The 61,577-nt window shown below is 35.2% G+C and overlaps 2 protein-coding genes across 2 annotated transcripts; one reads left to right on the forward strand and one right to left on the reverse strand.

Annotated features, from left to right (window-relative positions):
- Positions 1-9,134: 9,134 nt before the first annotated feature.
- Positions 9,135-14,600, forward strand: LOC138308477 (PDF receptor-like). Its single transcript, XM_069249461.1, has one exon. It carries the CDS (start codon positions 10,410-10,412, stop codon positions 11,688-11,690), a length of 1,281 nt encoding a protein of 426 aa, XP_069105562.1. The 5' UTR covers positions 9,135-10,409; the 3' UTR covers positions 11,691-14,600.
- Positions 14,601-43,026: 28,426 nt separating this feature from the next.
- On the reverse strand, positions 43,027-44,262 carry LOC138308686 (neuronal acetylcholine receptor subunit alpha-7-like). Its single transcript, XM_069249719.1, has one exon. The coding sequence runs from the start codon at positions 44,260-44,262 to the stop codon at positions 43,027-43,029; it is 1,236 nt and encodes a 411-aa protein (XP_069105820.1).
- Between the last annotated feature and the right edge of the window lie 17,315 nt (positions 44,263-61,577).

Here is a 61,577-nt window from a genome sequence, read left to right on the forward strand (position 1 = left end):
GTTATCACTAAACCTCGTGTACACATGTTTACTGGTGAAAGCTGGAATGCTTTAATGACTCGGCTCAATCAGCAGGGAAGAGTTTTCTTGTATTTGATCGAAAAGCAAAAATACATGTTGCCATTTTTTTTATTGTCACTTCAAAAAACTATAGAAGTCTTTGGAAAATGTAGTCCAAGTTATCTCAACTCTTAGAACCAAGAACAGACAATTGGATATGGCCATGAACTGACAGTTTTAAGTGATTAAGTGGAATGGTTCTGGTCGCAAAATGATTTATTTCGTGCATCACTTGCGTTTTACCTCAGCGTTGCCAGTTAGAAACTTATTTGGGGTAGTTGCGTGGGACTCCGTATGTCGATGGTTTTTCTCCAGGTAGTACGTCTGTCTGAAACGTAATAGTCCATACGTTACCCTAATTAAGTGCTCAATATTGTCCAGATTGGAGTTAAATTGCTATTTGTCAAGGGGTCCTTTATGTTTTAAGTCCATTTCTGCGACAATATAGCATCGCAATGTCCGAAAATCTGTCTTTGATTCTAGTATCTAGAAACATAGTGAAATACTGAAAATTAGATCAAAAAAAATATTAACTATGCATTTCGTGGACTGAGACGATAGTTAAGTTCGTGAACTTTCATAATTAAGTGGTCACGTGGCGAATTGGTATACAGGTACATGCATATCACAAGTCCACCTTTATGTCTAAATCAATTCGAAAACCTTGAAGTATTGCTTTTCATAAAATGTTGAAAATTTGATCCAAGATGGTTTTTTTTTATCATTTTATTACGTATTTTTGGACGCTATGTGGATAGTGGAGATGGCGAACTTTGATATTGTCTGGTTTTAATATGCATGACGCATATAGAGCGTGAGCCATGATCCGGGGTAACTTCAGGTTAATATCAAACTTTGTTTACACATAAAATCCCAATGATGTAGTGTCATATGTTTTGCATTGAAGCAATAAGTCAAGTCAAATACACGTTTCACGAGCTTAATGATATGCACGTGGCTCCATAACAACGATTGTTTACATAGCGACCACCCATATATATCTTTGGAAGCGCGCACGTGGTCGAAATCAAAATTGGGAATTCTATAAACATACGGAACGTCATAGTGTTGGTACCGGAAGTAGCACACATAAAGATACAAAGGAAGGTGTGCCGAATGAATGGTAGTGAGGATTATAATTGGAATAGATAAAACGTATTAAGATCATTTCCAATTAGAATATTGTAGTGAAACCACTTCTATCTCAATTACGTTTTGCTTCAGGTACATCGAGGATTCTGGATACTCAGATTTTGAAATAACGAGATTCTGCTTAACTTTATTTGAAATAAGGTTTACTGATAATGTGCGCGATTAACGACAGTTGCGGGCTTTCAATGTTTATAGAGCTACAGGTGAATTATGAAAGATACCGGCCGCAAGTCGATGGGTGGCTTCGGGGACTAAGACTTAAATGACCATGGCTGAAATGAACGAAACCAAAGTACAAGTTTATTACACATATCTTCAAAGCATAACAAAGTTCGACTGTATCAGAAGACTTTGTTTCACAAACACGAAGACATAGAATATCTAAGGAGTGCATTTCTTTAGCTGATTTCGGCAATCTTGCAAAGACCGACATTGCGTTATATTCGAAGAGCAACGATGCGCAATACGAACAGCGATAGCTTGTTTGTCGCCTGACCTTCGATTGGCGCACTGTCGCATACAGCGCATTGTCAGACTCTAACTCTTCGCATGACACATTTTCGCTCTTCGCATGGCACATTGTCGCTCTTCGCATGGCACATTGTCGCTCTTCGCATGACACATTGTCGCTCTTCGCATGGCACATTGTCGCTCTTCGCATGGCACATTGTTGCTCTTCGCATGACACATTGTCGCTCTTCGCATGACACATTGTCGCTCTTCGCATGGCACATTGTCGCTCTTCGCATGACACATTGTCGCTCTTCGCATGGCACATATCATACTGTCATATGGCGTAATATCACATTGTCGCACTTCGCATAACTCATTGTCGCTCATCGGATGTCAGGGTCGCAAATGCGCCAATATCATTAAAATCAAACTTGTAACCTCACGCCACTGCGATGCTTTACGATAATCGTCAAAACAAGATTTAACAACTCCTCGTTAGGGGTCAAATAGCATGACCCCTGTGGATGGTCTCGTGTTAAAACTAAGATTCATTACATGTACCTAATTTCAAGTAGATTGATAAAAAGTTACAATCCATACCCTAGCTGCATATAGGGTACTATATATACCCCAATCAGATTGCTAATGGGTCGGTATGACATTACCGGAGTCAGTAACCACACACTCGGCCACCGCGAACCCCCACACCAATGGTGCGAAGTTACAAAAAAAAGTTCTGCATTACCTAATTTACCTTTAATTAAAATAATTTTAGATATAATAGCCGTACTTCAAGTTCATTGAACATTGATGTAAGCTTCGAGAAAATGAGGTTTTAAGAATTGAGATATATCTTTCAAATGAACCTTTCATGATAATTACACCATATCAACATTTATCAAACTAAAACAATAATACCGCATTGTTACGTAACACTGTGTACATAGAGATAAAACTTTATAGCAAGTCTGAATCACGTACAATCTGCCATGGGTCTTTTGTGAAAGAATATTAAAAGAAAAATAAAGTATTAAAAAGAAGCAAAAACACAAATCCGACGGATGCAGGCGAACAAGATTAGAGAAAGTGCGCCAAACTTTGACGATGATTTCTGATCAAACACTCCGATAACATGCATGTGGTATATTAATCTTACTTGGAATCGTCTGTAAGTTTATGTGACGTGGCGTAATATATAGCAATATTGTCTTGTTCAGTTTAAGATAAATTGTGATCTAATAAAGCAGGTTAAAAACATGAAACAGGCTAGTTTACTATCGATCTTATCAGTGAAATGGCGTTTCGGTGTGTCAGAGATTTTTCTTGTACATCATTCACTCGTAGCCTCGCTCTGACATAACAGGTTTTAGTAAAGAGTGAGTCGGAGACGGAGAGAATGGTACGGATATATTTAGTCTGTTAAGACTGTAAACAATAAAAAAAACATTGATACGTCGTGTCAACTGACAAACATGTAACATGTTGATGTGATATATAATTATTCTATTGCTATTCATTTTCTCCCTTTTATTGCTTTCCATTTCCGTGAGAAACGTAATCAGGGCGTGTCTATTTCAAACCAGTAATAAAACGTATACGCATGTTCGGAATGGTGTAGGTGTTATTTCGGAAATAGGACAAATTGGTTTTACATGCCAAACTTACTGGGAAAAGACATACTTTTTAAGGTTCTTAATTTCGATGAAATTAATACAATCTTGTTTGGAACAAGTGTTTTCATTGGCTTAAAATGTGATCATCTCAAAGTAATATCAACGAAGCCGTTTATAACGTCTCTTTCGATTGGTGGAAACAACGACGAAACCGTCAGGAAAGGAGTGATGATTCAAATGAGAAATGAATTAAATAGGCTATACATTTTCTCTCGGCGACAGTCATGCAATTAGTGTTTGCAAAGGTTTCAAATATCATCGTCATCATCCTCATCATCATCATCATCGTCATCATCGTCATCATCATCATCATCATCGTCATCATCATCATCATCATCATCATCATCATCATCATCATCATCATTATCATCATCGTCGTCGTCGTCGTCGCCGTCTTCATCATCATCATGATCTATTTAACTTTTATGTATGGAATCAGCGCAAAAATCTCCACCTGACCCATCACCATCCATTATAATTAAGATTTTTTTTCTTGGAATTTTTAACACTAATGCCTTAACGGCAAAACGATGTTGACAATGTCTTCCATATTCAGACTTAAAAACAGAACATTAAAAATAGAACAGACCAGTGAGTTTCTTAAGTATTCAACAGTGAGACAGCGAACTTTTATATATAGACACTCGCGTTCTATCACAGTAATTTTGATGATTGTACGATAATTTACCAAATCTCGTTCAGTGTAAATATCAAAACTAATTCCGTGATGAGATTTCTTTAACCCCATTCCAAACACTTCGCAACTCTTAGAGACCCCCCGCCGAGACTGATATCTTATGATTGCTCTGTAGTATTATCGAGAGGAGAAATTAATTGAATACTTGTGAGCGTCAATATTTCATTCAAAAAACCTGTATGAGATATTCCAATAAAGTGCACAGAAGAGCTTAGTTTCTTTGATATCACACATCTGAATGGGTTAGCCGAAATATCCAATCAAGATTATGAAAATTAAAAATTAATATCTGAATAGCACAAATACGTTCTATCCTAAAATCAAGGCAGTCGGTATTCCCATTATACGGTATTTCGAAAATACATTGTAAAGATGTTGTTTTGTCTAATAAAACCCGTACGATTGCGATAGATAAACATTTCAATCTCACTTGCATTTTTCGCTGTGATAAATCTTCCCGAATCTATTGTGTTCGCGAAAGTAAATCGCACGCGAAAGAGAGTTGATTTACAGTAATTTATAGAAAGTGACAATGTTGCTTGCCATGAAAAGTGACCTTTAACGTTTGATGTTCAATAGAAAGCAAATTACTTAAAAAAGGAGGTGCATAGGGAGCGTTGGGATCTCAACTCGCTAAGAAATTAGTATATCTTTTAACCAAAGTTACATTAACATTTGTCCTTAGGATCCGATGTGCAATTCCTAGCTATCACGTTTTGTAAAGACATCAAGTTTGAGTTTGCTCAGAGAAAGGGCAATTGTGCGAGCACAAAGCCCCGAAAGCAACGAAAATAAAGGCAAACACTTGAAACATGTTTTAAATCATGCGCGAATTTCTTCAATACATACAGGAATATGCATCTGTCTTAACGCCTAACTACGTGGAATTTATTTTATGATTAAGCTCTTTTCATTGTTACAAGCACATTCTGCAGATAGGTTAGCGATTGTTACCCGAAGCGCATTAAAATAGCTAAATCCGGTGTAACGGGAGTGGCGATGACAAAATTTCAGAACATTTTTTAAAGATCCTACATGCAGTATACGTTGAACATTTTTAAGTATATCATGTATATTTTTATATTACTTATATTTGTGATTATCAAAAGATAACGTGTTTATATATTTATGTGAACAGGGCGATATTCACGCTGTCAATACATAAATATGTAAATGACCGTAAATAATTCCATCCGACGTCTAGCTAATTATCTAATTACTCTAATGTCTCTTCTCCGATTTCATCTCTCGTCAGCCCCAGAAACAAAACAGACATACGAGTATTATCTACTAAGATCTATAACAGTATATACCGTTATTACTCTCATCAGATGTACGTCGTAGCATTCCTGATAAAACTCGCCATATTTCCCTCGTAAATCACATCCTACCCGGCCATAACAGCGCCCTCTGGATTCTGATGGGGCGTTAACGACGGGAGGTAATCAGAATTCCTTAATGATCCTCATCTGTCAAATCCATCAATCAGCTAGCACCCCCAATCGATTACGTTCGTCAGCTATTTGATGGTTTGGGTGTATTTTTATACGTCTGTAGTGTTAAGGCGAGGAATAACATGATGATCTACGTAGCAGATGGAAGCCCCAGCTAGATAAGCTAAAAACGAAAGTAGAAAAAATAACAGACATGCAACGGAAATAGGTAGACATGGCCATGAAATTTACATTGTTTACTCACGGTGAGACCGAAATCTTTGATTGGCAGTTTGAAAGGCGTTAGATACGCCACGAGACTAGTTAGTAGTAAGAAGGGTGAGGGGTGGTATGAACATCTGGACTAGACCAACAGGCTCCTCGATATCCAGGAGTGAGGCCAGGGTTCGAACCCGGGGTCTACGACCACTGTCGGCATTCATTTCCGATTAAACAAAATTATATTCCTGAATAAGTAATAATACTTTTTGTGAAATTGCACATATTTTGTAGCATATTGTGGAAAGTGAGATAATACAAGTTGAAATAACTCGTGCCCAACCATTTGTGAGTTATTTACAATAAAATAACATGATTAATAACTCGTGTACGATACCTTCGCTTGCCCTTATAATCTTCGTCACGACCTCGAACTTATAACCAAGCGAATACTGGCAAAAGACAGATCATGTGATTGATCATGTGATTGAGCGTCAATGTATCATGAAAAACGTAACACAACAACAAATTAGAATGCATGTCTGAAAATTTGCATAAAAGAACGGTCAACGATCGAAATGATTGGATCCGATGTTTGACGTAGAACAATGCTTATAACAGTTGACAATGGTCAGAGACCTTTTTTCAAAATATGAAACATGTAATATGTTCCTGCTTGCATAACGATGTAGCCAACTTATAAATATTGATGAAGATATAAAAACTTATGATCATTTAGTGTGTGACTGTGAGTCAGCGTCATCCGCACGTATACATACATTCATTTATAATGTGCATCCTATTGTTATCGAACGTGATAGTGAACCAGCGTAGTCCCCACGTATACATACATTCATTTATAATGTGCATCCTATTGTTATCGAACATGATAGTGAACCAGCGTAGTCCCCACGTTTACATACATTCATTTATAATGTGCATCCTAATTGTTATCGAACATAATAGTTAACCAGCGTAGTCCGCACGTATAGATACATTCATTTATAATGTGTATCCTATTGCTATCGAACGTGATAGTGAACCAGCGTAGTCCCCACGTTTACATACATTCATTTATAATGTGCATCCTATTGTTATCGAGCATAAAAGTTAACCAGCGTAGTCCGCACGTATACACACATTCATTTATAATGTGCATCCTATTGTTACCGAACGTGATAGTGAACCAGCGTAGTCCGCACGTATACATACATTCATGTATAATGTGCATCCTATTGTTACCGAACGTGATAGTGAACCAGCGTAGTCCGCACGTATACATACATTCATTTATAATGTGCATCCAATTGTTACCGAACGTGATAGTGAACCAGCGTAGTCCCCACGTATACATACATTCATTGATATTGTGCCTTCTATTGTTACCGAACGTGATAGTGAACCAGCGTAGTCCGCACGTATACATACATTCATTGATATTGTGCCTTCTATTGTTACCGAACGTGATAGTGAACCAGCGTAGTCCGCACGTATACATACATTCATTGATATTGTGCCTTCTATTGTTACCGAACGTGATAGTGAACCAGCGTAGTCCGCACGTATACATACATTCATTTATAATGTGCATCCTATTGTTACCGAACGTGATAGTGAACCAGCGTAGTCCGCACGTATACATACATTCATTTATAATGTGCATCCTATTGTTACCAAACGTGATAGTGAACCAGCGTAGTCCGCACGTATACATACATTCATTTATAATGTGCATCCAATTGTTACCGAACGTGATAGTGAACCAGCGTAGTCCCCACGTATACATACATTCATTGATATTGTGCCTTCTATTGTTACCGAACGTGATAGTGAACCAGCGTAGTCCGCACGTATACATACATTCATTGATATTGTGCCTTCTATTGTTACCGAACGTGATAGTGAACCAGCGTAGTCCGCACGTATACATACATTCATTGATATTGTGCCTTCTATTGTTACCGAACGTGATAGTGAACCAGCGTAGTCCGCACGTATACATACATTCATTGATATTGTGCCTTCTATTGTTACCGAACGTAAGCATGTCGTAGTTCTGTGGTCTTTACATGGAGGTGTAACCGATAACGTGGCAATATGTTTGAATTCAGTAATCAAAATATGCAGTTCTTATTTTCATTTTGTCAATTAATTCACACATTTAATCTGGACATGAATAAATGCATAATGAAATTAGATTATATTGGGGAACAGATGAAGTTTCAAAGCTGTTTTAAGAACAAAATGAACTAAAACAACAAGAACAACAACAACAACAACAAACAAACAAACAAAAAAAAAAAAAACAAAAAAAAAGAATAAAGAAAAAACAAATTAAAAACAAAAACAATCTCTGCCCCGTCCACAGTTAGACTATTATTATATAACGGAAAGAAACAGAAGGGACACATCACGTGAAATGATCATTGAAAATGAAGCAAGGTAAAATTTTTAAAAAAAATTGGAAAACCTGCCATAACTTGCATATTTCAGCATTATTGTTTTGCGATCGTAGGAAAAAAATAATTAGCTTACCACGTAGGAAAAAATAATTAGCTTACCACTAGATATAATATTGTTTGGCAGAAGAACAAGGACAATAATTGGCACATGTACTTCATGTGTCATTAACTTATCAAAACAGTCTAGTTGTGTATAGACATGGCTCATTTCTCTCCAGAACCCTCCAGAATTTATCTTTATAATACAGGGATTTAAGAAAATAAAATGAACATTGCTTAAATCTGTAAATATAATTGTAAAAATATCCATTTTGTTTGTGTTTGTTATCTCATAAAATGATTGATATAGTCTATACATGATTATTTATCTATTCTGGTCTATCTCATTTCAAGGGCGTAGAAAAATAAACGGTAACAAATCGTCTATCTGAAATTATTTTGTTAATTGTTACTTAAGCGGGACAGTTGTTAATTGTTACTTAAGTGGGACAGTATCTATTGGCTATCAACTGATCGATAATGGTTATTAGCGTATTGTTAGTAACATGTATTCACCGAGATCAAAATCTCAACAGCATATACCAGTTCGTTTCTCAGAACCGAGAGAAAAATAGAGATAGAATCCGAAGACCAATTGTCGGTTAAATCTGTGATAGCCCCTATCCCACTGAAAAAAATGAGACCAAAGAAATGTTTAACGATTTAAAGAGGTGGATATTTATTAAAGTTATAGGATAACTTCATCATTATATAAACAATGGAATTGTAGAATGAATACTGGATTACACTACTACTGGCCATGTTTGCCTATCTGCCCGGCTTGGTCACGCTGTGTCTATATGACGGGAGGCAGAAATTTCAATGAGCGATGCGGCGCGGGGGAGGGGGTAACCCTGGGGAGGTACATCTTAGTAATTGGATAGTTTCTGAACTGAATAGACGCAAGGACACGCCCCCTCGTAATATATAATCAAAAAGTTGTACATAAAACTACACACCCCAGATAGACCTACAATATGCAGCGACCACCGGGGATACTTTCTCCTTTTTAATTATTCATAAATAACGTGAAAATTGGTCCAGCTAAAGAAAAATGTTCGCTCGCTATCTGGGTAATAGCACCGGTGACTGATATGTATATCATTAATAAGGAAGATCGAGTCACGTGATTACTAACACACGTCACTCATTAGTTGATGGTCGATTCTAATTTATTTATTTGGGGAGCATACCATAAGTTCCGGAACAGGTATCCGTGGTTTTATTTGCTTGTTTGAGCCCTGAGAAGGACAGATCATGAGAATATTACTTGAAGGATCTTCATAAACACAGGAAGTGATTACAACAAACTGTGAGAGAAGGACTCAATTTTCATTCATAAAAACAATTTTGGGATATCTTGGATTAGTACAAAGTTCTCGTATAATTTATTTCTTCCAGAAGAAGGAACAGTATATTTCGCATATTCTCTTATTCCTGCGTATGTTTATATACCCCACTGTGTGAGAAAGTCTCGGTTTTCATTCATAAAAATAATTGCGGAATACAGTGGATTAAATTCAGGAGGCCTGTATGATACATTAATATAACGAGAACAAACTGCCTTGGGAAATATCACTTCTCCGGGTTGATACATCACCGTACCCACCTGAAAACAGGTCAGTAATTGTATATTACTATAACCAGAACAGACTATGTTTCACATGTATCTGAAATCCTCTCGATGTTAATGGATTAATCAGCCGATGCGGACATACCGTATTGAAGACTCTGATAAATAAATGGATTTGAAGTCCTAAGGGCTTAAGTAACAGCATCTGAAGATATTAAACCAAGTCCTGGTACATCTAATTCACGGTTAGATGTACTTACACCGGTCCCTTATCTCAAGAATTGAGCGGAAAAAACAGGAGTGTTGAAAGACAAGTCTCATTATTACCGAACATTTCTGAACATATCGTGAACCATATTTCAGTGATTTGGAACTGAGATGACAGCGTATGCAGACTAGAAGATAAAATTGTCTACGGTATAATTCAAACTTCCGTTATAGTACCATATCATTGTGGATATTATTTTTGACAAATACCTTCTGTTGGATATAGAAAACATTCTCAAACTTGTCAAAGGTTCGTGCCGTTTGATAAAAGCATACAAGTTTGGGATTAACAATGTGAAATAGATTGAAACAATTTGTGTTTAAATTAAATTTGACGCCAAGTTTAAGAGAAAAAGCATTACCAATTCAAAAACTTCCAAAATGGACACGTCAGAAGGAATTCCATACCCAACGAATTTGAAGGAATGTCTTGAGAGCCAGGGCGAGAAAATCCATAAATTTCCAAAACCTTTTTTCTGTAATGCCACATGGGATACGGTTCTGTGTTGGCCACCAACGCTCAAAGGGGTCACCTTCAAAATCGCCTGTCCGGAATACCTCGGAGTTGGACCGGACAAGTTTGCCTACAAAACTTGCGGTAGTAATGGGAAATGGGAAGGCGTACATCCGGGTTACAAGGAATATCCAGATTGGGAGCCTGGATGGACAAACTACAGTGAGTGCGCCGGTGTTATTTACGAAACTATCACTGAAAATAATGACACTTCCGATGTAAATGTTTCCGAAGCGGCACCTATAAGTTTTGGAACGCTCCCCTTGGACTACGATGGAGCCGATATTCTCGCTTGTGTCCTTTTGTCAATGTCCATTATATTCACAATGGCGGCTATTGGAATCTCATGCTTTTCAAAGGGAATACAAGCAACTCGAGTTCGACTTTATCGGAATTTATTTGCCGCATTTCTTTTTCACGACATTCTCGATCTCGTCATGAATATCGGACGCATTTTACAGAGCAGTGACGTCATAAATGACGTAAAGCCGTGTGTGGCGATGGGAGTACTCGTTACACTGACGTCATCGGCCATTTTTGTTTGGTTGTTCATCCTCGGAGTATATTATCTCCTGACCATGCAGAGTTTTGTGATCGAGAGAAGAATGTATTTTGTGCTCTGCCTTCTAGGTTGGTTCGTCCCAACAGTAATTACGATCACCTGGCTAAGTATTACTGTAATTTACGGAAAGACCTACTGCTGGTTTGGGGAACTCTTCATCGCCACGCTACAGTCAAGCTTCTGGATAATTGAAGCAAATAACATGTTATTCCTGGCACTGACGTGGTTTTTCATCCTTTACTTTTTGTGTAAATACGATGACCAGGAAACACAGAGGCGACACAACGAAAACAAAGAACTCGCCGTCGAACTTGGAAGCATCCGATCAAGTGCCATTAAAATCGTGATCATTCTTGCGTTTGTAACTGTCGCGTATATCGTTTACATGGCGTTTGCGCATAACACTGGATCAGAAGTTCTGGCGTACCTGTTTGTTTTGACTGTGTATTCTCGCGGAGTACTGACTCCGATCTTCTTGTGTTATTTTGACGAGAATAGTCACTGTTGGGATGGCTTTTATAATGTCATTACTACAGATAATGTGGAGGACAGCGACGGGGCTTCCACCTCATCAATGAGTATATAAATGGATATATAAATAACTGCTGTTTTTAAAATAAAAATAAAAATCTTCCAAAATCAAAGTCAAAATTGAAGACAACATACAGGTAAGGTTTTATTAAATATAATCCAATGTATGTTTGAATAATCAGATGTAATGTCATTTTGCTTTTATTTCTTTCTGTGATCGGGGTTTTGAGAAATTGGATACACACATAAAAAGGTCACCGATCTTGAAATATATTTCGATTTATTATTCAGCTGTGATGTGCTAAACATTTAAAACAGCAGTTATTGTACTTTTATACCGTATGTAAAGAATATATCCATGGTATATCCCGAGTTTTCTCTAAACCATACACCAGCCTTCGACATTCTGACAAATAGTTGAATATAACATTCAAAATTCTACTGGTTATAGAGGCTAAGACGAAACTCGTGCATCTAATATTGATGTTCATTTTACACAAAATATCTGTGATAACATGAGAAATGTAGAATTATTACAAAAATACAAAATGTACTAGAAATATTTTTATTTACATCTTTGTTGTAAGCGGTGTACGTTGTTCTTTGTTGAGTAAAATATGTTGTCTCGATTTATTTCATTAGATATCCGCCATTGCCAAACAAGTCATTGTAGCGATAATCCTTAGTTTCGTATTCCTGGAAATTTGTGACCGAAAAAAAATCATTGTACATGTAGCAATAATCATTAGTTTCGTATTCCAGAAAATTTGCAACTAAAAAAATCATTGTAGCGATAATCAGTAGTTTCGTATTCCGTGAAATTTGTGATCAAGCAGTTAAGATTTGATTTTGTGGAATTCTCCGATATGTAATTAATTGCTCAGAAAAGAATGACCGATTAAATTATGGATCGATGCTTGTTGTCTGAACAAGTTAACCTGAATAGTTTGTGTTGTAGATGTATACATAACTTATCATATTTATAGCTGTGTTTCGCCGTGTTATTTAACCCAAAAAATTGCCAAGCGGCTATAAAGCATCCTTGCGAATGCCAAAAACTCCATCGATGGAATGTTCGAGCGCTATGATTAGGACCACTGCAATTTAGGTACATGTATATCATATCGGGATATTGGCCAAATCTCAAGATTGGAGAAATTATAGTGATGTACTTAATGACAGGGAAAGTTTGATTTGTTAGATATGTCGGATTTTAAAGTTTCAAACTTCAAAAATTGGAGGATATAACGTTTAGGACCAGTGTAGCTTAAACACCAGTATATTTTTTATTAATAACGTGCGAATGTTAGCGGTCTACTGGAGCAGACAAATCTTTTAATTCAACATGGATATTTGAGAAGCTCTATCAAAGTTGGGCACATGTGTGGGATTCTCAAAAGCATCCCACCTCCCCCCTCACCCAGCCTGCAGATCTTTACTCATTGCAGTCGCTCACATTGACTTGTGTTAAATGTCAAATGTAAAGTTAAACTGTTAAAACAAATTGTACCATCTGCAGTAAAATGGGTCGTTAAACGCCAAAGGCTTGCTTTCCTGTCGCACACAGTGACTTGGTGTGGATGTCTAAATTAAATAAATGTCCTACCGACAGTAAAATATTACCGTGGTGTATTATTATGCACGTGAAACACATTTTTAAAGACATTCGATGATACTAAGTGTAAAATATTACAGCCTATACCCAATACAGCATGGCTTGTCAAACAAATACATATGTATATTAAATTTAATCCCAGATACCAGATTGAGTTTCCATGTAATCTATTATCTAAAATCCTTATAATAAAGCAGAGGAGTTTGACGTTCTGTCAATAGTATATAGTATAAATATATATAAAAATATCCCTATTTACTATATAAAAACTTATATAGTATATAGGGGTTTTATTTTTATATATTTATACTATATATTATTGATAGAACGTCAAACTCCTGTGAATAAAGCAACACTTTTATAATTTATTGTTTTCCTTCTTCGAATTTTAATTTGTTTTTTATCCTCATCGCATTGTCTGTAAGTATTGGTATGGTGTTATTTTATGGAGTGGTTCGTTCAAATTAGTTCGAAGAAAAAATCGTATAAATTCAATTGATAAAACACAAATTTTATTTGCAATGTTATTTTTATTTAGTCATCACTGTTACGATTATTTTTCTTTTTCAACTCAATCTGTACCGATACCATAGACTGCCCACCAGTTTGAAAATCAGACATCTTATTTCTCTGTCGGAAATTACCAGGTCTGTATTTCATATAGAGATGTTTACACAGGCAAAATTACTCAACCTGAAATTAACCTAAAATTGACCAGAATTTCTGGTCAATATCCGGTGAATTTCAGGTCAAGATTTCTTGACCTGAAATTCAGGTTAGGAAATATTATCTGTGTATACCATGTGATCTACGTAAATCACTTCAGATTTATTCCGTCTTTGCATATTACAGAGTTAGCTCCCTTGCGGGTAGGTATAGATGGTTACGTCATCATTTTGATAGCGCAATTCATGTCGTTTTCTGCGAAAAGTATGACGTTACATTCGCAAACACATGACGTCACAATCAATACATACCCACAAGGGCAGATAACTCTGTAATACGCAAATACGGAATACGTGAATCTCGTGATTATGTATTTTACAATCTAATTAATTTAAATAATGATTCTTGGTTCACAATGTACAAGAACCAATCAACTTTTCACTTCATTGGCAGTCACATGACCAAATTTATCACATTGGCTTGGCTGTATTTAGTATATCACATGACCTTTGTAATGATACTGCCTGTATACTGTCACGTTGTATGTTAGATGTCACCATGATTGTATTTTATGTTGTATAGTAATGACAACAACTCTATATGTTGACGAATTGCTTTATTTTACATTATTTTCTGTTTCATTTGCATATTGTCACAATGTCTATTAAATTGTTAACACTTTAATTGTTTTATACTTTTGCTTTATTTCACCGATAGATAATTTCAAAAGGTGATACGCCAATTTTACTCGGACTTTCAATACATTTTGATAAAATCTCGGGAAACACTGCTTATTTTCTTCTGAATCATCTTACTCTTTTGAAGAAAGTAAATTCCATCGATGAAGCGATCACCTTTTGAAACAAAGTCTGTCCCTGGTATTACAGCATCCTCGATACTCCAGGGGTTCCGATCACTTTCGATCTCTACACCCCTGGATATCTCATAGTGAAATTGAAGGCAGCTCAGCGGAAAACATTTGACCAATCACAGGCTAGCAATGATTTCCTTTGAAGACTACACACAGAGAGAGAGAGAGACGCCTAACATCAAAGCCACACAGCCAACCACAGTGTACCGTTATACGTCTCTTTTGATGTACATCAAATGACTAAATTACCTGTTCTATTCTGTTGCCTCCAATTTTACTATGAGATAGTCCAGGGGTGAAGAGATCGTAAGTGAACGGAACCCCTGGAATATCAAGGATGGTATTAAACTATGCATATGACGAAATGTCTTTTGTCGTCCGTCTGTCTGTATTATGGTTTTTCTTCTTTAATCAACAAAATTATACATTTTTAAATGATTATAATTTTAAAGCTAATATTTAGTAAAATACAAAGATAAACGTTCACCCTCCTCGGAAGATATAGAGAATACCCATTGTTTCTTGATAAATACCAGTTATATTTCATTGAATAAGATGGAAACTTAGATATTGTAAAACATCTGAGTTTCTTCCGCACGAGATGGAGTATTAAGGGTATTCATCAAGAAACAAGGAATATGCTATTTATTACACACACAAAAACCTATCAAAAGATACCTTATCCGTTAAGATGTCTGAAAATTATGCTTCATTCCCGAGGTAAAAAAGACGAGACGGATGTCGATATAGATATTATTACATCTATCAAAGTTTACCCAGATAAGTAACGTTTGAATTCTGTGTAAAGTGCATCCAGTTAAGTAACGTTTGAGTTCTAACTGTGTAAAGTTTATCCAGATAAGTAACGTTTGAGTTCTAACTGTGAAAAGTTTATCCAGGTAAGCATCGTTTGAGTTTTGACTTTGTAAAGTTTATCCAGATAAGCATCGTTTGAGTTTTGACCGTGTAAAGTTTATCCAGATAAGTAAAGTTTGAGTTTTGAATGTGTAAAGTTTATCCAGATAAATAACGTTTGAGTTTTGACTATGTAAAGTTTATCCAGATAAGTAACGTTTGAGTTTTGACTGTGTAAAGTTTATCCAGATAAGTAAAGTTTGAGTTTTGACTGTGTAAAGTTTATCCAGATAAGTAACGTTTGAGTTTTGACTGTGTAAAGTTTATCCAGATAAGTAAAGTTTGAGTTTTGACTGTGTAAAGTTTATCCAGATAAGTAACGTTTGAGTTTTAACTGTGTAAAATTTATCCAGATAAGTAACGTTTGAGTTTTGACTGTGTAAAGTTTATCCAGATAAGTAATGTTTGAGGTTTGACTGTGTAAAGTTTATCCAGATAAGAAAAGGTTGAGTTTTAACTGTGTAAAGTTTATCCAGATAAGTAGCGTTTGAGTTTTGACTATCCAGATAAGTAAAGTTTGAGTTTTGACTGTATAAAGTTTATCCAGATAAGAAAAGTTTGAGTTTTGAGTGTGGTATTATTTTTAGAAGCTGTTTACACACTTAATGGCCTATGATGATGGATGATAACATGAAGTGAAAAGTCTGATTATTCCACAAGGGCCACTTATGATAAAGTCGGATACAGAGGCTGATACGAGTCACTTTGTACCATATTAACAGTATTGGTCTAAAGTGATGCTACACATGAACTTCACATCCATTTACATGCAGTAGTAATTCATTCTTACTTATAAAACGAGCATTTCCATTGGATAAAAAAAAAATTATCCTGCGTTTGCATATTACAACGATGTGAATATTGTGCTCACAAAATAATCAAGGAGAAATCTATGAAATAAGAAATTACCCAGCTAGTTTTCTATTTAGTGCTATATTATACAAATATTTCAAGGGTTACTATGCTCTTTTTCATATTATTACACAATTTGTTTACACCAATCTACGCGCGATTCCTCGGAAGTTTTCTACAAAACAAGACAATAACGACGAGGTGTTCCTAAAGTCGTGCAATATAAGATCTCGAACCGTGCAATATAACGTTTCCATGGAAGCTTGCAATATAACTTCGAACAGCGCAATATAAGAAGGTTTTATTGAACGCCGTGATAATAGTTGAAAATATCATATTTTCTCATATATAGATATATGAAAACAAAATATGATTTAAACTAAATCAGAAATTAGAAAAATGACCTGGATATCAAAAGAACAACAATTACCTCAACAAAAGCAATGATAGAACCACCGATTCAACGGAATCATGGCTCACACATTACACGAATTCGTAATCGATTCTGCTTTCTAGGCTAAAATAATGCATATAAATAGTATCGAATCAAAATGTGCCATTGTTTTTATACGCTAAAGCTTTGTTTCATAAAGGTTGTCCTTGTGTATACTTTTTATTCAACTAGGTTAGTACACCACCATATCAACCTCAATAAAGGTATATAACTGCATACATATTCATTTAGACAAAATGTCCAAATATTATCTATTTTTGTATAACAACATGAGCAAAACAATTTTTGTATTCTGATTTACTCTGAAAACTCCTGAAACCTGAAACCGAAAGTGAAAGGTGACATAGACATAGCCAATTAATACTGTTCAAAATCAGAAATAATCTCTCCAAAATTCTTCAAAAGCACAAACACTTGTAATTTCAGACAAAGATTTACTCACATGAATAAAACAAAGTCAACGTGAACGGTATCTTGTTGCAGTAGGCAGGCAAGCCAATCATAATGGCCCCCATTTTGTTCAGTCAAAGATAAAAATGAAACCGGACACGAAGAAAAAAATCCGGATTTTATCAAATATTATTTTAAAGTTTTTTTAATACAATATTTTTATTTATTATTAGATATTAATTATATCGTTACAAAAAAACCATCATATTTATTATTAAATAATAATATGAAAATAACAAATATGCATATTTAAGGCTTTTAAAAAGTGTTAAAAATTACACTAAAATGTTGTTTCGCATATGACCCTTGTTTTGACCCTTTCACCCGTTTTTTCAAGGGTGATCACCCGAGTTGACCTCATCAGAGGTTGGCAATACTGCATGGACACCGAAAGCTTCATGGACAAAAATAGAAATTTTAGAGCATCTCAAGCAAATGGATTTAATATTAATTTGTTAAAAATAGTTTTATTCTTTCATGTTATCGGGGTAAACATAAGCATGTCTTATCAATCAGCGGATGTTTGTTATATACATGTACTCAGGTTATGCAATAGAAGCTGCTACAAGGACGCATCGTTTGTGGAAAAGTGCTTGCTGAAATACCAAAGACTACCCTAAAGTTCTGCCCGCCTGGCAAATGAAAGGCAATGGGTATCATCATAGACGCGATGTCGATCCATCAATCGCCGAGATATTTCTTTATCAGGCTAATGTACTTAAAATTGTTTATATTGACTTTAATATATTGGTCTCGCCATGTCTGCTATCTTTCGCGGTATTCTCGCGGGAGACGGGATTACGCATTGTTTACTTTCTACATACATGCAAGGGTCAAAGTTCACGGTCGGAGGTCATGTGCAATTCGAGGATCCCTGGTTCAACGGGTGGTCTCACAAACTACAGAGTTTATGTCAAGACGGGAATTCTTCTGATGCTTGTAAATAAATCAACTGATTTATATCAAAGACAAGATAGTTCAAGGATACTTTACATTTCTAACTTTCTTAAGAAGCAGAATTTAGCGTAAGACAAAGCGAGGGGCCACCTGTTTCTCAAATGTCGGTAAAACTTGAAATATAAATAACACGATAACAATGGGAATTGTTTATCTAATATATCTTATTTCAAGTCTTCCGGTCTGATAGAATGAAGGAGAAAATTACATAGACGGGGTAAAGAGACAAAAGAGAAGGAACTGTGTGGGTGATTTTGATATTTTGGATCTCGTCCAAGAATAAACAAAAATTATCGAATCCTGACGGTTATATCTGATACATTAAATATCTGTGACATTGACAGGCAAACATTTATTTTTTCTGACTTATGACCGATTAAAATCCGCAAAAATATTCGTGTTGTTTAACCGACTTTAAGCTTAGTTGTCCAGTCTAGTTCTTGTAAAGTCTTCTTCATTCGTCCGTCCGTCCGTCCGTCCGTCCGTGAGCCTTCTCTTCCTTACTTGGATTAACATTTATCATTTAGGTCTGACTAATTGAGAAAAATGTTGATTAATTGAAAACGAGTGATAAAAATCCACAGTAATGAAAACTTTGTTATCCCGAAGCCGATGTGTCATTGGGGAAATTTCTAGTTATTGCATAACTCGAGATAGGCGAGACAGAATATTTTTTGTAAAGTATACGAATATTCAACTGTACTGCTTAACATTATAGCAAGGTATTTTATCTATCGACTTTAAATTTTGCAGTAGAATTCAAAACTAGTTTACCCCCTTGTAGTTTGAAACTTGGACCTAGACAAGTCGAGATAAAAAAGATATCAAGACAAAATCCTTTAGCTATGAGTTTGATATTCAAGAGAATATTTACGACTATCTACGATACATACACAATATACTTTTCTTTTTCAATAATTTCTTGCGCTCACCTTATCATCTTGAACATCTGGAGCGTTCAACATACAATGTAGCATCGAGATAATAAGATGAGGTTTATAACATCTCGAGCGCTTAACATACACTGTAACATTGAGATAATAAGTAAGTATTCTAACATCTCGAGCGCTCAACATACAGTGTAACTTCGAGATAATAAGTTGAGCGTTTTAACATCTCGATCACTCAACATACAGTGTAACATCGAGATAAAAAGTTGAGCGTTTTAACATCTCGATCACTCAACAGTCAACATACAGTGTAACTTCGAGATAAAAAGTTGAGCGTTGTAACATCTCGATCGCTCAACTTACATTGTAACATCGAGATAATAAGTTGAGTGTTATAATATCTCGAGCGCTCAACATACAGTGTAACATCGAGATAATAACTAAGCATTCTAACATCTCGAGCGCTCAACATATAGTGTAACATCGAGATAATAAGTTGAGCATTATAATATCTCGAGCGCTCAACATACAGTGTAACATCGAGATAATAAGTTGAGCGTTATAACATCTCGATCACTCAATATACAGTGTAACATCGAGATAATAAGTTGAGTGTTTTTACATTTCGATCGCTCAACTTACAGTGTAACATAGAGATAATAAGTTGGTCGTTATAATATCTCGAGCGCTCAAAATACGATGTAACATCGTGATAATTATAAAAAGAGCGCTTGAAATGTAAGGACGAGTGCTCGAGACAATTGAAATAGTTTTATTTTTTGTAAATAATATTATACATGTCATCACTGTATTTTGATTTAAACATATTTTATTGCCAAATGTGCAATGGGATTGGTCACAAGTTGTAAAACTTATATAAAACCCGTTCCCAAAAATAAAACTTTCAAATTACATAGACAAGATGGCATTTACAATATAAAAAATGCATTACAGTGTATATATAAAGTTGTATTTGAGACTCAGAGAGAGAGAGAGAGAGAGTGAGGAAAGAGAGAGAAAGAGAGAGACGGGGGAGGGAGAGGGAGAGAGCTATTTTATAACCATTATGCTCCTTAAGGTGATAATTTCACCTCTTAATATACTTTTATTTTAAAAGCTATCCCTCCGATAAAGACGACAGAAGTTATAAACCACTTTTCATAACTTTCAACTTATCAATGTTCATGTCATCCTTTCCTTCGTTAGACTTTCTCCTAGTGACTCTAGGCTTCCTTTGAATTGTCGTCAGGATCGGAGGGTTATACAAATATAATTTGCGTGTAAATACAAAACCAGTTAGATGTTTGGAGTAAAACATATATGGAAATATTTGATAATAATAGAACGGGACGAAGTTAAACTTTATGAGTATCTATGATATATTGATACTCATAGATTTTAACTTCGTCCTTCTATTATTATCAACTATTTCCCTATCTGTTGTATTAATGTATATCGCCGTTATAGTCTAACAGAAGTGGTAACCTTCAATAAGACGACAAGTAGAGCTTTCTCAAGGGAAAGTGTCTCTCGGATGATAAACCATAGCCCAGTATCTCGGGCACTGTTTTCGATATGGAAATTGTGATGATTTTATTAATTCATAACAGGGCATACCCGTGGACGTCTACTGATGGTTCCCCGGGACCAAACCACGTCAGTTTGGGGCTCACTTTGGGCCCAAGGGAGGGTTAGATTGAAATGAATTGGCTATGATCTGATTATATATGTGACGATACCAGTCATCTCCACAGCGTCTGTAGCCAAACACTGTACACAAGGGGTTTAATATCTTAAACTATATAGAAAGTGGAACATTCTTAAAAGCGATAAGTTGATTTCTAAAAAAAAATATAACAAAGAATTCTTTTCATTTTTCAAAATAATTATTTTCAGCATGTTGATGAAAAACGTTGAATTTGTCAAGCTAACTAGTCTATAAGTATTTAGGATAGATATCTGGTCACTCGATATGACCAGCTGACCAACTGACCACCAGTGGCCGAAATATGAGATCGTAATCTAATGCATGTGTTGATATGACAGTATGACATCGCTCTGTATGTACCGCGATAAACTAAAATGTTATTTTAATCCTATCGCATCAACTGGACAACATAGTTAAACAGAATGAAAACAAACGCTTGTGATAAGGGATAGGGTTTCGCTGCGGTGGGTACACTGTAGGACAACTAAATTATAAGTTCCACGTACGATTCTCGAATTCTGCGGGTGATTAGAATTTTATTAGTGTTGAATTCCTTCCTTTTTTTCGTCCTTCAGACAAAATAAAAAATATAACTCAGGAAAGTTTATAACTCTGATAGACTAACGATGAGGAATCAAGGGAAGTAACTCTGACAGATTATGATGAAATCGATGCAAATCAGTATCACTCACATGGAGCTCTATGTCACCGTGACATTATTTTTGGTCTTCAGTTCAAATAAAAGGCCATGCAAAACTTCGCAAATGATGGTCGACTGTCCTTATTTTCAAACTCGTTATTCGGATCCATCGGGGTTCGATTCCCCAACCGAACGAAGGCTGTTTGAGTTCACTGGAACGGTACATTCCCGTTAGTAGGGACATTTAGATGAAATAGTCCGCCCATCATCCAGAGATACATAATCATAGCATATAAAGTAGTTGAAGTCCTCATCTTCGATGCTCCAGGGGTTACTATCACTGACGTTATATCCACCCCTGCACTTTGTCATAGTAAAATTGAAGGCAACATATATAAGACACAGGTAATTCCAGCTGAATTTTTGGTCCTGTCATGAACATCAAAAGAATCGAACAAAGGTACAGTTATTGACTGTGTGACTTTGACGTCGGGTGTCGCTCTCTCTGTAATCTTCAAAGGAAGTCTCTGTGAAGGCCTGTAATTGGTCAGTTTTCTCTTGAGCTGCCTCCAGTTTTACTATGAGATAGTCCAAGGGTTGACATTACGGCAGTGATAGTAACCCCTCGAGTGTTGAGGGTGTGAAGTCTTACGAAGTCACAATCACGGCCAACCGAACTGATTATTCAAGGGACATTCCCAAATATTTCCATGTTAAAAATTCATAACGCGCTCAGTCATGTGATTCAAATATACAGTGTTCTTAGCTAGATGCTCTCTCTCTCTCTCTCAAAAAAAAAAAAAAAAAAAAATCACGGAAAATCAGAAGATTTTAACTACAATTATATAGAGTTCTCGAACTTGTGTTATGTACAGGAACCGGATGTTTAGCAGATCGACTACGGACGGTGTCACTAAATCTGTTATTACTGTTATTTATTCATTATCAATTAGTTGTCACTCAAAAACATGTTAGGATGTTGCCAAGGAGATATAAATGCCATGTTGGACACGACTCATCGAATTAAAAGTGGGCGAAGTTATCACTGAATACATATATGTACGTCAAACAAGGGTGGGCTGTGTGTAGGAAGTGTTTGTATACCGACACACGAACAGTAAAAGGTCTGTATCTTAGAGTTCACGGAGTTTGATTAAATCACAAACACTTGCAGATAAAATTAGAGAAACAAGAAACAGGCCTTTCAGATGTCCAAAAATACCACATGCCGACATTGATGCGCACTTTACAAACGTAAAAGTGATTCGAAATTGGAACACAACATCTCGTGTGCGTTTGAACACCAGGCTTCTGTCTTGGTTAAAAATTGAAATTTATTTATATTTTCTGAACATCAAAACTGGAGTTGGCAGCTAAACAAACGACTTATAAATCTACAAGGGTTTAATAGGATATCAGATTGCTGGTCTGTTTCGTAATATCAGTGTAGTACTGATGAGCTGTGTCTTAAAGACCCATTCCCTTTCCGGAGCAAAATATAAAGGTTTCTTAAAAAACATTAATAACATCAGAAAATACATACCGATGACCTAAAATAAGGTTACGACACCAAACATATGCAAGATTTTATGTTATATATGAAAACAGTGGAGAGTCAATTCGCTGTTTTGCCGTCTGGCGCACTAAGAGTCAACTACCGCGCGGTATTTAGGACGACGGCGGGAAACATAATACGACCCGCGTTATGAAAATAAACATTTTATTAATTTTAATCAAGTCGTTCAGAAGGTGATGATAAATGTAGTATTAACGGTAAGTTAATAAGACTTTACAAAACTATCGATCTTGTTTTATATTCCCATTTCGGAAAGGTAGTGGGCCTTTAATAAACTTATATTCTATTAAGTTTTTGCGTGGATGTTTTGATTTCGAAGGTCAAGGTAAAGGTAAAGCAATAGCACCAAACATACCGTTTTTGTTCTATTCATTTCAATCCAGGATTCATAAGGACATCAAATGAACAAGACATTCTTTTTAACTGGACAATGAGTTGAGTGACACCAAAGATTGTTTCATCCTTGATTGACTTGTCAGTGATGTAAGGGACACCATAAAACTGTTTCGTCCTTGTTTGACTTGTCAGTGATGTAAGGGACACCATAAAACTGTTTCATCCTTGTTTGATTTGTCAGTGATGTAAGGGACACCATAAAACTGTTTCGTCCTTGTTTGACTTGTCAGTGATGTAAGGGACACCATAAAACTGTTTCATCCTTGTTTGATTTGTCAGTGATGTAAGGGACACCATAAAACTGTTTCGTCCTTGTTTGACTTGTCAGTGATGTAAGGGACACCGTATATTGTTTCGTCCTTGTGTGATTTGTCAGTGATGTTAGGGACACCATACAGCTATTTCGTCCTTGTGTGACTTGTCATTGATGTAAGGGACACCATACAGCTATTTCGTCCTTGTGTGACTTGTCGGTGATGTAAGGGACACCATACAGCTGTTTCATCCTTGTGTGACTTGTCAGTGATGTAAGGGACACCGTACATTTGTTTCGTCCTTGTTTGACTTGACAGTGATGTAAGGGCACCATACCGCTGTTTCGTCCTTATGAGACTTGTCAGTGATGTAAGGGACACCATACAGCTGTTTCGTCCTTGCGTGACTTGTCAGTGATGTAAGGGACACCATACATTTGTTTCGTCCTTGTTTGACTTGTCAGTGGTGTAAGGGACACCATACAGCTGTTTCGTCCTTGTTTGATTTGTCAGTGATGTTAGGGACACCATTCATTGTTTCGTCCTTGCGTGACTTGTCAGTGATGTAAGGGACACCATACAACTGTTTCGGGTGGTGTAGTGGTTAAGCCTCCCGCCTTTCACCTAGCCGGCCGGGGTTCGTTCCCCGGCACGGAAGTGAAAAGGCTAGGGGTCACCTGCCCGATCACGTTGGTTTTCTCCGGGCACTCCGGTTTCCTCCCACATGAAGACCCTTCGCGCGCTTACATCCGGGCCATCGAGAGTGATTTACTAAAAATGTATAACTTATTTCTCACTCGATGTAAAATAAATAAATTTTACATTTACATACAACTGTTTCGTTCGTCCTTGTGTGACTTATCAGTGATGTAAGGGACACCATACAACTGTTTTGTTTTTGTTTGCCTTGTCAGTGGTATAAGGGACACCATACAACTGTTTCGTCCTTGTTTGACTTGTAAGTGATGTTAGGGACACCATATATTGTTTCATCTTTATTTGACTTGTCAGTGATGTAAGGGACACCATACATTGTATTATCTTTTTTGACTTGTCAGTGATGTTAGGGACACCATACATTGTTTCATCTTTATTTGACGTGACATTTATGTTAGGGACATCATACATTGTATTATCTTTATTTGACTTGTCAGTGATGTTAGGGACACCATACATTGTTTCATATCTATTTGACTTATCAGTGATGTTAGGGACACCATACATTGTTTCATATCTATTTGACTTGTCAGTGATGTTAGGGACACCATACATTGTTTCGTCCTTGTGTGACTTGTCAGTGATGTTAGGGACACCATACATTGTTTCACATCTATTTGACTTGTCAGTGATGTTAGGGACACCATACATTTGTTTCATATTCATTTGACTTGTCAGTGATGTTAGGGACACCATACATTGTTTCGTCCTTGTGTGACTTGTCAGTGATGTTAGGGACACCATACCTTGTTTCATCTTTATTTGACTTGTCAGTGATGTAAGGGACACCGTGCATTGTTTCATCTTTATTTGACTTGTCAGTGATGCTAGGGAAACCATACACTGTTTCATCTTTATTTGACTTGTCAGTGATGTTAGGGACACCATACATTGTTTCATCATTATTCGACTTGACAGTGATGTTAGGGACACCATACATTGTTTAATTTTTTGTGACTTGTCAGTGATGTTAGGGACACCATACATTGTTTCATCTTTATTTGACTTGTCAGTGATGATAGGGACACCATACATTGTTTCATCTTTATTTGACTTGTCAGTGATATAACTGACACCATACATTGTTTCGTCCTTGTGTGACTTGTCAGTGATGTTAGGGACACCATACATTGTTTCATCTTTATTTGACTTGTCAGTGATGATAGGGACACCATACATTGTTTCATCTTTATTTGACTTGTCAGTGATGTAACTGACACCATACATTGTTTCATCTTTATTTGACTTGTCAGTGATGATAGGGACACCATACATTGTATTATCTTTTTTGACTTGTCAGTGATGTAAGGGACACCATACACTGTTTCATCTTTATTTGACGTGACATTTATGTTAGGGACATCATACATTGTATTATCTTTATTTGACTTGTCAGTGATGTTAGGGACACCATACATTGTTTCATCTTTATTTGACTTGTCAGTGATGTTAGGGACACCATGCAACTTTTCATCCTTGTTTGACTCGTCAGTGATGCTAGGGATATCGTACATTGTTTCGTGCTTGTGTGAGTTGTCAGTGATGTCAGGGACACCATACAACTGTTTCATCTCTTTTTGACTTATCAGTGATGATAAGCACACCATACAACTGTTTTGTTTTTGTTTGACTTGTCAGTAATGTTACGGACACAATAAAACGTGTTGGTCCTTCTATGACTCCTAAGTGATGTTAGGGATACTATACAGCTGTTTCGTCCTTCAATGAATTGTCAGTGATACAGAAGAAGTCTTCTAGCTAGCTTATTGTCAGTGAGGTTGTGGTCAACATTCAGCTTTTGCCTATGGATTGGCAATGCTTCCCATTAGATTTTCCTTTTGTAACGCAAAAAAAAATTCAAAAACTGAACTTCAAGTTTAGAATTGCCGGCAATGACAGAGATCTTACATGTGTATTGTATGTTCTTTAACCTTTATTCGATATATCATTGAAATAAAATGTTGTTGAAATTGAAATTTTATAATCTAACTTTTTATAGGAATACACTAAGGCATATTAAAAGGAAATCGTATCTGTAGGTAATAAATAACAAATTATCACATAAAATGCTAAACTAATCACATCATTTGGATATAACGTTACACGCATTTCAGCGTCAAACATATCCATCAAAACTAACAGTTTTATGTTTAAGTCGGACACATTTGAATTAGCTTTAAGAATGTTGGGTATATCTATATTATATAAATACTTCGACTGGAGCTAATTTGTAGTTGTAAATATCGGCTGTTTATTGTGGAATAAAAGTGTCAAGATCAACGACCTAGGCGTGTTGCTATGGGCGAAAACGGAATCGTAACTGGCATACGATATTCTAAAGAACAATATTTCATACATGTTTTGACATTTATTCATAAAATGATATCAAATAAACTACTGATACATAAAAACGGTTACCAAACGTACTTAGCTAATAAAAATCTCACATTTTTTAATCTCTTACTTGATAAAACTCGGATGAAATTGACATCGGATATTCTACATCCGGTGATTATTTTTTACCCATAATGCAGTTGTTTACGAGGTTCCCGCAGTTTCGTAAGTATCCTCGAGGTCGCCCCGTGAAACAAAGGAAGCCATGAGATATAACGAAAAACGTGATAAAATGTGAAAGTCCTCAAAGACAACGGAACACATGTTGGAGAGGAGGTGAGGGGGGTGGGTGAAGGGGAGGGGGACTCTGTAATGGAAGCTGACGTTCTGTCTATCGTATATATAACCTAGTGATAAGGCATGATGAAAAGAAGATGATCGTAACAAATAAGTCGGTGGTGGGAATATATACAAGGGGATAAGGGGGCATGGATAAGGGGGAGGGAATCTCGGTTAGGGAGGGGGAGAATGGGTTGGGGGATTAAGCGTTATGTCGGACTGAATAGAAATACTAAAGTTTATGTAAGTGGTATCTTCGTGGTGGGGGGGGGAAGGGGGGGGGGCGTTGGCAACATATTTAGTGAAGTTGATAATCATTAATTGTTAGTATAATTATGAGCATTCAGGGATTGGGAAGTAGTGAGGGTTAGGTTAGAGGTGATTATACTGAGTGGAATATGTAGGTTTATGTATAAGCATTATCCGGGGGAGGGGGTAGTATGTACAATAACATAATTGCCAGGTGGGCTGGTGCAGAGCTTTGTGTGTGTTTGAAGAGCGTGATACTAATTGAGGAAAAATGACACTGATCTATCATAAAGCCCTCGTCTGGTACCTTGATGGAGGGTGAACCACCGATGTGTCGTTGATTTACAACAATGGTAGAATGGCTATCATTAGGATCTAGGGGGGATAGGCAATGTAAAATAAAACGGATGGCATCATAAAATACATATTACACATGTTTTGAACCATTAGCAAAATAATTAAAATCAATTTATAATCAATATCTTAGCACCAAAATAAGCGTCTGAGCTCGGAGGTCATACAGTTGAAGAAACTCCGAGTAAAAGGCCAGGACAGATACATGGTTATGTTTCAACATAGTCGACAAATTTTTTGTTTTTTTTTGTTTTTTTTTGTTTTTGTCTTTGATTCAAACAAATAATCTTTGGGATCAGGGTAATGTTTTTTTGTCATGCTTGAAACCATTTTGCAATTATCATTTGTCGTTGGGGCATATATAATTACCGTTAAACCTTGTTAACTCGAAGTCGGCCGCCCAGACCATGGTAATTCTTCAAAGATTAAAATAATTCGAGTTAAACGTTCTTTGTAGACAAACCCCATATCCCAAGATTTTCTTAACAGAATCATAATACTAGCTTATCTCCCCTAATGATTAAGAATTAGACATGTCACAGAGAGAAAATATCAAGGCACACTTAAAAGTTGACCGGTTTACTTCGATAAAATAAAAACAAGATGGTACCAATACATAGGTTCGAATCTTAAGAATAGGGTCTTTGGAGTTGATGAGGTTCGACTTATAGGGTGTTCGGTATTTTCATCGATGTCATGTATAAATGAACTCACATAATAATTTTTGTTGTAATCTTGTTTGTAATAATTTCCATTTTAAGCCTTAAAATTCCGTATGTCACCTTCTTGCAAGTATTAAATAGAGTTATTTCCCTTCGTTTGAAAGAAGGGGAGTAACTCTACTACATATATGTAGATCAAAATCAATCGGAGAAACAGGCAATCTTCTGAAATATATATATAATACATATATTTCCGATGAATGCCGGAAATTACTCAAAGATATTGTTACTGGATCAGAATGCCTCTTTGTTCATCTATTCTAGAACCTCCTATTGCCTTACTCGCCTGTAAATGATAATATTAAATTGGTACGTTAGATATCGTCTATTCCGATTAGTTTGAGACATTTCGTTCCGTTAGTTTTATAAGCGGAAACGTTTAAATTATCTGTAGTAGAAGCCGGAGTCTGTCTCGTCTCGTGTGAACCAATCTTAATGGAGAGAGTAAAGATAAGCCACGGGTGCAGTTTATGATGTTTAAATAGCCTATAATGTATATTGATTCACTATCTTAACGGCTTCGTGCCGATAAGCTACAGTTTTAAATAGCTTCAGACGAGATAGTTCTACCAGAAAATTTGAATAATTCCAATTACAAGTCAATGAATGTCAGGTATCGGCCGATTGTTCAAAGAGTTGTAAGATTTCAGTTTGTACACAGCACCCAAGAAACATGAATGTTTAGTCTGTTTACACCATGTTAACGCGTAAGGCCGATTACGAATGTGTCAGTTATAGGAAGAAACCACAGTATCCAGAGAAAAACACGCCGACTTACAAAATGTATGACCAGTACCAAGTGTCCCACGTGTGCTTCGGACTGGCTGCGGTGGCCGAGGGGTTAAGATGTCCTTATATATTACCACAAGCCCTCCAACTGTGGGTCGAATCTCGTGTGGGGCAGTTGCCAGTTACTGACCGAAGGTCGATGGTTTTCTCCGGTTACACCGGTTTTTCCCCGCCATCAAACCTGGCACATCCGTCCTTATATGACACTGGCTGTTAATAGGGCACAAACTAAACAAACAGAAGATTCGGACTCGCAACCCAAAGGTGGACATCACCATGAGCTAGAAGTGAACGGAAAGTGGTCGAGTATCAGACACATTGACCACTTTGTGACAACGATCCTTGGGTTAGTGGTAAACTGTCGGAAACCTTAGCCGCTCGGTCACCATAGACCAGAGTTGAGAGACTATTGGTAGGATATCAGACACCTTCACCAGGTAGCCACTGTTACTCAAATGTGACGAATGTATTGTTAAAATGTCAGACACCTTAACTAGTCGACCACCTTTCAAAAAATTGAATCGAGATATACAAGAAAAAATATATTTATATAGATAAGTGAAATTGAGGAAGACTTACCGAGATCTGTGTAATGCACAATAAAAATAGCTTCACATAGATATTGCAAATAGAAAAGTAAATCTACAACATTCCTGATCTAAAAATGATCTCACAATATCATAATTGTAGCGGTAAACACCTGATGGTGATCAGACATACAGCCTAATGGCGGCATCGCTATCTTTATGTGTACCATTATCACTTCGTTTTTTTCCGATGTGAAATTTTGACTTGTACGGAACTAGTACCAGACCACCTTAGGAAACATTCAACCCAGGTTTAGTGTCCTGTAAACACCTAAGACTATCCGGACTGAAGCCGGAGTACCCGTAGAAAAAACTATTGACCTATGGTACATAATTGGCATCTGTCCGTCTTGGAAATCGAAATCAAAACCAAGAGATGATGAGTCAAAGGTGATGGGTCAGGTGGTATATCGGGAAACTTTAACCGCAACCTAGAGGTGAAGGGTCAGAGTTGATGGGTCACAGCTGATGGGTCAGAGGTGATGGGTCAGGTGGTATATCGGGACACATTAACCGAAACCTAGAGGTGAGTGGTGAGAGGTGATGGGTCAGAGGTGATGGGTGAGATGATATATCGGGACACCTTAACCGAAACCTAGAGGTGAAGGGTCAGAGGTGATGGGTCAAAGGTGGTGTGTGAGGTGATATATTGGGACACCTTATCCAAAACCTAGAGGTGAAGGGTCAGAGGTGATGGGTCAGAGGTGATGGGTGAGATGATATATCGGGACACCTTAACCGAAACCTAGAGGTGAAGGGTCAGAGGTGATGGGTCAAAGGTGGTGTGTGAGGTGATATATCGGAATACCTTGATTAAAACCTGGAGGTGAAGGGTCAGAAGTAATGAGTCAGAGGTGATAGGTAAGAGGTGATAAGTCAGAGGTGGTGGGTCGATGGTAATTTATCGGAACACCTTGAACAAAAGTAATAAAAGCAGTGACCTTTTCACTCTAGAAAATTACGTTATGTCCAAAGAGAGTCCATCAAAAGCTGGAGAGAGAACGTGTATAGGCTTAGCCTGTTGTTTGATCCCTTCTCATATATTTTTATGAAATAAAGTTTGTTGAAATTGAGTCAATCAAAACTAAACAGATTTCAGATTTGATTTTACTCTCAGACATACAAGTATGTAACAGGAGGTCACTATACATAATATAAACATGCAAGTATATTGGGCCCATAGCGCAACAGTACATTACAATATGTATTAGCGATGTACATGCTCAATCAATAGTTTTTTTTTTTCAAAAACTTACATATATTTGTCAGAACAGTTATGTTACATATAGTAAACAGGCCTCGGTGAAAACGTTTCGCCATTTCATTACTGATATTGAAACAAGTAATGATATTCGTTTCCAATATCAGTAAAACATAGATTACAAGTTCTATTTACTTCAGGGGTCCCAGTCCATCTTCCAGTTTCTATAGGTAAGTGCATTTTCGAGCTTCTGAATTTTATGATGATTTGTCTATATATTGGCTTTAGTTTCACAAGATACTTTTCAAATTCAAAGTTACTTCTAAAAATAGAATAAGAAATACCTCTTGATGAATTCTCTATATCATTATACCATTTTTGTACAAATTGATCGTGTTATCTTTGTTTTACGATAGATTTAAAATATTCTCTATTATATGTACATACATTTAAGTCCCATATATAATTCAAACCAGTTTCTTCAAAAATAGTTTTAACATTATGCATCCATTTGAATTCCGTAATATTATTTGTTTGCAAGTTTAACATCAACTTATATATATTACTTGAAAGATTATCTGTAGTAATCAATTTGTGCCAGAACATGATAATTCTGTTTTTAGCCTATACATAGTGAGGGAATCTCTTTAATTCAATATCGTATCATATAATGGTGAATTCGTATCAATATCGTATCATATAATGACAGTATCCTATCATATAATGTCAATATCCCATCATATGATTATAACGTGTACCATATAATGCCAATATCGCATCGTATAATGATGGACTCGTATCATATAATGATAAATTCGTATCATATAATGATAAGTCATATCATATAATGACAATATTGTAACATATAATGATGATATCGTATCATATAATGACAATGTCGTATCATATAATTCCGATATCGTATCATATAATGATAAAATCGTATCATATAATAAGTCATATCTTATAATGCCGATATCGTATCATATAATGATGATATCGTATCATATAATGACAATGTCGTATCATATAATGCCGATATCGTATCATATAATGATGAAATCGTATCATATAATGATAAGTCATATCATATAATGACAATATTGTAACATATAATGATGATATCGTATCATATATTGACAATGTCATATCATATAATTCCGATATCGTATCATATAATGATGAAATCGTATCATATAATGATAAGTCATATCTTATAATGACAATATCGTAACATATAATGCCAATATCGCATCATATAATGATAAATTCGTATCATATAATGCCAATATCGCATCATATAATGATAAATTCGTATCATATAATGATAAGTCATACCATACAATGCCGATATCGTATCATATAATGAAATCGTATCATATAATGATAAGTCATATCATATAATGCCGATATCGTATCATATAATGATGAAATCGTATCATATAATGATAAGTCGTATCATATAATGATAAGTCACGTCATATAATGACAATATCGTATCATATAATGATGAAAACGTATCATATAATGGACATTTATAAAATAAGGCAGCTATGGCTTTCCATATACTTTTCCTAACACCGAGTATACGTTTACAAAACTGTAAATGAAGCTTTTCTATAGCTGTAATGTTTTCGTGACCCCATACTTCTACTTAGTACATCAATATTGGTAAAACAAGGGAATCACGGAGTGTCCGCAGTATTAACTTGGTTAGAAGAACTCGGAGTTCTCCTCACAAAGAAAGCGCTCACCTCAAGGAGAAAGGTGAGGCTGTTTACCTGGACCACTTACAGACATCTCGGGTAAAACAGGCGGAGAAAAAAAAGAGTACACAGAAGTAAAACGTCGACCTATTAAGTGATAGTTCGAGAATTGCTTTATGTTCATATGTATGCCATGTAAAACAATGTCAGGCTTCCGTAGATGTTTCAAAATATTTCAGTGATGACTGTAAAATGTTGGTGTTGGTGTTCTCGGTACGTAATAACTTCAAAAGTGTTTTTTTTTTTTTTTTTTTTTTTAAATTCGAAAACATCATCTTCTAGGCCCTATCCTCGACTATGGCGATCGCTCCTCGCCAAATCTCGCGGTCCTTGGACAAACTAGCGAGAGATAGTGCTAATGGTATAATACCCTATTTACGGTGGGCACGTGCGAAACTCGTCAAGATACGTGTAGATGTTACTTCAGTATGTAAGATAAGGGACGATTTCAATAAACCGTGCTATCTGAGGTGTTATCAGCTTCCAGTACGATACGTGGGTTTGTTTTCACTTGAGGCGGAAAGGAATATCTTCAAAGTTAATTATTTTACTGTCTTTTTTATCTTAGGTTTTTGCAATTATTACAAATTTTGTGTTTTAACGGTACTTTATTTAAAATTAAAAAACGATATTATTTCATAACTTCGTTAAAAATATAGTGAACATTACATAACTTTTTTCAACAAATAAGCGTTTAGAAAGGCAAAATTTAAAAAATTCACATTTAAAAGCATTCTCAGATAGTACAGCTAAATTGATAACATTTCGGATAATGTTTTCATAAGGTTAATTTTTAGATTCTTGGAGCAAACCCAATATCTTGACACGACCAAGGTAAATTAGACTGGATTTCTCTGAAGACAATTTTATTTATTTATAATTGAATTATTTCAACTCCCTTTTGATCAATAACATTTAATTTTGAATTCCTTAGAACCTCCCAAGCTAATGACGTATACATGGCCCCTTTGGGAGTTTGGGTCATTGAAAAGGGTCTCGTATGTAGCCTTAGGGATTCCCAACATATCTCAGAACAAACATCCAGCTTAATTGGTGTAGTCAACATTTAAAATTCGATCTCAATCTTTTGTATGTAGTCGTAACAAAATAAAACGGTAGTAACAAAATAAAACGATCGTAATAAAATAAAACGTATGTGGTCGTAACAAACTAAAAGATATTTGGTCGTAACAAGTTAAAACGGTCGTAACAAAATATAATAAATCGTTTGTGGTCCGTAACAAAATAAAACGGTCGTAACAAAATATAATAAATCGTTTGTGGTCCGTAACAAAATAAAACGGTCGTAACAAAATATAATAAATCGTTTGTGGTCCGTAACAAAATAAAATGTATGTTCGTAATAAAATAAAACGTATGTGTTCGTAACAAAATAAAGCATAATTATGTGTTCGTAACAAAATAAAAAGTATGTGGACGTATCAAAATAGAACGTTTTTGGACGTAACAGAATTAAAATAAAACGCATTTGATAGTACAGGTGAAGTCACCGTGGTTGATATTAATCTGCGAGATTTCGAGGCTAATTTATTTTCATCATGGTTTATGAGTGGTTCTGTGGCACAATGATGTGATGATATTTGTGTTTTTGAGACATGTATAACTTGTGCCTAATTCCTTTTGACTTTATTCAAATAAAATATGTTTAAACTAAACTAGACATATAAATCGTTAGATAGTATCATATCATAACTGTCTGGAAAAAACTGTCAACCAGAAAATTGAGTTATGGTGATTTTATTAACAACACACGAGGTAGCCCTGTATAGCTAAAGACGTACCGTTCCACAAAGGTTACATGTAAAGGTCGCAGCGATAACATGTCTGCCCTGAACAGCGGTATGTATTTAGTATGATTGATGTTCTTAATTTCTATAATACGTGATTATCTCCCCTAAGCGTCGTACCATCATAATCAGAGCCCTGTGTTAAACATACATGTGGGTGACTCTGCTTATCTCTGTCCCGAACTACGGGAACACTATCGAGCCATTCACAGCCTCAAAATCTGTCAAGTTACACTCTCGATATCTGACAACAAATGGGGACAACTGTAACATATCACTAGTTCAAAACTTTGACAACAAGAATTCAAGGAAATCATCACGTCGTCTGACAACCAAAAAAGTAAGGGATTATTACCACCACCTGACGCCAAAGGAAAAATCTATGCAATCGTAAAAGTCTTTCTATGACAACAAAGAGAGGTAACTCTGTCCCATACAATGTAACAACAAACTTATATTTCGGCTATGTCGCACTGCCACCACAGTGCGCCACAGTGCGCCATGCGGAGAACAGCGTGGAGCGACAGTGTGTCTGTCGCATGGCGCAGTATCAATCTTCACTAGGTGCATTGAATTGCCGTTTGGTGGTTTGTTGCACTGTCGCTCTTCACGTTGCGGGATCGCCAATGCGACAGTGCGACATGGGCGAAATCAGCCACCACGAATATCACCCGATAATAAATAGAGAACTTACTTTAAACCATCGTTACACCATCTAACAACAAAGGAATTTGATCTACAATAAACCAGCACTCTGTCCTTAAATCTGATAACTTCAAACCAAGGGAAGTAACTCTGATGTATTTGATAGTTATGTCCTCAGACAACAGAGGAAAGTAACTCGACGCTTTCGCAACGACCTCAGACAAGCAAGAGAAAACCCAGGCTTCCATATATTTATCTCGACTGTGAAATTGGATTAAAATCGAGAGTAACTTTCAGTTAGATTGCAGAAATTTGATCTGGGTTGTTTATGAATACACGGCGGCAAATTACTGATAAGTCCTGTTTTGGAGTTCGGCGGATAGAGATGATACCAGACATGCTGTGTTTATATGTAAAGTTCGGTTCAAGTCGTTATTAGCAGGGATCGCTAAGGGTATGTGGTGCTTCCTACCACTTACGAATGGAGAGGTAGGGAGAGGTGTACATTGTAGGTGGTGGGAAGGGGGTGCCACTAAAATCGATAAACATCACACGCTCTTCTCGTCAATTTTGAATTGATCAATATGTATTCGAAAGTTTCTCTAAATAAATCCGAATGAAATTGTATCTTCAGAGGGAAGTGAAATATAGAACGCCAAGAGAAATATTTTCTTCGTGAAAACTAAGATGCAGTGTATGAACGAAGGGGCACAACTCCGCCTCATAATACGAATATAACATGCTAGAGTTATCTCCCATATGTCGTTATAAATTATAAAGTTTGTTTCCTCTTCCTTTTCCTCTCTCTTTCTATCATCCACCTCTCTTTCTTAAGAAATATTGCATTACTCTTTTTATTTCTTGTGGTGTTTTTGTCATTACTTGATGTTTGTATACCGTATCATTTTGCATAATTAATGAAAGAACTGAGTTGATATAAACTCCATCGTCGGAGACCCACGGGTGATCGCACTACACTACGCTACACTTATCACCCGTGGGCAAACTCCAGGTAAAATCGTCGTAGGTAATTTATATGCATGAAGAATTTGATTGGTTCCAGTACACTTTTGCGATGGGATTTCATCCAATCAGAGTAAGGGTTATGCACAGTATACGGCAGCACAACAAAGTTGGCCAATGCACCTGGCGAATGTTTGGGTACACGATACTGTGAGCGTACGAGCGGTGTATACACGTGTGTGTGTGTGGGCCAGGTATACTATGACCAAAAGCGTTGTAAGCTTCGTTCATAGCAGTATAGGACTTTATTAGGTATTTCTGTAATAATATTATGCTTTATTAGGGCAGAAATAGCTATTTTCATGTGAGTGTTTTACACTAAGTTTTGATGTTATTAGGTACACTTGTATATGGTAATAATTAGGGCATACGTACTGAATGTTGTAGCTCAACGTCATGGAGCCAACACCGTCTTAACCTACATATTGTAACCAAACAGCTGGTTTCTATCCTTGGTGTCATACCTCCACACCATACTGCCATGACCTATATGGTCATAGGAGATAGTTTTCGAAGATAGAGATCTGTATGATTTGTCCTTGACCGTTTTTATACAAAACTCACATGTTTTTATGGGCGCTGCCAGTTTTTGTTTATCTTTAAGCTAATAAACCAGTCTTCATTCTGAAGAGTTCCGAACTATATATCGAGTATTCTAACTGGTCAATTCTAGTGTGTGAATTAGCATATTTTACGAGGATTTTACGAGGAGTTTGCCCACGGGTAATATTTGGCATGTAGCATGCTTGTATTAAGGGCTACCAAGTTTGTTCAAATGAATGACCTTGACCTTCATTCAAGGTCACATGGGTCAAAAAGGCTAAAATCTTTCACCATCTTCTTGTGAATAACTAAGAGGCCTAGAGATCTGATATTGGGCCCTTGATATGCTTGGATGAAGGGCTATCAAGTTTGTTCAAATGAATGACCTTGATCTTCATTCAAGGTCACAGGGTTCAAATAGGCTTAAGATTTTTAAACAACTTCTTCTAAAGAACCAGAAGGCCCAGGGTACAATGTTCGGTCACTTTTATGTAACGTTATTTAATGTAAAAGACGTCATTATCTTATATAACATGACGAGCGCAATTGACGTCATTTCCGACATTCGGCAAACCTGCAAGAAAAGAAAAAACGCAATTTTTCGAATACTTTTTTGAATTTTCAGTAGAGATTTCGCACATGTATATTTGAGCAAAAACGTATTTTTTTTATTATGAATAGAAAATATACTTCCTAATATAAAGTCATTTTTCAACGTCGTGAACTTGCGTGACAGAACAGTCAATTTAAAAATTTCATTTTGTGTCATTTCTGCAAGACAAAGGTTTTGTTCGATAAAAAAGTAGAACGACGTCGCAGTCTATATTTTCTGACATGTTATTAAAATAGAGAAAAAACGTATTTTTATATTAACAATTCATGTCTCTATCTCATGTATTAGTACCGTTTTGTACTGTGTGTATTTGTGTTTTTTTCACTTTTTTATCTTTTCTCTTCGGATACGATATTGGGCAAGTAGCATGCTGGGATGAAGGGCTACAAAGTTTGTTCAAATGAAGGACCTTAAATTTTATTCAAGGTCACAGGGGTCAAAAAGGCTAAAATCTTTAAACGAGTATTGCGTCACGGATTGATGAAATAAACTGATTTCGAATGGTTCTAAATTTGTTTTATGAGGCAGGAGTGTTATATAATTTGGCTTTCGAATGACGATTTCTTTTACGTACAATGTATTATTATTCGTATAACGTTTATATAATATTTTCATCCATTATTAACATATACCATTAAAATGTTATTGTCACATTATGTATCTATGACATACAGCACGTTTTAACACTCTTATATTACATATATACGTTACTTGCAGCAAAACTTGATTTTTCATTATTGTTACTCGATTTATATCCAATAATATTCTTACATTACATCTACACGTTACTCATGTTACATTCATTAACCAGCGCACATTACATTGATACGTTAGATTATATTAACTATATATTATAATACATAAACGTTACTAGCACATTACATTAATATTATTTCATGTTATCTCATTCTTACGTTACATTAGATATCATACAATTTGCTGTATCTTCTTAGCTCTTAATAATCGTTTGCAAAAACTCAAGTGCAATAGCATGGAAATGTAACTTGATTATTTAGCTCCCCAAAAGCATATGTCGATCTACAAGATGTTTCCTGGTTTTGAATCAAAGCTTACAATGCAAGTTAAAAAGTTTACATTTAAGATTAAAATTTTTGTTCAATATATTTTTTTGCAAAATTCGTTTCTTAGACAATCTCTTGCGTTTTTTAGGACGGTCAGTCGCCATTTTGTTTTAACTCTGCTTGGATACAACACCGGGTACCCACCCCTATATAAAGCGCGCAGGGGCGTAGGAAGCGCCCCCCCCCCCCCCCCCGTGTTCCCTAGGACGGGGGGGGGGGGCAAACATGTCTTTTTGCCCCCCCCCCCCATTTTCGCTGAGTGAATTGTTTAACAATGCACACTTGAAAGAAAAAAGGGTCCTTCTGCAAATTTTTGTACTTCATTTTAGAAAATTTTCCGCTGCGCGGCGCGTTTCCTAATAATGAAAATTCGATACACACGAACTAGACTAAAAATGTCCATAAAGGAATTATACTATTTCAAACAAAATGCTTCTTAAAATATTAATTTGTTTATATGTCTAAGCAAGACAATCAATTCATTATTATTTTGAGTTACACAACAATGTGCCGATGGTGTGAATCCGGTATGTTCAGATCGAGCTGGATTGCATGGTATGACGACACTCTCAATTATCGTTTCTTAATGCAGGTAACTTTAAATCGAAAAATTACCGTGTTAAGATCGCTTTAAATTCATCAAAAGACATTGTAAAACTCATCTCGGCCATTCCAAATCGTAATATTTTTTCTCGGGGGAGACCCCGACCCCCCCAAACAACAACGCCTCCAGCGCTCGCAAATTCAACAAAATGCATCGTGAAACTCATCTCAGCCATTCTAAATCGTAAAACTTTTCCCGGGGGATACACCCGGACCCCCAAACACCAAAATTCCACGCCTTCGGCGCTCGCCAATTTAACAAAATTCATCGTAAAACTCATCCCTGCCATTCTAAATGGTACATTTTTTACCTGGGGAGACCCGGACACCCCCAGACACAAAATATCACGCCTTCGGCACTCGCAAAATCATCAAAATACATCGTAAATCTCATCTCAGCCATTCTAAATCGTAAAATTTTCTCTGGGGAGACCCCCGGACCCCCAAACACCAAAATTTCGCGCCTTCGGCGCTCGCACATTCAAAAAAATGCATCGTAAAACTCATTTCTGCCATTCTAAATCGTATATTTTTTCTCGGGGAGACACCGAACCCCTCAACCACCAAAATATCACGCCTTCGGCGCTCGCAAAATCATCAAAATACATCGTATAACTTATCTCAGTCATTCTTAATCGTAATATTTTTCCAGGGACCCCGAACCCCCAACTTCGCACGCTAATTTGCGTATTCATTAATTTCCTGTTAGTGACGACACTGTCTATAGATGTGTACAAGGATTTTATGTGATAACACATGAAAAAAGTATATCAATTATCTCCAGTGGGTGCCGCGAAGGGGGGAGGTGTTTCGAAATATTGTGGACCTTTGCCCCCCCCCCCCCCATTACGTTTCATCTTCCTACTCCACTGGCGCGTATACCACAAACACGTGCAAACATTCGAACACTCGCTGTTCAAAGTGTAACAACTAACACCTGTCCGACTCTAGATATTTACGTGTAACATGAGTCCGTGCTATTAGACAAAATTGTTAGTACGTTCAATGTTTTCTTAAATAAAGATTTTAAGAACCATATATAGATCTATACAGTTGAATAAAAAGTAATGAATTAATTCGAATTCATACATGTACCTTCTTTCCACGTGCGAGATAACATAAACAAACTCGGAAATTCTTATGCTAGGTTGACACTATGTTTCCGGCGACCACGGTAGCCCCGTTTGCTCGAAACGTGGTGCGCCGTGGAATTTTGGCTATTTTTGTCTCTATATTCAAGATGAGCAAGGTCTTATGAAGTTTTGCCACGGTCTTTTACGGATTACGTGGTGGACCGTGGATATAGGAGAAAGTACTGTTCAAGGAGGTTAAAGGTACACTACGGTTTTAGTACGGTCTATCAAGGATACCACTACGTTTTTTCTAGGTCGGTTACGATCTGATGAGGTCTGCTACGTTTTACACGTTTTGATCAAGCTCCGATACGTTTTTCACGGTCCGCCAAGGCTTACTAGGGATGAAAGTCTGATGCCGGGCTTTTTGGAGCAAATGAAACAATATTCATTGCCGAAAATGTCATTTTAAACATGTTTTAATTACGAAATGTGTTAAAAGACAAGAAAATCTTAATGATATTTGGTATAAATATATAATTATTATTGCCAAGTGTGTCTTCGCAAATTTTTTTTTTCTGTAATGGTTCTCACTTTATCTGCCTTTTGCAATAATATTTATTAATACAAGTAATTCCATGAAGTAGCAAATATGTACCAGGCCAGGCAACGATACTCTATCACTTACTGCTTGCAACGTAAGACCGTAATAAGACGTTACACGCCGCATCACGTCGGGCTTTTAATCGCTACAGGCCGTGATGTGCCCTGACAGAACGAATCAAAACGGTATCATCCACCTTTGCCTACCGTGAAAACCTTGATAAACCTGGGAAAACGGCACAAAACGTGCAGCCAATCTGCATCAACCGTGATAAAACGTGAAAAAAACGTAACAGAACGTCACAAAACTTGAAACCACCGTGAGATTCCGGGGAACGTGCCTGCTGCCCGTTCCACCACGGACCGTCTGGAAGTTTTGTTACGGCCTCGCACGCACTGTTACGTTTTGTGAGGTAAATCCCGTTCCATTACGTCCTGTGGCGTTTACCATCTGCGCCGTGACTGCCGTGGCAAATTTTTTGACAGTTTAAATCTGGCACGGCATCCACGGTAATCACGACCGCTCATGTTTGTCTATCACGTCCTTCTGCGTTGCCTCACGTTGTCTCGCGGTCACCACGTTTTGTCCACGGAGGCCTGAAACGGGGCTGCCGTGGCCGCCGGGAACATAGTGTAAATCTAGCATTATAGCTGATAAAATAGTCAAACTAAAAATAAATACTGCAATTTCCTGACAAGGTTACATGGAAGTAATATTATCAGCTAGATCCAAAAATATGTGAAATGCGAGCTAATAAAAGATTTCCATATACATTAGATATTACACGCACATGTACACGTGTGAGTCTTCGGTAGTTTACGTATGGAAGCGTCAATTGTTCGGGACAGGTGGTCACGTACACGTGGTCAGTCGAGTACATCGGGTACGATAGTATACGTGAAGATATGAGGACGGATTGTTATTAGGATTTCTATTCATTTGTGTGGAAAGTTCAATTTGTGAAACATCTAAATAACAGCTTAGAGGAGTTGACATGTTTGCTTGCTAAAACCAGCCCTACACACATTTACAGGTAAGGGGTTTTGTTTATGTATTAGTAGGTGATACACAGTGGACAACTGCTAGGATGACTTAGCGCTCGTGTGTCGATTCACGCGCTTTATATAGGGGTGGGTAGGCGTATTGTATCCAAGCAGAGTTCAAACAAAATGGCGACTGTCCGTTCTGAGAAACACAAGGGGCTGTCTCGGAAACTAGTTTTGAAAAAAGAAACTTTATTATTTTTTTTTTAATCTCAAATGTATTATTTTTTTAACTTGCATTTCCAGCTTTAGGTACCTTCGGGTTTTGTCAGAATTCCGAATCGTATCACGTAATTGGCGTCCACAAGACTTGCACGTGGTGATCCAGGTTATTAACCTAAGCGCACATCCGTTTTCCTTCTGGCTATTATGAGCAAATCGTGCTGGTATATGTCCACAGAGCCAGTATTTAAAACATCTAATTCACACATTGCCGTAAGTTAATATTGCGTGTATCAAATATTGCAATGTGCGAGAATGAGTTTCTTTGTAGATCCAATCTGCTGGGGTCGACTACATGTTTTGTATACGAAAAATGACATTTTTTCTTGGTTTCACAACTCTCGTGCGTCTTCGAAATTGTCGCGACGATGTTCAGATAAGTTCGGAATGATTTGGCATCTTTTGAGCCTATTTTTCACGTGTACACGTTAAACAGATTTTTTTTTTACTTTTATAATTAAAATTACTTACAGTGCTGCAACTTCATAAAAAGTGGTAAAATAAGGAAGTTCAAACCTCGGTCAGTCGGAGCAAAAATGTGTATAACACTTAAATAGTTTCCACAATGACTAAAAGGGCGGAAATGATAGACCAAACAACTTTAATTATGTGAAAATCTGTGACTTATAAAAATAAAAATGAAATTACAGTTAGCAAAAGAAATACAAAGCGTCCTAATATAAAAATTGGAAATGAGAAATTCCTGTTCTACCATGCTGGAACCATTTTCCGTGTACATCACTACTGTATAACTCACCTAGAGTGATAAACCTGGACTTTGTAGTTGTTTTGTTTCCAACCAGCCAGTACCTTATCAGGACGAATTCAGTCTAATTCGTCCTCACGTATAGAAGTACAAATATCAACACATCTACAAAAACGAAAAGTTCGGTCAGCCAGAAAAAGGTTTTATCTATGAATTTGGTGACGTCACTTTTCTCTATCCTATCTTTGCCGACATTTGAAACTTGATCATCGTCATTGGCATCATGGTCTTTGCCAACAACGTTTAATTCCAGGGGATTGTTGCGTTTTCTTATGCTGATATGACACGTTGCAATAGCTACCAGGCACCCTGGGTAATAATTGACGTCACTGACGGCATGTAAACACAGCGATGCTATAGTCAGTATTATGAGCAGGCAGCTGAAGCACATCGCCCCCAGGAGGAAGTAGGACGCACCAGCAATGGGGTCGGACACCTTAGGCATTACCTCGCCTATACTGGACATGTAAACAGTCATCGACAGGAACATGGTGACTGCAAACGAGATTCTCTCACCTGACGCGGCCGGGAGAAGAAACACGAACGGGTTGAGAAAACACAACAGAAGGATCGGAACACCTAAAGACAGATAAAAATACTGCGGTTTTCTTCTTAAATACAGCGTGAATTCTATGATCGACACCTCTTGGGAAAATTGGACATTCCTACTGATAGACGTATTGTAGACTTCCCAAGCACCGTGGGGCGTAAAGAAATCCATTCTAAATTTGGTCTCATTGGACTGTAACCTGACTTCCTGAATATAATCCATCCACGGGACCACTAAGATGCTACAGACGTGGGAGTCTGTTGGAAAGTAGGTCATGTCGACATTACAGCTGGATTTGATCAGCTTCCCCGGGGAGAACATGGTCGAACCATCATTCATTAGCCTGACATCAAAATGGTTGCCATTATACTCCACTAAATCATCAGCTGATGATATCATAAAAACACGTGGTTTCCAAATACGGGAAGAGTTGACAAGGATATTGGTTATGCCGCCATATTCACTGACGTTCCATGCTAGTCTGTAATCTGTCCAAGCTAACACAAGTACTGTGCTCAAATGGATTGTTCCGGAAACTTCATTAAAATCCAACAGGGCCAGTAAAAGGAAAGATGTGACAACATCAACAGTGTCACTAAGGTTATAGACTGGGCGGAAGTCTTGACTGTAGTTCCTGAACAAGTCCACGTTCAAACGTGTCTGGTCATCCAAGGTACCGGCGGCCGTGACTGGCGGGATTATCACGTGCAATGCCAGGAAATATTGAGATATGGCACGTGCAATTTTCATTTCATTAATATGATCTGAAATGAAAGTGTTCGATAATATGAGTATGGATGTTTCCAGATACCAAAATAAACTAAACGTGTGTTAATTATGATAAGTCCTACAACAAATCGTATTGAAATACGACATCAATCACCAAAACGAAATGAATTAGTCAACAATATTTCACTAGATAAGATTAGCGACATCGGGCTATGTAAATTAAATGCAGGCCCATTACAATGCTATATTGTACATTCAGCAGTGTCGAAATCGACATCGAGCATTGCTCTTCGATTTTCATTTCGAAGACAACCCCTACCCTGTTTACATATTTGCCTGATGATGTCGACAGTGTGCACATGGTATTAGTCACAGAACCGTCACACATAAACATTCACTGGTTCTGTAACAATATTATTGTATAACACATCATGTCGGTATAAAAACGGCAGTATTGGATTATTTCAGGTCATAACTATTTTCAAAAATATAATATGGTTTTTGTGAATACCAACGAGAATGGCTTTGTCCGTTTTGTGACCGCTTGGAATGTCGAATTGAGAATAGGAAGAGATAGAAATCAATGCATTGAGTATCGTTTATTACAACTCATTTAATGAAACACCATATTTTATTCGAAATAATTTCAATTAACTTGGAAAAAGCATTTCAAGAATCGTTTATGAGACATTCCCCTGTCGTAGACCGCCGTTTTCTTTCTCTATCTATCGGTATTCTTATGTGGTATGGTGGCTGATTACGGCCATCTCGTGTTGTTGTGTTGTCGCCTTGTCGTGTTGTCGAGTTGTCGCGGTCTCAAACTGCGACAACCCGAGATTTAACAGTTAAAATGTCGACTAGTCGCGTTTTCGAACCGCGACAAGTCGACAACACGACAAGACGACAAGTCGACAACACGACAAATCGACATTTCAAACACGCTAATTAGCGCGTACAGAATCTCGTGTTGTCGCGGTGAAATGTCGACTTGTCGTGTTGTCGAGTTGTCGACTTGTCGTGTTGTCGCCTTGTCGTGTTGTCGAGTCGCCTTGTCGTGTTGTCGACTTGTCGAGTTGTCGACTTGTCGCCTTCCTGTTACACATGCGCAAACAATGGATAACACTCGCCATATTGGATTGCTAATGAAAATAATTGTGTGCATGTGTTTGTACCTAGATGAAGAAATTTGATACCAATTTCTTTACCGAGAGTTGTCAAAGTATTTTTCTCTGAACTATGAATTTCAATAATTTGTTTATTATATGATAATCGTGTAATAATGGTCTGGTCGTGCCGTCTGATTATTACGCAGTAATCGTCATCTGTTAATTTTAAGGTCACTTGAACCGCTAAGGCCTAATAGTTCGAAGGCCCGTTAATCCGAAAATTAGAAAATATTGCAATTTTATGGTGGCATATTTCTGCCATCGATTTCCCGACTTACGACTTAATAATGTCGACATCTTGTTAAGGCATTAAGTCGACATCATATCGGAATATGTCGACATAAACAGAAGAATATGTCGACTTACCACATGTACATGCCCACATAATGAATCCAAGATATTTATGTAGACAGTCGGTAACTCGGCGATTAATGTGTTTATGCTCGGGTGTGACACCGACTTGTCAGTTATTGATGTCGACATCTAAACTAAAAGATGTCGACATCTGGTCTTGAAAGTGGAAATCAAAGGCCACCCTTTCATAGAGCACTGTGTATATGCAGCAAAAGCCATACAGCAGAGATCGACGTTGATTTTGTTAATTCAAGTTTTTATTCATTTGATTTCAAAAAAAAAAAAAAAAAAAAAATGTGATCTTGCAGATCCCGGCCATGAAACTGTAGCCTGCGTGTACGTAGCTGTTAGCCCGAGCCAAGGAAGTGTACAACGAATTATTAATATATATAACCGTGGGTTGAAAATTCGTTTCAAAGCTGTGTGTGTGTTTTGTTGATTGGCATTCGTACCAAGTCCATGTAGTACATACCGTACTATACTATATTAAAAGAATGAATGAAAATAAAAATAAAAAAATAAAATGAAAAAAGATTTTTTTATGTTGTATTTTCTTGTGAATCCCGAAAAAAACCATAAAGGTCACAGTACAGGTACACAATACACATTGGGAAACCAGGTTTACTTGTTAGCTTGGCCTACAATATTCACTTATATAAAGGCACAACGAATTTTTGTTACGGTATTAATGGTCAGATTCAAACTTTGGGCTAAAAATCCTCCTGGGACGCGGTTTTAGACTCCCAACTCGCGATACATCTGCATCTATTTTTCGTAGTAAAAACATGCGTTCTTTGTAGTCAAACGTAGTAAAAAAAGTCACGTGCTTATACCTCATTCATGCCATTGGCCGGAATATACAATTGTATTATGGGTAACTAGTGATCACGTGATTTTGTGTTTACTTCCAAATATGGTGATAGTTTGCTTGCCATTTCTTCGGAGAAATTGATTTATTTGAAAATATTTAGACTCCAAAATATCATTAATATTGCATGCTTATCATTTGACTTGCACATATGCACTGTTTTACTATAAATAATGAACTGAAATGAGTTGTGAAACTGCCATTTTCACGTTTTGTAAATAAATGATATTATACGAATTGACCAATTCAATAGGTCTAACCGTCTAATCTAAAATCAGCGAAGATCGGCTACTCCCGGCTAAATTCGTAGAATTCTAAATTTATATTTATATATATTATTACCTGCTTTAGGGCTCAGAACATATACATATAACACAGAGAAAATAAGGCCAAAGTATGTATAAATACCAGGTCAGAGAAATCACTCTATTTGGAAGTAAACACACACTCATGTGATCACTAGTTACCCACTAATACAATTCCATATTTATTTCGGCCAATGGCATGAATGAGGTATAATCACGTGACTTGTTTTACTACGTTTTTACTACAAAGAACGCGTGTTTTGTACAATTATGGGGAAAATCCTCCGCGGATCGTGGTTTCATTTCCACCATTTGAAATTGTTAGCAATACTATCATATCATAGTTTATTTTCCATATCATTTCCAAACAAATAGTTATAAGCTTCCGCATAGCCCACTTAGCTTTTTGGGAATATAATACATATGTACACATATACTAAGAAACACGGGCTTATGTGCTTACATGGCAGGTCTCAAGGCCCTCTACCAATATTGTGAATTTCATGGCCCTGGGGTCTCGGAATTTTCCCCAGGGGAAAGGGTCTTTACCATAGTTTATATAGGAGACATATTTATTTGTTTGTTTAAAAGCAAAACATTATTCATAACTGTGCATATCGGAATTCAGGTGACTGTTAGACATTCTCAACTCTCATCCATTTGTAAAAAATTCAAATTTTAACAAACTTCTTCTCCACAACACGGTTTTTCTCATTTTACAGCAAGTACAAAAACAACAACAATCAAATTACAATCATGAATATTTTGTATTGATATTATTATTTTTTTTTTTTGCAAATTTTCAGCAAAACAAACATGTTTCAAATTAAATTCATACACATATTTGATTAATATTTAAAAAAAATGAAAAAAAAACTTTTTAAAATAGCATAGCATAGTTTGTCATTTTAATCAAGGGAGATAAATCCGATTTGAAGGATTTTCCACAAAGTGGAAAAGTTAAAGCCGCATAATCCGTATCTTTCAGGGTCCGTAAATCAACAAAAGAAAATTAGGGTACATATATTATAAAAAGTTATCAACTTTCCCCTAATTACACACCCAAAAAGTCCCGAGTTCAAAAGAAATTAATGATTAAAAATTCGATATCCAGAGTGTTTGAATAATTCACTTTCCATGCATTATTCAACCAAAATTTAGACTGGTACATTTCCTGGTCAACATCAATTATAATTTCAACACAAATTTATTAGATGATGTTTCAAGTAATTGTCGAGTACATTGTATATATACATGAACTTTGTCATCTGCCATGGCACAACATGTAATCTTCAATTTATCAATGTTTCACAATCAAAGTCTACTCTAAGCCTTCTGTTTCAAATGGTGGAAATGAAACCACGATCCGCGGGGGATTTTCCCCAATAATGGCACAAAACACGCGTTCTTTGTAGTCAAACGTAGTAAAACAAGTCACGTGATTATACCTCATTCATGCCATTGGCCGAAATAAATATGGAATTGTATTAGTGGGTAACTAGTGATCACATGAGTGTGTGTTTACTTCCAAATAGAGTGATTTCTCTGACCTGGTATTTATACATAATTAGGCCTTTTGAAGAAGATCTTATTTTCTCTGTGTTATATGTACATGTATATGTTCTGAAACCTAAAGCAGGTAATAATATATATAAATATAAATTTAGAATTCTACGAATTTAGCCGGGAGTAGCCGATCTTCGCTGATCCTAGATTAGACGGTTAGACCTATTGAATTGGTCAATTCGCATTATATCATTTATTTACAAAACGTGAAAATGACAGTTTTATAACTCATTTCAGATCATTATTTATAGTAAAATAATACATATGTGCAAGTCAAAATGATATGCATGCAATACTAGTTGGGCGACACCTGAAGGAGTGTCGCGGATGAAATGAAGAGAAGAGAAAGGGAAGATAACTCTTGTTTTTACCCTTAAACGGGACCAATTCCATTAGGTTATGAACGAGAGGCCGATGGGCCTTAACGGTCATCTGACTATTGGCACAATACAACACCTCAAAGAATAAAGAAGTGGCACACAGTTATAAGGCAATCCAAAAAAACTCATTTATTAGAGAAGAAGTGCAGGTCCTGATATATTTAATGAATTAGTATTAGCAGTATGTTAAATGGTAATATTAAAGTGAACACAAGTCGTAAGGTATAGTAATCAGAGGTATACAGTATGTTAAATGGTAATATTAAAGTGAACACAAGTCGTAAGGTATAGTAATCAGAGGTATACAGTATGTTAAATGGTAATATTAAAGTGAACACAAGTCGTAAGGTATAGTAATCAGAGGTATACAGTATGTTAAATGTAATATTAAAGTGAACACAAGTCGTAAGGTATAGTAATCAGAGGTATACAGTATGTTAAATGGTAATATTAAAGTGAACACAAGTCGTAAGGTATAGTAATCAGAGGTATACAGTATATTAAATGGTAATATTAAAGTGAACACAAGTCGTAAGGTATAGTAATCAGAGGTATACAGTATGTTAAATGGTAATATTAAAGTGAACACAAGTCGTAAGGTATAGTAATCAGAGGTATACAGTATGTTAAATGTAATATTAAAGTGAACACAAGTCGTAAGGTATAGTAATCAGAGGTATACAGTATGTTAAATGGTAATATTAAAGTGAACACAAGTCGTAAGGTATAGTAATCAGAGGTATACAGTATGTTAAATGGTAATATTAAAGTGAACACAAGTCGTAAGGTATAGTAATCAGAGGTATACAGTATATTGAATGTAATATTAAAGTGAACACAAGTCGTAAGGTATAGTAATCAGAGGTTTACAGTATGTTAAATGGTAATATTAAAGTGAACACAAGTCGTAAGGTATAGTAATCAGAGGTATACAGTATGTTAAATGGTAATATTAAAGTGAACACAAGTCGTAAGGTATAGTAATCAGAGGTATACAGTATGTTAAATGGTAATATTAAAGTGAACACAAGTCGTAAGGTATAGTAATCAGAGGTATACAGTATGTTAAATGGTAATATTAAAGTGAACACAAGTCGTAAGGTATAGTAATCAGAGGTATACAGTATGTTAAATGGTAATATTAAAGTGAACACAAGTCGTAAGGTATAGTAATCAGAGGTTTACAGTATGTTAAATGGTAATATTAAAGTGAACACAAGTCGTAAGGTATAGTAATCAGAGGTATACAGTATGTTAAATGTAATATTAAAGTGAACACAAGTCGTAAGGTATAGTAATCAGAGGTATACAGTGTGTTAAATGGTAATATTAAAGTGAACACAAGTCGTAAGGTATAGTAATCAGAGGTATACAGTATGTTAAATGTAATATTAAAGTGAACACAAGTCGTAAGGTATAGTAATCAGAGGTATACAGTATGTTAAATGGTAATATTAAAGTGAACACAAGTCGTAAGGTATAGTAATCAGAGGTATACAGTATGTTAAATGTAATATTAAAGTGAACACAAGTCGTAAGGTATAGTAATCAGAGGTATACAGTATGTTAAATGTAATATTAAAGTGAACACAAGTCGTAAGGTATAGTAATCAGAGGTATACAGTATGTTAAATGGTAATATTAAAGTGAACACAAGTCGTAAGGTATAGTAATCAGAGGTATACAGTATGTTAAATGTAATATTAAAGTGAACACAAGTCGTAAGGTATAGTAATCAGAGGTATACAGTATGTTAAATGGTAATATTAAAGTGAACACAAGTCGTAAGGTATAGTAATCAGAGGTATACAGTATGTTAAATGGTAATATTAAAGTGAACACAAGTCGTAAGGTATAGTAATCAGAGGTATACAGTATGTTAAATGTAATATTAAAGTGAACACAAGTCGTAAGGTATAGTAATCAGAGGTATACAGTATGTTAAATGTAATATTAAAGTGAACACAAGTCGTAAGGTATAGTAATCAGAGGTATACAGTATGTTAAATGTAATATTAAAGTGAACACAAGTCGTAAGGTATAGTAATCAGAGGTATACAGTATGTTAAATGTAATATTAAAGTGAACACAACGTAAGTATAGTAATCAGAGTATACAGTATGTTAAATGGTAATATTAAAGTGAACACAGTCGTAAGGTATAGTAATCAGAGGTATACAGTATGTTAAATGGTAATATTAAAGTGAACACAAGTCGTAAGGTATAGTAATCAGAGGTATACAGTATGTTAAATGTAATATTAAAGTGAACACAAGTCGTAAGGTATAGTAATCAGAGGTATACAGTATGTTAAATGGTAATATTAAAGTGAACACAAGTCGTAAGGTATAGTAATCAGAGGTATACAGTATGTTAAATGTAATATTAAAGTGAACACAAGTCGTAAGGTATAGTAATCAGAGGTATACAGTATGTTAAATGGTAATATTAAAGTGAACACAAGTCGTAAGGTATAGTAATCAGAGGTATACAGTATGTTAAAATGTAATATTAAAGTGAACACAAGTCATAAGGTATAGTAATCAGAGGTATACAGTATGTTAAATGGTAATATTAAAGTGAACACAAGTCATAAGGTAATAGTAATCAGAGGTATACAGTAGTGTTAAATGGTAATATTAAAGTGAACACAAGTCGTAAGGTATAGTAATCAGAGGTATACAGTATGTTAAATGTAATATTAAAGTGAACACAAGTCGTAAGGTATAGTAATCAGAGGTATACAGTATGTTAAATGGTAATATTAAAGTGAACACAAGTCGTAAGGTATAGTAATCAGAGGTATACAGTATGTTAAATGGTAATATTAAAGTGAACACAAGTCGTAAGGTATAGTAATCAGAGGTTTACAGTATGTTAAATGGTAATATTAAAGTGAACACAAGTCGTAAGGTATAGTAATCAGAGGTATACAGTATGTTAAATGGTAATATTAAAGTGAACACAAGTCGTAAGGTATAGTAATCAGAGGTATACAGTGTGTTAAATGGTAAATTATTAAAGTGAACACAAGTCGTAAGGTATAGTAATCAGAGGTATACAGTATGTTAAATGGTAATATTAAAGTGAACACAAGTCGTAAGGTATAGTAATCAGAGGTATACAGTATGTTAAATGGTAATATTAAAGTGAACACAAGTCGTAAGGTATAGTAATCAGAGGTATACAGTATGTTAAATGGTAATATTAAAGTGAACACAAGTCGTAAGGTATAGTAATCAGAGGTATACAGTATGTTAAATGGTAATATTAAAGTGAACACAAGTCGTAAGGTATAGTAATCAGAGGTATACAGTATGTTAAATGGTAATATTAAAGTGAACACAAGTCGTAAGGTATAGTAATCAGAGGTATACAGTATGTTAAATGTAATATTAAAGTGAACACAAGTCGTAAGGTATAGTAATCAGAGGTATACAGTGTGTTAAATGGTAATATTAAAGTGAACACAAGTCGTAAGGTATAGTAATCAGAGGGTTTACAGTATGTTAAATGGTAATATTAAAGTGAACACAAGTCGTAAGGTATAGTAATCAGAGGTATACAGTATGTTAAATGGTAATATTAAAGTGAACACAAGTCGTAAGGTATAGTAATCAGAGGTATACAGTATGTTAAATGGTAATATTAAAGTGAACACAAGTCGTAAGGTATAGTAATCAGAGGTATACAGTGTGTTAAATGGTAATATTAAAGTGAACACAAGTCGTAAGGTATAGTAATCAGAGGTATACAGTATGTTAAATGGTAATATTAAAGTGAACACAAGTCGTAAGGTATAGTAATCAGAGGTATACAGTATGTTAAATGTAATATTAAAGTGAACACAAGTCGTAAGGTATAGTAATCAGAGGTATACAGTATGTTAAATGGTAATATTAAAGTAAACACAAGTCATAAGGTATAGTAATCAGAGGTATACAGTATGTTAAATGGTAATATTAAAGTGAACACAAGTCGTAAGGTATAGTAATCAGAGGTATACAGTATGTTAAATGGTAATATTAAAGTGAACACAAGTCGTAAGGTATAGTAATCAGAGGTATACAGTATGTTAAATGGTAATATTAAAGTGAACACAAGTCGAGTAAGGTATAGTAATCAGAGGTATACAGTATGTTAAATGGTAATATTAAAGTGAACACAAGTCGTAAGGTATAGTAATCAGAGGTATACAGTATGTTAAATGGTAATATTAAAGTGAACACAAGTCGTAAGGTATAGTAATCAGAGGTTTACAGTATGTTAAATGGTAATATTAAAGTAAACACAAGTCATAAGGTATAGTAATCAGAGGTTATACAGTATATGTAAAAATGTAATAAATAAAAGTGAACACAAGTCGTAAGGTATAGTAATCAGAGGTATACAGTATGTTAAATGGTAATATTAAAGTGAACACAAGTCGTAAGGTATAGTAATCAGAGGTATACAGTATGTTAAATGGTAATATTAAAGTGAACACAAGTCGTAAGGTATAGTAATCAGAGGTTTACAGTATATTAAATGGTAATATTAAAGTGAACACAAGTCGTAAGGTATAGTAATCAGAGGTATACAGTATGTTAAATGGTAATATTAAAGTGAACACAAGTCGTAAGGTATAGTAATCAGAGGTATACAGTATGTTAAATGGTAATATTAAAGTGAACACAAGTCGTAAGGTATAGTAATCAGAGGTATACAGTATGTTAAATGGTAATATTAAAGTGAACACAAGTCGTAAGGTATAGTAATCAGAGGTATACAGTATGTTAAATGGTAATAATATTAAAGTGAACACAAGTCGTAAGGTATAGTAATCAGAGGTATACAGTATGTTAAATGGTAATATTAAAGTGAACACAAGTCGTAAGGTATAGTAATCAGAGGTATACAGTATGTTAAATGTAATATTAAAGTGAACACAAGTCGTAAGGTATAGTAATCAGAGGTATACAGTATGTTAAATGTAATATTAAAGTGAACACAAGTCGTAAGGTATAGTAATCAGAGGTATACAGTGTGTTAAATGGTAATATTAAAGTGAACACAAGTCGTAAGGTATAGTAATCAGAGGTATACAGTATGTTAAATGGTAATATTAAAGTGAACACAAGTCGTAAGGTATAGTAATCAGAGGTATACAGTGTGTTAAATGTAATATTAAAGTGAACACAAGTCGTAAGGTATAGTAATCAGAGGTATACAGTGTGTTAAATGGTAATATTAAAGTGAACACAAGTCGTAAGGTATAGTAATCAGAGGTAATACAGTATGTTTAAATGTAATATTAAAGTGAACACAAGTCGTAAGGTATAGTAATCAGAGTTTATACAGTATGTTAAATGTAATATTAAAGTGAACACAAGTCGTAAGGTATAGTAATCAGAGGTTTACAGTATGTTAAATGTAATATTAAAGTGAACACAAGTCGTAAGGTATAGTAATCAGAGGTATACAGTATGTTAAATGGTAATATTAAAGTGAACACAAGTCGTAAGGTATAGTAATCAGAGGGTTACAGTATGTTAAATGGTAATATTAAAGTGAACACAAGTCGTAAGGTATATTAATCAGAGGTATACAGTTTGTTAAAATGTAATATTAAAGTGAACACAAGTCGTAAGGTATAGTAATCAGAGGTATACAGTATGTTAAATGTAATATTAAAGTGAACACAAGTCGTAAGGTATAGTAATCAGAGGTATACAGTATGTTAAATGTAATATTAAAGTGTGAACACAAGTCGTAAGGTATAGTAATCAGAGGTATACAGTATGTTAAATGGTAATATTAAAGTGAACACAAGTCGTAAGGTATAGTAATCAGAGGTATACAGTATGTTAAATGGTAATATTAAAGTGAACACAAGTCGTAAGGTATAGTAATCAGAGGTATACAGTATGTTAAATGGTAATATTAAAGTGAACACAAGTCGTAAGGTATAGTAATCAGAGGTTACAGTATGTTAAATGGTAAATATTAAAGTGAACACAAGTCGTAAGGTATAGTAATCAGAGGTATACAGTATGTTAAATGGTAATATTAAAGTGAACACAAGTCGTAAGGTATAGTAATCAGAGGTATACAGTGTGTTAAATGGTAATATTAAAGTGAACACAAGTCGTAAGGTATAGTAATCAGAGGTTTACAGTATGTTAAATGGTAATATTAAAGTGAACACAAGTCGTAAGGTATAGTAATCAGAGGTTATACAGTATGTTAAATGTAATATTAAAGTGAACACAAGTCGTAAGGTATAGTAATCAGAGGTATACAGTTATGTTAAATGTAATATTAAAGTGAACACAAGTCGTAAGGTATAGTAATCAGAGGTATACAGTATGTTAAATGTAATATTAAAGTGAACACAAGTCGTAAGGTATAGTAATCAGAGGTATACAGTATGTTAAATGGTAATATTAAAGTGAACACAAGTCATAAGGTATAGTAATCAGAGGTATACAGTATGTTAAATGTAATATTAAAGTGAACACAAGTCGTAAGGTATAGTAATCAGAGGTATACAGTATGTTAAATGTAATATTAAAGTGAACACAAGTCGTAAGGTATAGTAATCAGAGGTATACAGTATGTTAAATGGTAATATTAAAGTGAACACAAGTCGTAAGGTATAGTAATCAGAGGTATACAGTATTTATAGTAATAAAGTGACACAAGTCGTAAGGTTATAGTAATCAGAGGTATACAGTATGTTAAATGTATATTAAAGTGAACACAAGTCGTAAGGTATAGTAATCAGAGGTATACAGTATGTTAAATGGTAATATTAAAGTGAACACAAGTCGTAAGGTATAGTAATCAGAGGTATACAGTATGTTAAATGTAATATTAAAGTGAACACAAGTCGTAAGGTATAGTAATCAGAGGTATACAGTGTGTTAAATGTAATATTAAAGTGAACACAAGTCGTAAGGTATAGTAATCAGAGGTATACAGTGTGTTTAATATGTAACACAATATCAGAGTATAAAGTAAATAAAACACAAGTCGTAAGGTATAGTAATCAGAGGTATACAGTATGTTAAATGGTAATATTAAAGTGAACACAAGTCGTAAGGTATAGTAATCAGAGGTATACAGTATGTTAAATGGTAATATTAAAGTGAACACAAGTCGTAAGGTATAGTAATCAGAGGTATACAGTGTGTTAAATGGTAATATTAAAGTGAACACAAGTCGTAAGGTATAGTAATCAGAGGTATACAGTATGTTAAATGGTAATATTAAAGTGAACACAAGTCGTAAGGTATAGTAATCAGAGGTATACAGTATGTTAAATGGTAATATTAAAGTGAACACAAGTCGTAAGGTATAGTAATCAGAGGTATACAGTATGTTAAATGGTAATATTAAAGTGAACACAAGTCGTAAGGTATAGTAATCAGAGGTATACAGTATATTAAATGTAATATTAAAGTGAACACAAGTCATAAGGTATAGTAATCAGAGGTATACAGTATGTTAAATGGTAATATTAAAGTGAACACAAGTCGTAAGGTATAGTAATCAGAGGTATACAGTATGTTAAATGTAATATTAAAGTGAACACAAGTCGTAAGGTATAGTAATCAGAGGTATACAGTATGTTAAATGTAATATTAAAGTGAACACAAGTCGTAAGGTATAGTAATCAGAGGTATACAGTATGTTAAATGGTAATATTAAAGTGAACACAAGTCGTAAGGTATAGTAATCAGAGGTATACAGTATGTTAAATGTAATATTAAAGTGAACACAAGTCGTAAGGTATAGTAATCAGAGGTTTACAGTATGTTAAATGGTAATATTAAAGTGAACACAAGTCGTAAGGTATAGTAATCAGAGAGGTTTACAGTATGTTAAATGTAATATTAAAGTGAACACAAGTCGTAAGGTATAGTAATCAGAGGTATACAGTATATTAAATGTAATATTAAAGTGAACACAAGTCGTAAGGTATAGTAATCAGAGGTATACAGTATGTTAAATGTAAATATTAAAGTGAACACAAGTCGTAAGGTATAGTAATCAGAGGTATACAGTATGTTAAATGTAATATTAAAGTGAACACAAGTCGTAAGGTATAGTAATCAGAGGTATACAGTATGTTAAATGGTAATATTAAAGTGAACACAAGTCGTAAGGTATAGTAATCAGAGGTATACAGTATGTTAAATGGTAATATTAAAGTGAACACAAGTCGTAAGGTATAGTAATCAGAGGTATACAGTATTTTAAATGGTAATATTAAAGTGAACACAAGTCGTAAGGTATAGTAATCAGAGGTATACAGTGTGTTAAATGGTAATATTAAAGTGAACACAAGTCGTAAGGTATAGTAATCAGAGGTATACAGTATGTTAAATGGTAATATTAAAGTGAACACAAGTCGTAAGGTATAGTAATCAGAGGTATACAGTATGTTAAATGGTAATATTAAAGTGAACACAAGTCGTAAGGTATAGTAATCAGAGGTATACAGTATGTTAAATGGTAATATTAAAGTGAACACAAGTCGTAAGGTATAGTAATCAGAGGTATACAGTATGTTAAATGGTAATATTAAAGTGAACACAAGTCGTAAGGTATAGTAATCAGAGGTATACAGTGTGTTAAATGGTAATATTAAAGTGAACACAAGTCGTAAGGTATAGTAATCAGAGGTATACAGTATGTTAAATGGTAATATTAAAGTGAACACAAGTCGTAAGGTATAGTAATCAGAGGTATACAGTATGTTAAATGTAATATTAAAGTGAACACAAGTCGTAAGGTATAGTAATCAGAGGTATACAGTATGTTAAATGGTAATATTAAAGTGAACACAAGTCGTAAGGTATAGTAATCAGAGGTATACAGTATGTTAAATGGTAATATTAAAGTGAACACAAGTCGTAAGGTATAGTAATCAGAGGTATACAGTATGTTAAATGTAATATTAAAGTGAACACAAGTCGTAAGGTATAGTAATCAGAGGTATACAGTATGTTAAATGGTAATATTAAAGTGAACACAAGTCGTAAGGTATAGTAATCAGAGGGTTACAGTATGTTAAATGGTAATATTAAAGTGAACACAAGTCGTAAGGTATAGTAATCAGAGGTATACAGTATGTTAAATGGTAATATTAAAGTGAACACAAGTCGTAAGGTATAGTAATCAGAGGTATACAGTATGTTAAATGTAATATTAAAGTGAACACAAGTCGTAAGGTATAGTAATCAGAGGTATACAGTATGTTAAATGGTAATATTAAAGTGAACACAAGTCGTAAGGTATAGTAATCAGAGGTTATACAGTATGTTAAATGGTAATATTAAAGTGAACACAAGTCATAAGGTATAGTAATCAGAGGTATACAGTATGTTAAATGTAATATTAAAGTGAACACAAGTCGTAAGGTATAGTAATCAGAGGTATACAGTATGTTAAATGGTAATATTAAAGTGAACACAAGTCGTAAAGTATAGTAATCAGAGGTTTACAGTATGTTAAATGGTAATATTAAAGTGAACACAAGTCGTAAGGTATAGTAATCAGAGGTTTACAGTATGTTAAATGGTAATATTAAAGTGAACACAAGTCGTAAGGTATAGTAATCAGAGGTATACAGTATGTTAAATGGTAATATTAAAGTGAACACAAGTCGTAAGGTATAGTAATCAGAGGTATACAGTGTGTTAAATGGTAATATTAAAGTGAACACAAGTCGTAAGGTATAGTAATCAGAGGTATACAGTATGTTAAATGGTAATATTAAAGTGAACACAAGTCGTAAGGTATAGTAATCAGAGGTATACAGTATGTTAAATGGTAATATTAAAGTGAACACAAGTCGTAAGGTATAGTAATCAGAGGTATACAGTATGTTAAATGGTAATATTAAAGTGAACACAAGTCGTAAGGTATAGTAATCAGAGGTATACAGTATGTTAAATGGTAATATTAAAGTGAACACAAGTCGTAAGGTATAGTAATCAGAGGTATACAGTATGTTAAATGTAATATTAAAGTGAACACAAGTCGTAAGGTATAGTAATCAGAGGTATACAGTATGTTAAATGTAATATTAAAGTGAACACAAGTCGTAAGGTATAGTAATCAGAGGTATACAGTATGTTAAATGGTAATATTAAAGTGAACACAAGTCGTAAGGTATAGTAATCAGAGGTATACAGTATGTTAAATGGTAATATTAAAGTGAACACAAGTCGTAAGGTATAGTAATCAGAGGTTTACAGTATGTTAAATGGTAATATTAAAGTGAACACAAGTCGTAAGGTATAGTAATCAGAGGTATACAGTATTGTTAAATGTAATATTAAAGTGAACACAAGTCATAAGGTATAGTAATCAGAGGTTATACAGTATGTTAAATGGTAATATTAAAGTGAACACAAGTCGTAAGGTATAGTAATCAGAGGTATACAGTATGTTAAATGGTAATATTAAAGTGAACACAAGTCGTAAGGTATAGTAATCAGAGGTATACAGTATATTAAATGGTAATATTAAAGTGAACACAAGTCGTAAGGTATAGTAATCAGAGGTATTACAGTATGTTAAATGGTAATATTAAAGTGAACACAAGTCGTAAGGTATAGTAATCAGAGGTATACAGTATGTTTAAATGGTAATATTAAAGTGAACACAAGTCGTAAGGTATAGTAATCAGAGGTATACAGTATGTTAAATGTAATATTAAAGTGAACACAAGTCGTAAGGTATAGTAATCAGAGGTATACAGTATATTAAATGTAATATTAAAGTGAACACAAGTCGTAAGGTATAGTAATCAGAGGTATACAGTATGTTAAATGTAATATTAAAGTGAACACAAGTCGTAAGGTATAGTAATCAGAGGTATACAGTATGTTAAATGTAATATTAAAGTGAACACAAGTCGTAAGGTATATAGTAATCAGAGGTATACAGTATGTTAAATGGTAATATTAAAGTGAACACAAGTCGTAAGGTATAGTAATCAGAGGTATACAGTATGTTAAATGGTAATATTAAAGTGAACACAAGTCGTAAGGTATAGTAATCAGAGGTATACAGTATGTTAAATGGTAATATTAAAGTGAACACAAGTCGTAAGGTATAGTAATCAGAGGTATACAGTATGTTAAATGGTAATATTAAAGTGAACACAAGTCGTAAGGTATAGTAATCAGAGGGTATACAGTATGTTAAATGGTAATATTAAAGTGAACACAAGTCGTAAGGTATAGTAATCAGAGGTATACAGTATGTTAAATGTAATATTAAAGTGAACACAAGTCGTAAGGTATAGTAATCAGAGGTATACAGTGTGTTAAATGTAATATTAAAGTGAACACAAGTCGTAAGGTATAGTAATCAGAGGTATACAGTATGTTAAATGGTAATATTAAAGTGAACACAAGTCGTAAGGTATAGTAATCAGAGGTATACAGTATGTTAAATGTAATATTAAAGTGAACACAAGTCGTAAGGTATAGTAATCAGAGGTATACAGTATGTTAAATGGTAATATTAAAGTGAACACAAGTCGTAAGGTATAGTAATCAGAGGTATACAGTATGTTAAATGTAATATTAAAGTGAACACAAGTCGTAAGGTATAGTAATCAGAGGTATACAGTATGTTAAATGGTAATATTAAAGTGAACACAAGTCGTAAGGTATAGTAATCAGAGGTATACAGTATGTTAAATGGTAATATTAAAGTGAACACAAGTCGTAAGGTATAGTAATCAGAGGTATACAGTATGTTAAATGTAATATTAAAGTGAACACAAGTCGTAAGGTATAGTAATCAGAGGTATACAGTATGTTAAATGGTAATATTAAAGTGAACACAAGTCGTAAGGTATAGTAATCAGAGGTATACAGTATGTTAAATGGTAATATTAAAGTGAACACAAGTCGTAAGGTATAGTAATCAGAGGTATACAGTGTATTGAATGTAATATTAAAGTGAACACAAGTCGTAAGGTATAGTAATCAGAGGTTTACAGTATGTTAAATGTAATATTAAAGTGAACACAAGTCGTAAGGTATAGTAATCAGAGGTATACAGTATGTTAAATGGTAATATTAAAGTGAACACAAGTCGTAAGGTATAGTAATCAGAGGTATACAGTATGTTAAATGGTAATATTAAAGTGAACACAAGTCGTAAGGTATATAGTAATCAGAGGTATACAGTATGTTAAATGGTAATATTAAAGTGAACACAAGTCGTAAGGTATAGTAATCAGAGGTATACAGTATGTTAAATGGTAATATTAAAGTGAACACAAGTCGTAAGGTATAGTAATCAGAGGTATACAGTATGTTAAATGTAATATTAAAGTGAACACAAGTCGTAAGGTATAGTAATCAGAGGTATACAGTATGTTAAATGTAATATTAAAGTGAACACAAGTCGTAAGGTATAGTAATCAGAGGTATACAGTATGTTAAATGTAATATTAAAGTGAACACAAGTCGTAAGGTATAGTAATCAGAGGTATACAGTAATGTTAAATGGTAATATTAAAGTGAACACAAGTCGTAAGGTATAGTAATCAGAGGTATACAGTATGTTAAATGTAATATTAAAGTGAACACAAGTCGTAAGGTATAGTAATCAGAGGTATACAGTATGTTAAATGGTAATATTAAAGTGAACACAAGTCGTAAGGTATAGTAATCAGAGGTATACA

Source organism: Argopecten irradians, chromosome 15 (genome assembly GCF_041381155.1).
Source record: "Argopecten irradians isolate NY chromosome 15, Ai_NY, whole genome shotgun sequence".
Taxonomy (NCBI): domain Eukaryota; kingdom Metazoa; phylum Mollusca; class Bivalvia; order Pectinida; family Pectinidae; genus Argopecten; species Argopecten irradians.

Excerpts from the sequence above, each read along its gene's own strand:
- LOC138308477 (XM_069249461.1), top strand. The coding sequence starts at position 10,410 with ATGGACACGTCAGAAGGAATTCCATACCCAACGAATTTGAAGGAATGT.
- LOC138308686 (XM_069249719.1), bottom strand. The coding sequence starts at position 44,262 with ATGAAAATTGCACGTGCCATATCTCAATATTTCCTGGCATTGCACGTG.